The sequence below is a fragment of the Leptodactylus fuscus genome, chromosome 3 (genome assembly GCF_031893055.1).
Source record: "Leptodactylus fuscus isolate aLepFus1 chromosome 3, aLepFus1.hap2, whole genome shotgun sequence".
Taxonomy (NCBI): Eukaryota; Metazoa; Chordata; class Amphibia; order Anura; family Leptodactylidae; genus Leptodactylus; species Leptodactylus fuscus.
In genome coordinates this window covers 226,049,740-226,121,828 of record NC_134267.1, presented here as the reverse complement: position 1 = coordinate 226,121,828, position 72,089 = coordinate 226,049,740, and the positions used below count along the sequence as shown (strand labels likewise).

The 72,089-nt window shown below is 45.4% G+C and overlaps 1 protein-coding gene across 1 annotated transcript; it reads left to right on the top strand.

Moving 5' to 3' along the window:
- The first annotated feature begins 27,590 nt into the window (after positions 1-27,590).
- On the top strand, positions 27,591-55,833 carry CDC5L (cell division cycle 5 like). Its single transcript, XM_075269220.1, has 16 exons — positions 27,591-27,726; positions 30,798-30,901; positions 31,264-31,425; positions 31,614-31,741; positions 31,884-31,983; positions 32,458-32,676; positions 35,432-35,579; positions 39,670-39,858; positions 40,006-40,154; positions 42,297-42,459; positions 42,578-42,742; positions 43,337-43,417; positions 44,820-45,065; positions 47,837-48,034; positions 49,805-50,017; positions 55,261-55,833. Exons 1-16 carry the CDS (start codon positions 27,682-27,684, stop codon positions 55,366-55,368), a joined length of 2,418 nt encoding a protein of 805 aa, XP_075125321.1. The 5' UTR covers positions 27,591-27,681; the 3' UTR covers positions 55,369-55,833.
- The last annotated feature ends 16,256 nt before the right edge of the window (positions 55,834-72,089 follow it).

Sequence of the window (72,089 nt, the reverse complement as noted above, 5' to 3'; positions counted from 1 at the left end):
GTCTTTCCTTCATTCCTATTTTCCTTTCTTCCTTTCTTTTCCCTCTTTCTTTCTTTCTTTCTTTCTTTCTCTCTTTCTTTCTACCTACCTTCCTTCTTTCTCTCCCTTCCTATTCCACCTGCCTTACACCTTTCCTTTCTTTCTTTCTTTCTTTCTTTCTTTCTTTCTTTCTTTCTTTCTTTCTTTCTTTCTTTCTTTCTTTCTAACTTCCTACTTACCTACTTTTCTTCCTTCTTTCTCTTTCTTCCTATTCCACCTTCCTTACACCTTTCCTTCCTTCCTTCCTTCCTTTCTTCCTTCCTTCGCTCTCTTTCTTCCTATTCCACCTTCCTTCCTATTTTCCTTCCTACCTTCCTTTCTTTCTTTTCCCTCTTTCTTTCTTTTTCTTTCTTTCTTTCTTTCTTTCTTTCTTTCTTTCTTTCTTTCTTTCTTTTTTCTTTCTTTCTTTTCCCTCTTTCTTTCTATTTTCTTTCTTTCTTCCTTCCTTCCTTTCTTTTCCCTCTTTCTTTCTATTTTCATTCTTTCTTTCTTTCTTTCTTTCTTTCTTTCTTTCTTTCTTTCTTTCTTTCTTTCTTTCTATTTTCTTTCTTTCTTTCTATTTTCTTTCTTTCTATTTTCTCTTTCTTTCTTTCTTTCTTTCTTTCTTTCTTTCTTTCTTTCTTTCTTTCTATTTTCTTTCTTTCAAATATACTTGGGTCTAAGATATTATAAAAGGAAATGGTTTTTGTACAAAACACAAAATGGAAAATCTGTTCATCCAGATGTGTGAGGAGTGCAGAGATTATAGAAATGTCAAGAGGACCACATGACAGCGAATGTTGGCGCTCGCTGGGCCTACTGTAATTACCGTGTCAGATTAACAATAGTTCTAACATCTCAGGAATTGCAGTGGAAAATTGATTGAAATCTGGTAGGATGAAGTGATAATAACATATACACTATACACAATCCCAGCCTTGTATCCGGGCTATAGGAATCATCGTCCTCCTGATGGTGTCCACATGGTGTCTTCTCTCTTATGATACTGTATGACCATTGCCTGAGCCGCTGAATGGAAAACAGTATGTATGTTACTAGCGTGTGTGAATGTCCTCCTATTCCATCAGCTGGATATAACCAATTTTGTACAAGCTTAGTAGATGTCCATGACATGTCCATGACAATCACAAGTCAAACCAGAACCCACAAACTTACAAGGAAGATCAGAACCAGGAAGATAAATCAGGAAGGTGATTGTCCAAGCCAAAAGTCAGTCTGAGAGGTAATGACAGAGCCCAAATCAGAAGACAAACAGATTTCCATCAAAAAGCCAAAGATTTTCAGGAGGTAACGTCAGGGCCAAAGTCAGAAGTGAAGCAGATTTCCAGAGACCAGCCAAAGGTCATTTCAGGGTGGAACAATATATATGACCGAGATATTAAGTCATAGCAAGTACAACCAATTACAAGGCACCTGGCCGAGGAAAAAGAGGGAGTAATATATATCCTCAGCTGCTGAGCGGTTCAGCATCATAGATGTCAGATTATCTACAGATTCAGAGAAAGCTTTATATGTCTGACTAAATTAAAGCAACAGTGTCAAGGGGTATTTCAAAGAGGCGAATACACATTAAGAATCCTAACATGTACACAGTGAAGTAACTAGGAACGGCGGGGCCCCGTGGCAAACTTTTGAGCGACGCCTGCCGAAGACCCAGACCGAATCCCCCCGCATTCTTGCGCTCTCTATTATGCCCCATAGAGGCCCTTGCACACACTATTATGCCCCATAGTGGCCCCTGTACACAGTATTATGCCCCGTGGTGGCCCCTGTACACAGTATTATGCCCCATACACAGTATTATGTCCTATAGTGGCCCCTACACACACTAGTATGCCCCATAGTGGCCCCTGCACACAGTATTATGCCCCATAGTGACCCCTACACACAGTATTATGTCCCACAGTGGCTCCTGCACACAGTATTATGCCCCATAGTGGCCCCTGCACACAGTATTATGCCCCATAGTGACCCCTACACACAGTATTATGTCCCATAGTGGTCCTGCACACAGTATTATGCCCCGTAGTGGCCCCTGCACACAGTATTATGCCCCATAGTGGCCCCTGCACACAGTATTATGTGCCATAGTGGCCCCTGCACACAGTATTATGCCCATAGTGGCCGCTGCACACAGTATTATGCCCCATAGTGGCGCCTGCACACAGTATTATACCCCACAGAGGCTCCTGCACACAGTATTATGCCCATAGTGGCCCCTGCACACAGTATTATCCCCCTTAGTGGCCCCTGCACACAGTATTATAGCCCACTGTGAACACCCATAAACAAGTATTATACTCTGGGGTCTTTTTAGACCCCAGAGTATAATAATCGGAGACCAAAAGGGAGTACCAACATAAAAAACAATGTAACTTACCTATCCCCGACTCTGTTGCAGTCCTCGGTGGTGTCGGCCATCTTCAATGAAATCCAGGACGTCACATGACCCAGGACGTCACATAACCCAGGAGGCAGGCCCCGGTCATGTGACGTCACGGAGAGTCACAGAAGTAGGCCCGAACTTGCCATTATTAGACCCCTGAGTATAATAATGATGTTTGTGGGGCCCGTGGCGTCACTTACCTAACCCGGCCCCTGCCAGGATCGATAAGTAAGTAGGGCCCATTGCCGGCTGGAGTAACTCCAGCCGGTAACGGCCTATTAAGAAAAGAAAAAAAACGCAGCGGTAACATCTGTCGCCAGGCCCCCTAATGTCCCGGGCCCTGTGGCAGCCGCTATCCCGGTAGTTACCCCACTGCATGTACATATTATAGTGACTCGGTCCGGTGCTGCAGCTCAGCCTCATTTACGGTCATGTGTGACTGTGCTTTAGTACTAGGTCAACCCAAGTATAATCCATTGTCATTGCATTGCATTTTCTTATTGGCGACCCTTGGCGTCTTCATTCTGCTGATCAACAGGTCAACAGCCTCGACATGTCTCACCTTAAATATGAGAAAATATCCAGTGATTGTAGGGGCTCAGATCTGAGACCTACAGAGACATTTCTTGTCCCTATTGTGTTGCTGTATAATGGGAACTAGGCCATATTATGGTAACATTATAGATTATTGAAGATCACAAATAATCGTCTGAGACTTGATTTCGAGCAGTCGAGCGGACAACTTTGCAAAGAATTAAATTGCCCTTTTAAATGTATTTTCTGAAAGAAAAATTGAGACTTATTCGATTCGCTGGTCATTGTACCTGACAGCATATTGACATTCATAACATGAGGACCTTGTTCGTATAGTCACAATACAAGACAGAAGATCGTAATAGAATGAGCTTCGCTGGAGGCGTCAGTGCCTTGACATTGCTGTCAATCTGTCTGACGTGGAATAACACAAGGATTATAATCTGTTATAAATGTCATCTATAGGGTTAGCCCGTATTCCAAATTGAGTTGTCCATCACAAATCTAAAGCTTGCTGAAAGGAGACTACAAGGTCCATTAGAGAACATTAAAAATGTGAAGATTGTCTTTAACTCATACCTGGCATCTTTTCTAAGGAGACATCAGGGAGGGGGATACAAAGCAGCTCACATGCCAATAAAAAGTGGTGTGCTAGGGTTGGTGGTCTTCTCAAAAGAGGTGGTCTTTTGGAACCACATTCAGCACAACCTAAAAGGACTACAGAACACATTTTAGATCATCAGACCCCCTGATAAATACAGATCCTTAAAATGTTTGGTGATATCTTTTGTGATATATGTTATTAACCTATCTAACTTTCTTTTAATAGAAAACAGGCTGTAAAGTTCCCATTAGCACCGCTCTAACTTAGTATTACCAGGGAGACTCTGTCTGGTGGCTATAGCTCCTGTTGGTTGAAGGAATGACTGCGTCACATAGAAAAATAGTTCTAGTATTACAACTTCTCAGTTTATATATGCTATCAAGCAGTGGTGTAACTACCACCATAGCAGCAGAGGCAGCTGCCACAGGGCCCGGGACATTAGGGGCCCGGTGACAGCCGCTACCGCTGCTATCATTATACTGGGGGGTCTTTTCGGACCATCGAGTATAATGATCGGCGGCCCGGGAGAGGTAAGAAACATAAAAAACATGTTACTTACCTCTCCACGATCCGGGCAGGCTTTGGCCTAGTCGTCTGAAGTCTCATGACCCCGGCCTGCGTCCCAGGTCATGTGACGTTTGACGTCATTGAAGAAGGACTACAGCGGAGGCCGACAGCGCAGGAACCGGGAGATAGGTGAGTAAAAGAGGTTTTTTATGTTTTTTCCCCCAGGGTCTCCGATTATTATACTCTGGGGTCTGAAAAGACCACAGAGTATAATACTTGTTCATGGGTGTCCACAGTGGGACATAATACTGTGTACAGGGGTCACTAAGGGACATAATACTGTGTACAGGAGCCACTATGGGGGATAATACTGTGTGCAGGGGCCACTATGGGGGATAATACTGTGTGCAGGGGCCACTGAGGGACATAATACTGTGTGCAGGGGCCACTAAGGGACATAATACTGTGTGCAGGGGCAACTATGGGGGAAAATACTGTGTGCAGGGGCCACTAAGGGGGATAATACTGTGTGCAGGGGCCACTATGGGGGATAATACTGTGTGCAGGGGCCACTATGGGGGATAATACTGTGTGCAGGGGCCACTATGGGGGATAATACTGTGTGCAGGGGCCACTATGGGGCATAATACTGTGTGCAGGGGCCACTATGGGACATAATACTATGTGCAGGGGCCACTAAGGGACATAATACTGTGTGCAGGGGCCACTATGGGGGATAATACTGTGTGCAGGAGCCACTATGGAGGATAATACTTTGTGCAGGGGCCACTATGGGGGATAATACTATGTGCAGGGGCCACTATGGGGGATACTACTGAGTGCAGGGGTCACTATGGGACATAATACTGTGTGCAGGGGTCACTAAGGGACATAATACTGTGTGCAGGGGCCACTATGGGGCATAATACTGTGTGCAGGGGTCACTATGGGGGATGATACTGTGCGCAGGGGCCACTATGGGGAATAATACTGTGTGGAGGGGCCACTGAGGGACATAATACTGTGTGCAGGGGTCACTAAGGGACATAATACTGTGTGCAGGGGCCACTATGGGGGATAATACTGTGTGCAGGGGCCACTATGGGGGATAATACTGTGTGCAGGGGCCACTATGGGGGATAATACTGTGTGCAGGGGCCACTATGGGGCATAATACTGTGTGCAGGGGCCACTATGGGACATAATACTATGTGCAGGGGCCACTAAGGGACATAATACTGTGTGCAGGGGCCACTATGGGGTATAATACTGTGTGCAGGAGCCACTATGGAGGATAATACTGTGTGCAGGGGCCACTATGGGGCATAATACTGTGTGCAGGGGTCACTATGGGGGATGATACTGTGCGCAGGGGCCACTATGGGGAATAATACTGTGTGGAGGGGCCACTGAGGGACATAATACTGTGTGCAGGAGCCACTATGGGGGATAATACTGTGTGCAGGGTCCACTATGGGTATAATACTGTGTGCAGGGGCCACTATGGGTATAATACTGTGTGGAGGGGCCACTGAGGGACATAATACTGTGTGCAGGGGTCACTATGGGACATAATACTGTGTGCAGGGGTCACTAAGGGACATAATACTGTGTGCAGGGGCCACTATGGGGCATAATAGAGCGTGCAGGAATGCGTAGGAGGCATCGGTCGAGGTCTTCGGCGTCAGTGTCGGTCGGGGGGGCCATGTCAAAAGTTCGCCACGGGGCCCCGTCATTCTTAGTTATGCCACTGCTATCAAGATTGCTGGAGATATCACTAGTTATAAACACAGTTAGGATTGTAATTATTATATGCAGCATGAACTGAAGCTCAAATTCCCATCTAAGTTTTTAACTAGTGATATTTAAAGGATTTTTTTTAGCTTGTACTGAGACTCTCAGCTTTCATGTCATACCAAAACCATTTTGTTAGGTGATAGAAATCCAGAGATACGGCCATTTGAAAGGACCATCCCCATTTTGCAAATGCTTCAGCTCTACATATTCCCAATACCATTGTGCACAGAGTTCCTTGGTAACAGCTCAGTTAGAGGGTTGTTATGGAGAATTTTAGAGCCTGTTTTCTATTTGGAAGGAAGTTATATAGGTTAATTATGTATATTAGAAAATTCTTCAGATCCCATAATGAAATACAGACCCTAGACCAAAGACTCTAAAAATATAGACACTAGACCAGATAGCCTACAAAATACAGACCCTTCAGACAAAAGAACCTAAATAAATACAGAACCCAAACCAGACTCCCTAAATATGACAGAACATTATGTAATACCAGAATTTAATATAAAAAGAAACCAATAAGTTTACATAAAAACATAAATCTGCTCAGACACAGATAAGATAATGAGAAGACGACAGATGGTTGAAGCTTGGAAAGGCAATCTCTAGTATAAGCGGAAGCCTTAAATATTACATAATCACATGATATAAGGCCGGAAGAATGGAACATTCTAAAAGTTTTCTAGGACAGATTGGATTCTCCACAGCCGGGCCACGGTGTCGGAACAGTCTCCATATTACACAGAAGTCAGAGCACGAGGTTTACTTGGAGATTTCACAAGTAAAATTTTAGGAACATTTTATCTATGGAGAATTCATTGCCTCGGCCCGTCTTCCTTTAATGTCAGGAGGAAATATGAAATGTAATTCTCACACTTCATGGTTCATATGAACTGGAGTCACAACATGAACTTACCAACCCAAAGGGATGGAGACGTTTAGAAAAACCTAGCTTTCTTTAACCCCCCTGGTCCTGGACGACATTATAGTTGCATTATAGTTTCGAGTGAGCATGATATGTCCAAGGAGACTGCAGACATGGCAGGTCTAACTACAAGCCCAAGATCTTGTCTGCGCATCTAGATTCAGAGATATCACTGGTCAGTGGCGTAACTAGGAATGGTGGGGCCCCATGGCAAATGTTTGACATGGCCCTCCCCGACCGACACCGAAGACCCTGACTGACCCCATTACCCCGCATCCCTGCACACACTATTATGCCCCATAGTGGCCCCTGCACACAGTATTATGCCCCATAGTGGCCCCTGCACACAGTATTATGCCCCGTAGTGGCCCCTGCACACAGTATTATACCCCATAGTGGCCCCTGCACACAGTATTATCCCCATAGTGGCCCCTGCACACAGTATTATACCCCATAGTGGCTCCTGCACACAGTATGATTCCCCATAGTGGCCCCTGCACACAGTATTATGCCCCATAGTGGCCCTTACAGACAGTATGATGCCCCATAGTGGCCCCTGCACACAGTATTATGTCCAATTGTGGACGATTATTATACTCTGGGGTCTTTTCAGACCCCAGAGTATAATGATTGTAGACCCAGGGAAGGGGGGGGGGGGAGAATACAAATATAAAAAACACTGTTACTTACCTATCCTTAGCTCACCTGCACTCCCTGCTGATGTCGGCCATCTTCAATGAGGTATGGGACATCACGTGACCCGGGGGCATGTGTCATGACGCATAAGGGCCCCCTAATGTCCTGGCCCGCTGCCACTGCTACCCCGATAGTTACGCCCCTGTCACTGGTTAAAGTGGAAGTGCATAAACTCGCAGCTTCACTTTAACCAGTGTACAGGAGAACATGAGCAGCCAAGAGGAGAAAAGAATCTTATTATTCTTCTGTCCCTGTCACTTCAGATAACCCCAGGGGAAGAGGTGCCATGGACTTTTCTTCATGATATCACCCCCCCCCCCCATTATTAATCAGAAGCATACTTGTTACTGCATGGCAACGCTTCCAAAATCTGTGCCGTGACAGTTTAGCATCGTGATTGGGACCCCGGGTGTCATGGCCATAGTCAGCGACGTAACTAGGAATGGCGGGGCCCCATGGTGAACTTTTGACATGGCCCCCCCCAGCCGACACCGACGCCCTTGACCGACCCCCTCCTCTGCATTCCTGCGCGATCTATTATGCCCCATAGTGGCCCCTGCACACAGTATTATACCCCATAGTCGCCCCTGCACACAATATTATGTCCCATAGTGGCCCCTGCACACAGTATTATCCCCCATAGTGGCCCCTGTACACAGTATTATGCCCCATAGTCGCCCCTGCACACAATATTATGTCCCATAGTGGCCCCTGCACACAGTATTATCCCCCATAGTGGCCCCTGTACACAGTATTATGTCCCATAGTCGCCCCTGCACACAGTATTATGTCCCACAGTGGCCCCTGCACACAGTATTATCCCCCATAGTGGCTCCTGCACACAGTATTATCCCCCATAGTGTCCCCTGCACACACTATTATGTCCCTCAGTGGCCCCTGCACACAGTATTATGGTCCCATAGTCGCCCCTGCACACAGTATTATCCCCCATAGTCGCCCCTGCACACAGTATTATGTCCCATAGTGGCCACTGCACACAGTATTATCCCCATAGTGGCCCCTGCACACAGTATTATCCCCCATAGTGGCCCCTGCACACAGTATTATGTCCCATAGTCGCCCCTGCACACAGTATTATGTCCCATAGTGGCCACTGCACACAGTATTATCCCCATAGTGGCCCCTGCACACAGTATTATCCCCCATAGTGGCCCCTGCACACAGTATTATTCCCCATAGTGGCCCCTACACACAGTATTATCCCCCATAGTGGCCCCTGCACACAGTATTATCCCCCATAGTGGCTCCTGCACACAGTATTATACCCCATAGTGGCCCCTGCACACAGTATTATCCCCCATAGAGGCCCCTGCACACAGTATTATGTCCTTTAGTGGCCCCTGCACACAGTATTATGTCCCATAGTAGCTCCTGCACACAGTATTATGCCCCATAGTGACCCCTGCACACAGTATTATGTCCCATAGTGGCCCCTGCACACAGCATTATGTCCCTCAGTGGCCCCTGCACACACTATTATGTCCCTTAGTGTCCCCTGTACACAGTATTATTCCCCATAGTGGCCCCTGCACACAGTATTATGTCCCTTAGTGGCCCCTGCACACAGCATTATGTCCCTCAGTGGCCCCTGCACACAGTATTATGCCCCATAGTGGCCCCTACACACAGTATTATCCCCCATAGTGGCTCCTGCACACAGTATTATCCCCCATAGTGGCCCCTGCACACACTATTATGTCCCTTAGTGTCCCCTGTACACAGTATTATTCCCCATAGTGGCCCCTGCACACAGTATTATGTCCCTTAGTGGCCCCTGCACACAGCATTATGTCCCTCAGTGGCCCCTGCACACAGTATTATCCCCCATAGTGGCCCCTGCACACAGTATTATCCCCCATAGTGGCCCCTGTACACAGTATTATTCCCCATAGTGGCCCCTGCAAACAGTATTATGTCCCACTGTGAACACCCATAAATAATTATCATACTCTGGGGTCTTTTCAGACCCCAGAGTATAATAATCGGAGACCCGGGGGAATAAAAGCATTAAAAACTACTGTGTCTTACCTGTCCCCCGGCTCCTACGCTGTCGGCCTCCGCTGCTGTCCTTCTTCAATGACGTCGGACGTCACATGACCCGGGCCCAGCCAGGATCGGTAAGTAAATAGGGCCCATAACGCCCTATTAAAAAATAAACGCAGCAGTAGCGGCTGTCACCAGGCCCCCTAATGTCCCAGGCCCTGTGGCAGCTGCCTCTGCTGCTATGGCGGTAGTTACGCCACTGACCATAGTAATAATAATCTAGATTTCCTTTTCCTAACACTTCCAGACTTCCAGCTCATTTTCCCAATGATAAGGTTATACAGCAACTTTGGCCTCGACTCCCGTAAAACAACTTAAGATTGCCTGTCGTCTTGTGACTCCTTCACCATCGTAATTGAATGAAATAACATTGTGACCCCGAGGGTGCTGCGACTGTCTATTCACTATTCACATTAGAGAAGGGGTCGTAGGAAGACCCAAAGTCGCCATGTACTATAGCCTTGACCTACAGCACATGAACCGTAAGTGTTGTCATGGGCACACACACATAGCAGCTCTTCTCACATCTTGTAGTTTAACACAAGGATAAGATATGAAAAGAAAATCCCAGAAAATGAAATATAATTTAGTGACCTACATCTTCTAAAATACCTCATTTTTATATGGACAGAGGATTATAGTTCTTAAAGAAACTCATCATCTTAGATTTAAATTTGTCCCAAGTCCTTGGCTGCAAACCAGCAGACATCTTAATCTTGTAGTTTAGTATAATCTGTGATATTATATCTATAGGAGTTGTATATAAAGTTGATGAAGGGTCTGTCTTTTACAGAAACAGCGCCACTCTTTTGTGTGGTTTTGTATGGTATTGCAGCTCAGCACTATTCACTTAAAAGGAATACTGTTAGAGGTCCAAATTTTAGCACCCCCCACAATCAGCTGTTTGAGGGGATACATGGGGGCTTAGGTTTAAAATATTCATTTGTCCTGGACAACCCCTTTAATTAAGACATTTCATAGGTTATGACCTTATTCAGAGTTTGATGGAGTACAACCCAACCCAATCTCAACTGGCCCTTTACTCCCCTCCTGATGTGCATGGTAATAGTATGGTGGCTATAGGGTGTTGATACATGACGGCCGCTCAGAAGCTGAACATGTGCCATAGCTGCGGGGTCTGCACTGTTTTACACACCACCTTGTGGTAGAGCTATGATCAGACATGTTTGTTTGCAGTCACTTAACCCCTCATATACCGTGTTCAGTCCTGCTATAGAGATATTGCTATTAATAATAATACAACTATTTTACCATAAACCGCAACTTAGTGGTGTTGTAGTTTATGGGATAAGCAACTGAATTATTCAGATTTAATCATGGGACCCGTGGGATCACTTTCACTTTTTTCCAAAAGTACACATAGGGATAGAATTCTAGGAGGAAGGGGGGGGGGGGGGGAGAGGGTTATTAGTAATCAGTAGAAACAATTAAAGAGGACCTTTCATCAGATCGGGCACATGCAGTTCTATATACTGCTGGAAAGCTGGCAGTCGGCTTTCCCGATCTGTGCCCGGTGTAAAGCGCTATTAATCCCGGGACCGTAGCGCTTTAGTGTCAGAAGGGCGTTTCTGACAGCCAGGAACGTCCTTCTGCCTCGCGGCGCCTATCACGCTGTACTGTGGAGCGGGGAGGAACTGCCCCCTCCCGCTCCTGATAACACTCATCTATAGACGAGCTGTGTGAGCAGAGGGAGGGGGCGTTCCTCCCCGCTCACGCTGTACAGCGCGATAGGCGCCGCGAGGCAGAAGGACGTCTCTGGCTAATGGTCAGAAACGCCATTCTGACACTAAAGCGCTACGGTACCGGGACCGATAGCGCTTTACACCGGGCACAGATTGGGAAAGCCGATAGTGCGCTGAATTCAGTGCACTGCCAGCTTTCCAGCAGTATATAGAACTGCATGTGCCCGATCTGATGAAAGGTCCTCTTTAAAGAACAATGTAAACAATTCCAGGTTCTTATCAGTTCTCAGGGTCTCAGGTCAGTGATTTCTGTAAGATGCCATAAACCCATGTGACAGATTATACTCATAAATCCATCACTCTTTCTTTGATTTAAAATTCCCTCTTAAAACCAAAATAAACTTATGACCCTGCTTCAAACACTGGAGAAGGGGTTAAATCTGTCACATGGTTTTATGGCATCTTACAGAAATCACTGACCTGAGACCCTGAGAACTGATAAGAACCTGGAATTGTTTACATTGTTTCTACCAATTACTAATAACCCCCCCCCCCCTTCCTGCTAGAATTCTATCCCTATGTGTCCTTTTGTACATAAATATGCATCCTTCAGAAATGGTTTATAAATTTACTTGAGAAAGGAGCTGAGAGTTCTGAAACGTTGTAATCTGTCATCATTATTAGTTAGCCATTATAAAGGTATCAACTACTGAAGACTCTCAGAGCTCAACAGTAATACAGCTATTTTACCATAGGCCACATTACAGTCATATTGCAGTTTATAGTATAAGCAATTTAATGATCGAAGGTTCGAATCCTCTAGGGAGAGACCACAGGAAAATGGCCGACGGACATGCGCAGTCGGCAATTTTGGACCAAGAGAAGAGGAGCACTAATGAAGAGGTAGAGGCGGTGAAGAAGACAGGCCATCGCTGGAGAGTCTTCAAGCAGCACTAGGGACGCCCCCAGTGCTGTGAGAAAACTCATTTCCATAAAGTAGAAAGAAGAAATTCCCCAGGAATGGCGGCGTGAATCTGAATAACAAAGGTAAGAGAACAATAGACTTTCTTAAGGCTATTCCTACATGTATCTATTGTAAACAGGGTATTCTATTGATAGAATCCCTTTAATCCATTTGATATATTTCCCATATATTCCTGATAGTACTAGAGCAGACAGATTTTCAGGTTTCCATTCCTACCGGCTTCTTTGAGATGACCACCTCTCTAAATAGCCACTTTTCCATGTCATTGTGAGTGGTCATCTCAAAGAGGTTTCACTGTATACATCACATAGTGGTAGAAGAAGTAAAGATAAAGCTTGAATACGACCTATTCCAGTAACCAGCCATTTACCGATATCTTTCGGACTCTCCTAGCATCTTACCAGGACAGAAAATCTGTTTGGGGACCTGCAAAAGGAGGCATTACACTGTGTGTTGGGTCAGTAAAGGGGGCGTTATACTTTGTGTGGAGTCAGTAAAGGGGTTGTTATACTATGTGGAGGCCAGGAAAGGGAGTTTTATACCATCTGAGGACTGGGGGGGGGGCTAAGTCAAAATCTTGCTAGGGGGCACTGTTTCTCTTAGTTATAGCCCTATATACTGTATACGTCATCTATATAGCCCCCTCCTTTTCACCACAGAAGTCTCTTAAGGAGCATATCAAAGGGATAGTTCACATGGAGTTTTTCGGCAGCGGATTTTGACACGGAATCCGCCTCAAAATCCGCCTTCCAAAACGGCTCCCATTGACTTCAATGGGAGCCACTGTCTTCTTTTTTTTCGTTAGCTAATAGTGGGAAAAAGAAGCGAGATGCCCTATCTTGCTGCGGATTGCGAGGCTGATTCAGCCGCGCCATCTGCGCCGCGTGACTCCCTCCCGATTAGGCCATTCATTTGGGCCTAATCCGGAGTGGAATGCCACGATGGGATGCCGGTGCACTGTATCATCATTCCATCGTGCCTAGCAGCACGATATGTTCACACACGGAATCCATTTTCCACTGTATGAACATACCCAAAGAGTGAAAACCTAATCTCTGAACCTGACTCCAAGAAAAGTGGGAGCTGATGATGGTCTGTAAAACCTTTAGGTACCACAATCAGCATTCACTTGGGCATCCGAAGGGTTACAAAAATTGTACTGCAGATAACCTTGCATTTTTTTTAAACTGGTTTGTCATGAACCTATTTGCCCATCTCTAATTGTTAATGTGGATATGTTACCAGCTCACCTCACTTGTACACCCTATTATGTCTCATGTCCACCATTCATTGCCCATCAGGTAAAGTAAGTCTGACATGACTGCTGTGCCGGGAAGGAGCCACAGCTCTACCTCGGCTGTATAAGAAAAGACCTGCTGTGCATGGTGGGAGGTCTGAAGGTTTCTATCAATCATTTCTATGTGAATGTCTGGAACAAGTCATTTTAATAACCCATGCAAACAAATCCATACATGATTATAGGGGTTATTCGGGGCAAACAATGGCAATCTATTTTTAGAAATGATATGGGTATAAAGTCAATGGTCTGATGGTGACTGCCCCTCAACACTTTAAGCTACACAAAGGTACAGTATGTTTGCTGGTTCCTCAGTGGACAGTCATTAGTCACAGTGGTTGGCTGTGGTCATCGGCCTTCAACTCCTAGGGGGAAGAGGAGGCCACGGCAAGAGCAGGGATCGGTAAATGAATGCAACCACTTTGCAGCCAGTCTATTGATTTGGTTGTTAAACATGCAACCTGGTCGCAAAACAAGGGAGAAGTGGAGCTCCAACCCAGTTTGGCTATTGAAAGAGCAGGAAGCCACAACCACTCCCCGAATTGCAGGACACAGGCTCTTTGGCCCCTCCCATTCTTTCCTGCCCCAGGCACACATGACATCACGACATTGGCGCCTGGGGCAAGAAGGAGACGGACCAGGGAGCAGAAAGGTAAGTAATGACCTAATACTTCTATAAGGGGGACTAGTGAAAGGATGACTATCTGGCCCATACAGTAGCTCCTTCACTGGTCTTCCCCAATATAGTGACCACTTCACTAGTCCCCCATACTGTATGGGGACCAGTGATGGGGTCATTATATTGTATTGGGGCAATGATGGGGGCTAATATACTGTGGGGGACATTAAAGTGTTTTGGGCACGAGGTGTGAATATTAAGGGCTCATTCACACGGGGCAAGAGGGGGTGGGTTTTGACGCTGAATCCTCCTCAAAATCCGCCCTATGTAGACTGCCAGCGTTCCTTTTTTCCGTGAGCGGTATGTTCCCACTCATGGAAAAAAAAAGCGAGCTGTCCTTTTTTCAGGTGGATTCCGCGGCTGATTCAGCCCCGTCGTCCGCCTTGCGACAGCACCCTCCGGACTAGGCCCATTCATTAGGGCCTACTCCAGAGCGGGAAGCCACGACAGTCGCGGCAAGCGCACTTTTGTCCTATTCTGCATCAAAATCAGGACCGGTCACTAGCCCCATGTGAACTAGCCCTAAAGGGGTTGTCCAGGCTTAAATTGTTATGGTCTATCCTCAGTTGTAGCCTTTTCATATTTCCATGCTGGGCAAGGTGTGTTTTATAAAGAACAAGATGTAGTTTCTATTGATACCATTTTATAAAGTATATGCGATTTTTTTTTAGGAGACAAAGTGATGAATAAATGGTAATTTGACAATTTTTTTTTATTTCCCACTATGTTATTCACCATTTGGCATAAATATTTTCAGATTTTAAAGCATAATTAAATTTTCAGATTTTTTTGGGCAGTATTTTTGTCATTTACATTATTCATCTTAAGACATCACTATTCCGTTTTCCAGTTTCTTCTGTGTTTCCTACCAGGATTGTTAAGGTCAAGCAAATGATCTGTTTTTGCAGAAAATCAATAAGCATTTCCATCACTGTCCGCATCAAAAACAGACCTTGAGTCTGCCACGTACAATACTTATTGAAGCTTCAGCAGACACCTTAATGAGCACCGCAGTCCTTATTATCCACGTGACCATTCTTAGAAAAAAAAAATTCAGAAGAACAAATTTCCAAAAGATCTATGAATTACAAATTTCATTTTAATTGCAAATTTTAAAAATTCCAAAGATTCCTCACTTAACTTTTTCTTCCCCAATGGGATGACCTTGTAGAAGTAGTTTCCATATTTAGTAGATTTCACCACATCCACCTGTCATTGGGTAATTGGAAAATGATCAATTTTTCTCTTTCAAGATTGTGAGAGTCAATTAAATTGTGTTTCATTAACCTGGAAACATCAAGGCTTATCAGTCCAGGAGCAGGTTTGGTCAACTGGAATAAGATAAACTGAATTTTAGGCCTGAACTATCGATCTCCGTCTCCACCAGTTCATTACTTGTCTTGAAAAATTGTTTACAGCCAGAAGACAGTGTTAAGAAAATTGCCCTTGCTAAAGTTGCTGATGACTCAAAGGACACTTCTCCATGTTAACGCTTCTTGTAGATTATACAAGGTTGCAGAAACAGAGTGGAATAGAGGCAAAAGCAACGTTTCAGGCTGTGAAAGCCCTTCCTCAGGCGAATAGAATATGGAGACGTGAAGGTTACCGTGTATCTAGAAAAAGTGTTTGTCATAGGGCTCAGGAGCAATGATCCTGGTGAGGGACCCCGAGGTAGGGGAGAGTTGTGCAAGCTCCGGTAGCCAATCGTAGACATACGTGGCCAAACACGACAGGCAGACTAGACTAGAGTCTAGTTCAGACACTTAGACAATAGGACAACATAGCTCCAGCCAAACAGACTGAAGGACATTAACACAAAGTCACAACATACAAATACACAGACAAACTAGAGCCTTACTTGGCAACGTGTGCCTAAAGAGCAGGTCAAGATACCAAAAACAGACACTGTTCAGCATACAAACAGCAATACATGTGTATACACGGAGACATCACAATGACTGAAACATTGTATAGGTAAGGTGTGGCAGGAGAAGCAGGCCCCATATACTGTAACTGCAAAGGCTGATGTCTAGGTGATATACACCTATACATGAATCTTGCGGGACAGTCCAATTTCAAAAAATAAAGAAAAGGCGGCCCTCAGGGTCAGACCGACGTAACTATCATCTTACTGCCGAGAAATTCAACATCCTAGTAGAAGGTGCAACCGAATTAAAAGTCTCAACCATTACATAAGAACACATTCCTTCTATTATATTAGAAGAGAAGACACAAGTCCGCACGGTCTGCTCATGGTCTAGGATAGAGACTGCTGGTACTTCAAGAATCTTGGCTCACTAATAGGTGATCAACTAAGATGCAAACATAATGGAGATGGAAGCTTCTTCACCAATGGTCTAAGGGTTGTCGTCCAAGTAAGGGTAGTTAAAGAACCCAAAAGATAACTCAAGGAAAGAAGAGAAGTCAGATGACCCTCATGGCAATTACGTGAAGACCAACGTGAACCTTGGATTCTTAATGTACAGCACTTCTATGGTAACCATACATATATACCGTATATACTCAAGTATAAGCCGACTCGAGTATAAGCCGACCACTCTAATTTCACCACAAAAAACTGGGCAAACTTATTGACTCGAGTATAAGCCTAGGGGGGAAATGCAGCAGCTACTGGAAAATTTAAAAAATTAAAATGTTTTTTAGGTGCAGTAGTTGCTGGGAAAGGGGAGGGGGTGGTTTGGTTATATATATACTACTAATTATGTTGTGCTTGTGTTAAACGTTTTGCTTTCGTGCAATATAATGAAGATATAATGAAAGGAAAAACTACTAAGTGCAATGTCCATTATAGCGTATTGGATAGGCTGGAGATCTGCACTAGATGGTCTATTAAGCTGGTTATCTCCATGCACATGATTTCCTCTGTCTTTGTTCACATCAGGACTCTCTTCAGGTCTCTACAAATGCAATTTAGTCTTTCTAATAGGAACTAAACAGTTTCCAGATAAGGCTGACAGGCAGCTTCCAACCCACACAGTAAATTCTCATAGAGATCTTGTCTTGGTGGGGAACTGAATCCCTTTAAAATCCTAAAATAGCGCAATCTATGTGTTCTGTTTATTAGCTTGAAAGGTCCAGATGATAGAAGGTAATTGACCACCAACCCAGAGCACAATATGCACTGAGAGGAGGGAAATACTGAAGGATGGTTTCCCTTTGTGTAGTATAGATGCAATGTAGTGTCACTTTAGGTCATGATGGTGAATGACCTATGTACGGTATAGACATGGAGATTTTGGTTTTATCTTGATTAATACAAGTGTTCCTGAATGTACAGTTAAAGAATATTGGTGTAAAGTGGCCCACCACTGGCATGAGAGGTGAGATGTGAAGGGTGTATCCCTGTAAGAAATCAAGGATCTGTCACCTGGGTGGTATAAATGGTTCCCCACTCGGGGATGGCAGAAAGAAGTAGGCTGACATTGGCCTCGTTCAAGTAAACTTTACTCACAAGAAGGCAAAGTGCTTGGTGGTCACATAGTTCTTATAAGGTGGGAAGTTGCATGGATATAGGGACAAGTCTCTTAGAGAAGCACGTCATGAACAGGAAGACTTGGTAAACATTAAACATCCCTCGACGATTCTCAGTCCCTTGCAACACTCCTGGCGTTGGAGTCGTTATGGCATACAGTACTGCGATTACAATGCATGATGGCCACTAACGCTGCTCTCCTGTTGGGCTGGGAATGTTATGATGATAATTAATTATCTTCCAATGTCCCTGTGGAGAAGGAGAGCCGCCAAGGAGATCAGGAAGGGCCCACCACTGGTGAGCCAGGAAGGTTTGCCACCAGAAATATCGCCTCATTATTCCTCCTCAGCATCTCCTTCCTGATGTATGAGCAGTGGTGAATCTAGCCTCTCTGCTGCCTGAGGCGGACGATCAAAAGACCCCCCCCCCCCCCCGTATTGAGTCCGGGGGGAGGGGGGGGGTTCATCTTTTGATCATCCACCTCAGACAGTGTGTGGGGGAGGATGTTTGAGGGTACTAGCGGTACAATAAATACAATGCAGTAATACTCACAGGGGACGTCTTCCTACATTTCCCGTCTCTTCCCTTTGGACCACCATGACCACTTCTTCCAGCTTTGACTTGACTCTGTAAAGTTTGAAACACAGACATCTTTGACTCCTCACTTCTCCACGCACCCAACCCCTATATATATAGCTATATTATACCCCACAGTGGCACAGACCCCGAGTATAATAATCGGAGCCCCAGGAGAGGTGAGAGAACACAATAAACAGTGTTACTCACCTCTCCGAGATCCGATGTTACTCCTAGCAGGCTTCGGGCCTATATGGTAATGCCCAGACATCACGTGGTATGCATACCTCCCAACCGTCCCGATTTCCGTGGGACATTCATGATTCCGGTGACGTGTCCCACGGTCCCGGTTGGAGGGAGGTATGTCCCGATTTCAACTCAGATCTGCGTCCAGAGGAACGCCGCACATTTTGTCCCTCTTTCAGTTCTTCAAAAGTTGGGAGGTATGGGTATGGGATATTACCATATAGGCCCAAAGCCTGTGGTAGCAGTAACAGCCTGTTGCCCTACAGGCCCAAAGCCTGTGGTAGCAGTAACAGACTATTACTACTAGCACAGGCTTCGGGCCTATATGGTACTGCTAGCACAGGCTTTGGCCTATATGGTAATATCCCAGACCAAATGACGTCTGACAAATTATCATATAGACCTGAAGCCTGCTAGGAGTAACATTGAATCCCGGAGAGACAAGTAACATTGTTTATTATATTCCCTCACCTCCCCTGGGGCTCCGATTATTATACTCAGGGGTCTGAAAAGACCCCCGAATATAAAAATAGCGGCAACAGAATCGCGGCTTGGGCCCGGGTCTATTCACTACCGCCTGCTGCGGCCTATAGTACAAGGGGAAGCGGGGGCGGCAGTGAACAGGTCCGGGGAGGTTGGTAAATAGGCCGCTACCTGCTGGGGATACTCCAGCAGGTAGCGGCCTATTATAAAACTAAAAAAAAGCTATTATACTTACCGACCTCGATGCTGATGCTCTCACTGCCGCATCCTCTTTTCCCGGCAGATGTCTGTGTATCAGCGTAGGCGGCGTGATGACGCCGCCTACACTGATACGTAGACATCTGAACCAGCACAAGGAGAGACTCATGTCAGACTCGTGTCAGACTCATGGGTGTAACTTGCAGAGAGTACAGTCGCATTGGGGCCCAGGAGCCTTAGGGGGCCCATAAGCACTAACATTAGTATTGAGACTGAAGCTTCCATCTGGCCCATAAGCCAAGGAGACCCACAGATTACCGCAACCACACTAAGGTTGAGTAAGCTCTTTAGTACCTATAACCATCACTATCAAGAATTCACTGTAGGGATGAGGTAGGTGGCCCCGGACAAAAGGTTGTACCGGGGCCTACAAGACTTTAGTTATGCTATTGGTTAGACGTATGCACTGTACTGTTTTCTGCAACATACAATCTCTAGAATGGGATATAAATAGGCAAAAATAAACAATGAATGATGGATGGGCTGTCACAGTTGGACCACCAAAATAACAGATACAAGTGGAGGCCAAGAGACCCCATTGACTATAATGAGATATGTCAAGAGGCTCTTGGGTGTCAAATCCATGTGTGCAGGACTATTTCTTCCACAGGTTAATTAATCCTAGAAAAACAATCTAAGTAGAAATACTGAAAAAGTACAAAATAAACAATAGCTAAAGCTCGGTTTAAAACATTGTTCATTTTCCAGTGACACGTTCCCCTCTGCCCTTGAAGGAGGCCACCCTGCCGACCTTATGCTAATGCAGGCCTATCCAGATACCAGAGATGTCTCTGCAAGGTTGTATCTGTGACAGATTAAAAGCAGCATAGTATAGCAGCATAGTAAAGGTTAAAATAAAGTGTGGCAGTCTGTGTACGGTGATGACACCGCCGGTCATAGAACCGACCTAATGATTATAATGGATGTAATTGCGAGGCCGCCATTCTGTAATCACTTTCCGAATATTTTTTTCATCTTTGATAAAAGTGACTCGCGCTGATATGTGGTTTAGTGACTACGGTATTATTACCTGTTATCCTCATCTTCCCTGAGTATTATAAAAGCTACAGAGACATGTCCTTGAATTCTGAAGGGGGAATATCTAAAATTTCTCTGAATTTATTGCAAAATGTTACAGGGAACATATGTTCAGCTACATTGACCTTCTCAACATAATGCCGTACAACATTGAGTGTAAATTGAATAATCCCAATAATAAGACAAAATACCCCTCCCGACCATGTTCACTACACCCTCACCTCGCTAACCAGTACCCTGCACTAGCTTCTCACCTAGCTAACCAGTACACTGCACTAGACCCTCACCTAGATAACCAGCACCCTGCACTAGACCCTCACCTAGCTAACCAGTAACCTGCACTAGACCCTCACCTAGCTAACCAGTACCCTGCACTAGACCCTCACCTAGCTAACCATTACACTGCACTAGACCCTCACCTAGCTAACCAGTACCCTGCACTAGACCCTCACCTAGATAACCAGTACCCTGCACTAGACCCTCACCTAGATAACCAGTACCCTGCACTAGACCCTCACCTAGATAACCAGTACCCTGCACTAGACCCTTACCTAGATAACCAGTACCCTGCACTAGACCCTCACCTAGCTAACCAGTACCCTGCACTAGACCCTCACCTAGATAACTAGTACCCTGCACTAGACCCTCACCTAGCTAACCAGTACCTTGCACTAGACCCTCACCTAGATAACCAGTACCCTGCACTAGACCCTCACCTAGATAACCAGTACCCTGCACTAGACCCTTACCTAGCTAACCAGTACCCTGCACTAGACCCTCACCTAGCTAACCAGTACCCTGCACTAGACCCTCACACAGATAACTAGTACCCTGCACTAGACCCTCACCTAGCTAACCAGTACCTTGCACTAGACCCTCACCTAGCTAACCAGTACCCTGCACTAGACCCTCACCTAGCTAACTAGTACCATGCACTAGACTCTAACCTAGCTAACCAGTACCCTTCACTAGACTCTCACCTAGCTAACTAGTACCCTGCACTAGACCCTCACCTAGATAACCAGTACCCTGCACTAGACCCTCACCCAGATAACCAGTACCCTGCACTAGACCCTCACCTAGATAACCAGTACCCTGCACTAGACCCTCACCTAGCTAACCAGTACCTTGCACTAGACCCTCACCTAGCTAACCAGTACCCTGCACTAGACCCTCACCTAGCTAACTAGTACCATGCACTAGACTCTAACCTAGCTAACCAGTACCCTTCACTAGACTCTCACCTAGCTAACTAGTACCCTGCACTAGACCCTCACCTAGATAACCAGTACCCTGCACTAGACCCTCACCCAGATAACCAGTACCCTGCACTAGACCCTCACCTAGATAACCAGTACCCTGCACTAGACCCTCACCTAGATAACCAGTACCCTGCACTAGACCCTCACCTAGATAACCAGTACCCTGCACTAGACCCTCACCTAGATAACCAGTACCCTGCACTAGACCCTCACCTAGATAACCAGTACCCTGCACTAGACCCTTACCTAGCTAACCAGTACCCTGCACTAGACCCTCACCTAGATAACCGGTACCCTGCACTAGACCCTCACACAGATAACCAGTACCCTGCACTAGACCCTCACACAGATAACCAGTACCCTGCACTAGACCCTCACCTAGATAACCAGTACCCTGCACTAGACCCTCACCTAGATAACCAGTACCCTGCACTATACCCTCACCCAGATAACCAGTACCCTGCACTAGACCCTCACCTAGATAACCAGTACCCTGCACTAGACCCTCACCCAGATAACCAGTACCCTGCACTAGACCCTCACCTAGATAACCAGTACCCTGCACTAGACCCTCACCCAGATAACCAGTACCCTGCACTAGACCCTCACCCAGATAACCAGTACCCTGCACTAGACCCTCACCTAGATAACCAGTACCCTGCACTAGACCCTCACCCAGATAACCAGTACCCTGCACTAGACCCTCACCCAGATAACCAGTACCCTGCATTAGACCCTCACCTAGCTAACTAGTACCCTGCACTAGACTCTCATCTAGCTAACCAGTACCCTGCACTAGACTCTCATCTAGCTAACTACAACGGTTTTGGATTTTGGCTGCACATATTTTTCTGCAATGAGTGGGTGGAATTCCATTTTGCAGGAACTGTAAAACGCTGCAGTTTTTGCCACAGCCTTTACACCATGTGGGATTCCAGCCTTAATATTAATGCAAGCTGCCTTATCCCCCTCTCTCTGGGTCACATCCACTCATCACCGATGCGCTGGAACTCTGAAGAGCGCGCGAATGACGAACATAAAGCAGATGTCTGGACTGAAGTAGTGTGCATTACTACCGGTATTACTATACTAATTACAATAATTAGACTAATAAGCAAATATAAGAAGACTCTAGAACAGTGATGGCGAACCTTTTTGAGACCGAGTGCCTAAACTGCAACCCAAAACCAAATAAATTATCACGGAGTGCCAACACGGCAATTTAACCTTAAAACTCTGTGGGTCCACAATTGCGGACCCACAAATTACAGTCATGTGACTGGGGCTTTACAGATCTTGTACTGAAAGGTAAAGGTCTCTGCATTCTGTACTTTTAAACAATTAATTTTCACTATTTACATCGCACAGGATCTGTTTTATAGTTTACCGTGCAATGTTATTACATCCTGTACTAATTTCACGTCTGCTATAAAACAAATACTGTGTGATATACATAGTGAGGGGACCCCACACAGTACAATCTGCCCCTCAGTGGCCCCCCCACACAGTACAATCTGCCCCTCAGTGGCCCCCACACAGGATTATACCTGTATACTCCACAGTAGCCCCCTCCCACACAGCATGAACTGGTCCACAGTAGCCCCCTCCCACACAGCATGAACTGGTCCACAGTATCCCCCTCCCACACAGCATGAACTGGTCCACAGTAGCCCCCTCCCACACAACATGAACTGGTCCACAGTAGCCCCCTCCCACACAACATGAACTGGTCCACAGTAGCCCCCTCCCACACAACATGAAATGGTCCACAATAGCCCCCTCCCACACAACATGAAATGGTACACAGTAGCCCCCTCCCACACAACATGAAATGGTACACAGTAGCCCCCTCCCACAGAGCATGAAAGATCCACAGTAGCCCCCTCCTACACAACATGAAATGGTCCACAGTAGCCCCCTCCCACACAACATGAACTGGTCCACAGTAGCCCCCTCCCACACAGCATGAAAGATCCACAGTAGCAGCATAAAATGGTCCACAGTAGCCCCCTACCCGCACAGCATGAAAGTCTACAGTAGCCCCCTCCCACACAACATGAAAGGTCCACAGTAGCCCCCTCCCATACAGCATAAAATGGTCCACAGTAGCCCCCTACCCACACAGCATGAAAGTCTACAGTAGCCCCCTCCTACACGACATGAAATGTCTACCGTTGCCCCCCTCCCCTGACAGTGCAAACAAACACAATACACAATGTTCTCTCTTCTGTTCACTGCGCGCGCTGATGACTTACGTCATCACGCCCGCGCTTGTTCAGAGGTCACACTCTGTAGTCAGTGTAGGCCTCGTAGTACGCGTGGCCTACACTGAGCTACACTGACAGCTTTCAGCTGGATGCGCATTTGCACAACCAGCTGAAGGCAGCGATCGCTCACTAACGGGGAATCCTGCATCGGATTCGCCGTTAGTGAGCGATCAGGGCGACAGCACGCGTGCCAGCAGAGGGGGCTCTGCGTGCCCTCTCTGGCACGCGTGCCATAGGTTCGCCATCACTGCTCTAGAACGTCTCGTGACACAAGACAATTACTCTATACACTGCTTAAGGATGATTATGGAGGTATAGACGACCCAGCAGCACTACAACAACTACAACAACAAACACTTGTAGTACACTATCCTCATTATGGACGCCAGGCGCAGTCCGACAGTGACGGATCAGCTTGTTATAATGTGCTGTGCGAAGCGCTGATGTGTTATTTGGGACTTGTTTTTAACCCTTAAGGCAGCAGCTAGTTTTGGACTTTATGATGCAGCAATTTTTCATCCCTTTTGAACTTTTTAAAGACGTTCTCTGACACTGGCGGTATTATACACCGCTAGAAAGCTGATGGTGTGCTGAATTCGCAAGGCCCATCTTCAGACTGAAGACGGGGGGAGGTGTTATGGCTTTTCTTTTTTACTTTTGACCTGCATCAGGCAGCAGGGGAGGGGGGCTAGCGGTAATATTAATGTGAATACAACGCACTAATTCCCACATATCCAGGTTCCCTCATTTTCAGATGTCTTCCCTCTGGACTGCCATGACCACTTCTTCCAGCTGTGACTTGACTCTGTAAAGTTTGCAATACAGACATCTTTGACTTCTCACTTCTCCACGCACCTGACTCCCTAATATACAGTACTAGCTTTTACCCGCGACTTCGTCTGCGGTAATTTGAGAATTGGGCGGACACAGACGTGTGAAACTGTAAAAGTGCTTTAAAAAGTTTGGTGGGCTAGCAAATGTGATGTGATGTGTTGTATTGTGTATGTCGTGATACAGACAATGTGATGTGTTGTATTGTGTCAGACAATGTGATGTGTTGTATTGTGTATGTCGTGATACAGACAATGTGATGTGTTGTATTGTGTCAGACAATGTGATGTGTTGTATTGTGTATGTCGTGATACAGACAATGTGATATGTTATATTGTGTATGTAGTGATACAGACAATGTGATGTGTTGTATTGTGTATGTAGTGATACAGACAATGTGATGTGTTTGTGATGGGTTATATAGTGGAAAGCTATATGTAAATGTGAGTGAGTAGAGTGAGGGCTACTCCTGAGGTGACAGTAAGGAGTGTGCAGGCAGGTTGAGGCAGGAAATGCCAGGCAGTGTGTGTGAGTCTATAGCTGGGGCTAGGAGTTCTGCTTTTGTGAGTCTCCTGCTAGGAAGCCATGTTGTTTAGTGGCACCAAAAGTAGCCTGCGACTCAATCCTGAGGGAAAACTATGTTTGTGGGAAAATTGCACGCAAATCCGTCCAGGCGTTTTAGCGTGATTGAGGAACAAACATCCAAACTCACAAACATCCAAACACACAAACTTTCACATTTATAATATTAGTAGGATATATTATGTCCAACAGTGGCCCCTGCAACCTCTATTATGCCCCACAGTTGCCCACCCAACTATAATGCCCCACAGATAATAAAGAATGACAGGCCTTTACAAGGCTCCTGGCTGCCATAGCAACGGGAAGCCGGCTCTGGAATTTGGTCCGGGTGCTGGCGATCCCCAGCAAAATGGTGGCGCCCACACGCCGTCAGTAAAATGACACCTCAGTCAGCTTTGACCCAGGCATCTGAGGGGTTATTGCCTGCAATTGGTGCCTACACCAATTGCGGGCATTAGCGCCAGGTGTCTGCTGTATAAAACAGCAGACATGCAGCGGATATAGCGATCACCTGGCTTCCGAGGGCCACCATCAATCTGCTGTTTAAAGAGATGATAAAAACAAACCTAGCACATAAGAGGGAAAAACTAAATATAGTTTTAAGACACAGTATGTTCCCAAAGTAGGGTCCTACATCCAAAATCGTGTCTATACCACAAACTAATAGACAAAACAAAGAAATAGGTATACAGACACTCAAAATAGTGAGGTCAAAAATAGACCAAAACTCGTAATAAGAATATACAAACTTTAATAGTATCACATTAAAAAGTTATACAAAATAGATGATGCGAGTAACACACAGATAAATGTACAAAAAAAGAGCACAGCAAAGAGTCCAATACTGCGCAGGATAGTTATTAGATGTAGTTAAACGTGAGTGGTAAACAGAATATATATGTACCACATGGACCAGCAAGGTAAGCTAAAGCATAAGGCCAGATTATACAACTGCTACCAAAAGGAGGCCAAATGTATCCTAAAGTATATATAAAAGGAAAACGTTTGTTTTGGTACCGTGTTAGCCAGTGGTTATGAAATATGAAAAAAAACAAAAAAACTTTTTAAGTCTTCAGTAGGTGATACCTTTTTTAATGGCTAACTCATAATGATGACAGAATATGACGTTTCGAAGCTTCCTCTGAGCTCCTTCTTCAGATATATCTAAAAACACTTTCTAGAGGCTGCATATTTATGTACAACTGGACACACAGGGACAGGATTACAGGAGGGAGGGGGGAAGAGGCTTATTACTATATACTTATAACAACAAACAATCAATTTCCAGATCCCCCAGTTCTTATCTTAATGGCTGTCTTAATGATTTGTATAAAAAGACATAAACCTACGTGAGATGTTAATTCCATTGTCCAGCGTCTGGAATAGGGTCATGGCCTTGTACTCATAAATCAGTCGCTGTTTCCTTGATTTAAAGTCCCCTTTTAAGATCAAGATTTTCATGTCATTGATGATGCTCTGGTCTTCCTGGCAGAAGTGTTTTGGCACGGGAAGATCAGTATATATAGTGCAAAGTGCAAGAAGGCAAACACACAAAAAAGTATGTAAGCATTGAGTACTTATAGACAAAAAAAAATGGCCACAAAGTAGATTGTAAAAGACTTAATAAACGGCAGCAGAGGTTACACAGCAGGTCTATCATATTAATGAATGGAAGTACAGCTTACCCATGATATAAACCACATAAGTAGAAGGGCAATAGAAGAAACCGCCGGCTCGCACCCTGGAGATGGTCAGATGAACCCTGTGGTCGCTGAAAGCCAAACACAGCGCAGTACATTGTGTCGTGGCTGCTCTTGGTATTGCGGTTCAGACCCATTCACTTGCAATAATCCTGGTAGATGAATGTGATATCCTTGCGGACGACCGTGGCATGGGTGATTTCTGTCAGTCTATGCACATGACCGAATATTACATGGATCAGTATGTGGGCGACAGTCCGGCTGCGAAACTCTGGGCAGGTCTTATTCCTGTCCAGTTTTATGGCCGTGCTTCTGCGGCCCCCATTGAATGAATGGAAAAGTAACAAAAAGTTATGGCTTTTGTAAGGCTGGGAGTAAAAATTAAAAAAAAAAAATGTCTGGAGCTGGGAGGAAACTTGCAGTACATTTCCATACATCCCTATGACACCTTTTGGTGCACAGTTGTTGGTTTATTTTATGCGCCATATGTGACAGCACAATCAGACTCCTGTTACTGTAGATGGAACCTGCACCAGCACTTCCGTCCTCCGGCCAGCAGGGGTCGCTGTGCGGATGACAGTCTGATCACATGACGCTCTACTCCCGGGGCGCTCTGGCACAGCGCGTCACCGCCAACCACAACAAGCGGCCGCCGTGTCGGCGTGTTCCCGGTGTGACCGGATTACCGAGCGATTCTCCCTGTGACTGAGCCCGCGCACCGCAGCCATGCCGCGTATAATGATAAAGGGAGGGGTGTGGAGGAACACGGAGGTGAGGAGAGCGGGCAGCGGAGGCGGCCATGCTGCCAGTGCCCGAGCCCTGCGGCCTGAGGGCGCTCCGGAGCGGACACACGGCAGCTGCGGATACATAACAGTGCTGGGACTTGTAGTTCTCTTACTGCAGCATAGGATGTATTCTAGGAGCATGCTGGGACTTGTAGTTCTCTTACTGCAGCATAGGATGTATTCTAGGAGCATGCTGGGACTTGTAGTTCTCATACCTGAGCATAGGATGTATTCTAGGAGCATGCTGGGACTTGTAGTTCTCTTACTGCAGCATAGGATGTAATCTAGGAGCATGCTGGGACTTGTAGTTCTCTTACTGCAGCATAGGGTGTCTTCTAGGAGCATGCTGGGACTTGTAGTTCTCTTACTGCAGCATAGGATGTAATCTAGGAGCATGCTGGGACTTGTAGTTCTCTTACTGCAGCATAGGATGTATTCTAGGAGCATGCTGGGACTTGTAGTTCTCTTACTGCAGCATAGGGTGTCTTCTAGGAGCATGCTGGGACTTGTAGTTCTCTTACTGCAGCATAGGGTGTCTTCTAGGAGCATGCTGGGACTTGTAGTTCTCTTACTGCAGCATAGGATGTATTCTAGGAGCATGCTGGGACTTGTAGTTCTCTTACTGCAGCATAGGGTGTCTTCTAGGAGCATGCTGGGACTTGTAGTTCTCTTACCTGAGCATAGGATGTAATCTAGGAGCATGCTGGGACTTGTAGTTCTCTTACTGCAGCATAGGGTGTCTTCTAGGAGCATGCTGGGACTTGTAGTTCTCTTACTGCAGCATAGGGTGTCTTCTAGGAGCATGCTGGGACTTGTAGTTCTCTTACTGCAGCATAGGATGTATTCTAGGAGCATGCTGGGACTTGTAGTTCTCTTACCTGAGCATAGGATGTAATCTAGGAGCATGCTGGGACTTGTAGTTCTCTTACTGCAGCATAGGGTGTCTTCTAGGAGCATGCTGGGACTTGTAGTTCTCTTACTGCAGCATAGGATGTATTCTAGGAGCATGCTGGGACTTGTAGTTCTCTTACTGCAGCATAGGGTGTCTTCTAGGAGCATGCTGGGACTTGTAGTTCTCTTACCTGAGCATAGGATGTAATCTAGGAGCATGCTGGGACTTGTAGTTCTCTTACTGCAGCATAGGATGTAATCTAGGAGCATGCTGGGACTTGTAGTTCTCTTACTGCAGCATAGGATGTAATCTAGGAGCATGCTGGGACTTGTAGTTCTCTTACCTGAGCATAGGATGTAATCTAGGAGCATGCTGGGACTTGTAGTTCTCTTACTGCAGCATAGGATGTAATCTAGGAGCATGCTGGGACTTGTAGTTCTTTTACTGCAGCATAGGATGTAATCTAGGAGCATGCTGGGACTTGTAGTTCTCTTACCTGAGCATAGGATGTAATCTAGGAGCATGCTGGGACTTGTAGTTCTCTTACCTGAGCATAGGATGTAATCTAGGAGCATGCTGGGACTTGTAGTTCTCTTACTGCAGCATAGGATGTAATCTAGGAGCATGCTGGGACTTGTAGTTCTTGTCCACTGGTTACCCTATGCCTCTTTATGTATGCCTCTCTGTTATGCCCGTCTGACCTTCCTATAGTCTCAGTGCTGAGATTGTCAGTCTTCTGGCTCTTGTGGTTCATCAGCAGCACCTCATGTTCTAACAAGCACAATGCAAGGTCTGAACACTGCTTTAGACTAACATGTACATATACGGGTTTGTGACAAAATGACACATGAATGACATCCGTGTGCAATCCGTGATCTCCGTGATACCTTTCATTAAGGAGCACAGGCAGCAAAATTGACAAGAATAGTGTCATTAGTGTCAGCTCTGATATTCCTCCACTGTCAGAAGGGCCAGGCCTTACAGACAATGACACAAGGCTTTTGGACTCGCCCTTCTGACAGTGGAGGAATATCAGTGCTGAAACTAACTGCCCCAGTATCTCTGGGGGATTCAGTGGACCCACATGGTGCCCCGCAGCAGAAAAAAAAAAAAAAACGTGAAAAACTGTGGCATTAGTTCATCCAGGTTCTTCCTGCAGTTCTTTGCACAGAATGTTTGCTGAGGTTTCCTCTGCTTAAGTTATACCTATAGGGCAGTGATGGCAAACCTTTTAGAGACTGAGTGCCCAAACTGCAACCCAGAACCCACAAAATTATCGCAAAGTGTCAACACGGGAATTTAACCTTAAAGGGGCTCTATCAGCATAGTTATGCTGTATTGCTGTATGAGCCCCACATATGCCTGAATAGCCTTTAAAAAGACTATTTAGGCACCGCTGAACTTATTTTAACATCCCCCCCCCCCCGTTTTAAAATAAAACTATAAAAACATACCTGTAAATCATACTTAGCGTGCACTGCCCGACGTCATCTTCTGGCATGCCTTCCTCTTCTCTCTTCTTCCAGCGACGAACTCCGGTCCTGGCTCTTCTCCGCCTTCAACTTCTTTTCTTCCGAAATGAAGAACTTCGCTCACATAGTTCTAAGGGGTACTTAGAACTACAACAGTGTAGTATGCTCCACAGGAGCCCCCGCACAGTATTATATACTCCACAGTAGGCCTCCCAAGTATGCTACTTAGTATGACCGCAGTCCCACGAAGAACGTCCTCCTTCTTCTGAGCACAGGTGCTGATGACTTACCTCATGGCGCCTGCGTCAGGGCAGAGGTCGCGCTCTTCAGTCAGTGTACGCCACGGACCTGCGTTCTACATGGACTGCTTTCAGCTATGCATTTGCACATACAACTGAAAGAAGTGATCACTCACTAACTAGGAATCCTGTCCTGTGCCATGGGTTCACCAACACAGCTATAGGGAAACTGCCGGTGTTGCCATAGGTATAATTGACACGCTGTGATTTCTAAAACCACATGTCCACAGCGCATATTTACCGCAAAATGGGGTTCGCTAGAATCTCATCCACTTTTCTGTGACTGTGAAACGCCTCAGGCACACTGCGGCATTTACACCATTTAGGACCCCTTCACATCTGTTCATTTTACACATTTGCTTCATTTATTTATTTTTTATTTTATTTTTTTTAGGATGAAATCCTCAAGGCGGCGGTGATGAAATATGGCAAAAACCAGTGGTCTCGTATCGCGTCTTTACTGCACAGGAAGTCCGCCAAACAGTGCAAAGCCCGATGGTAACGTGCACACTTCTCTTCAGCGGCATAATCTGTAAAGGAGTTGTGTCGCCTTGGACACTTTTTCTCTATCCACAGGACAGGGGGATAAGTATTCGATCACTAGGGGCCTAATTGGGTCCCGCATTGGTCAGGAGGATGGGGATCAAGTCTTCCTAAAGCCTCATTGTGAATAGACTACCAGAGCTGCATTCACTTCTATGGGGGTGCCAGGACTGTGATCTCCAGAAGTGCCTGCAAACCCATAGAAGTCTATGGAACACAGACACATCCTCTTCACTTGGCGTCCATAATGCTGCTTATCTGACCTGAAATACCACCGGCCAGTGTCCTGACTGCTGTACTCTTCTTTTTCTTAATAGGTACGAATGGCTGGACCCCAGTATTAAGAAGACAGAATGGTCACGTGAGGAGGAAGAGAAGCTGCTGCATTTGGCCAAGCTAATGCCCACTCAATGGAGAACAATCGCCCCCATTATTGGCAGGACGGCCGCCCAGTGTCTGGAGCACTACGAGTACTTGCTGTAAGTGCCACTCTGTTACCTGCACAGGCCAGGAGCCTGTGTGCACGTGTTTTAATGCACAAGTCTCTCCATTGACTTGTAAGGGGGGCACCTTCCATACAAGTGAAAGCAGAGGCCTTTGTGTGCATGTCCCCGCTCCTCTCCCAAGGTGGGAATACCCTGCTTAAATATGTTCTTTCCCCTCTCAGAGATAAAGCAGCTCAAAGAGACAATGAAGAGGAGGCAGCTGATGACCCGCGGAAGCTGAAACCTGGAGAAATCGATCCGAATCCAGAGACCAAACCTGCCAGGCCTGACCCTGTGGACATGGATGAAGGTATATCAGCTGGCGTATACGTGCAGGGATGGACAGTGCCATGACACTGCTACAGCTCTTTAGTTCTGGATAACTAGGGTTAATTTTTCTGCCTTCTGTGACTTTTTTTTGACCCCTTATAATGCGATGTCTCTTATTTCAGATGAGCTCGAGATGTTATCTGAAGCCAGAGCTCGTCTTGCTAACACCCAGGGTAAGAAGGCCAAGAGGAAAGCAAGAGAGAAGCAGCTGGAGGAAGCCAGGTCTGTGAGGCATATAGCGCTATGTACCTAGCAGGTATCCTACTGTATAACTTGGCTATGGGCAATCAGTATCTGATCCATGCGGGTCTGACGCCTGGATCCTGCACTGATGAGCTGTTTTGGTTACATCTAGGTACCAGAACCTATACAGGAGACGGTGCAGGATCTGCAGTACCTCTGCATCATATGTCAAATGGAGCCTTATGTTTCCTTTTCTGTATCCAGTGCCATTCAAAACAACTGAGAGGGGGTGGGCCTCGGGTGTAGGACCCCCAGCGATCAGATACTGATGACCTATCCCAATGTGTGGCTGTCATGGACTACAGTTTTGAACTGGCATGGGTCCACACGCTCTACTAGTCCCCCTGGGGTTAACCTGCCTGTGGCCATCTCCTTGAAACTCAATTTCAGTTCTGACTTTGCAACAAGAAAGCAAGAAGGAACATAACCTTTGCGCTCTCTCTTTACTTTAAGGCGTTTGGCGGCTCTTCAGAAGAGGCGAGAGCTTCGAGCGGCAGGGATTGAGATACAAAAGAAGAGGAAGAAGAAGCGCGGCGTCGATTATAACGCTGAGATCCCATTTGAGAAGAAACCGGCCCCGGGCTTTTATGACACCTCCGAGGAAAACTATGACGCACTGAACGCCGACTTCAGAAAACTGCGTCAGCAAGACCTGGACGGGGAGCTCAGATCGTAAGTTACTCATCGACGTAAGACGCCATGTTACTATTTACACACGCAAATAATTAGGATGTGACCAAACCAAGTTGTTTTAGCCTGAAGTCACTCCAACGTAAGATGTAAGAGTCACATTATTGGAGGGGGGTGTCAAACCCATGTGCAGACACACTTCTGTTAATCTTAAAGAAAGCTACAAGCACCTACAAAGTTCATAGGTCAAGTTTTTAATACTCTCCTGGTTTTGACTAAATGTAACCTTAGAGAGCCATGCGTTTTTTTTTGCTGCTCTTTTCACCAAAATGGAAGAATGATCGGGACAAGAAAACTTCCAACGTCAGGTTTGCCTAAGTCTGAGGCTACATGGCAACTTTGGCCGGAACTCCTGTTGTACAACCAAATATCACCAGGTGGCGCTATGGTTCCTTGACTGTTAATGGCGTCAGATTGTGACCCTGAGGGTGGTGCTACCGAGACTTGTAGTTGTACAAACATTGCACGCTGCTTCATGGTCGCCGTGTGACTCCATTCAATAACTTAGGAAGCAGTTAGGGTGCATTCACACTACGTAACGCCAGCGTGTATCACAGCCGTACACGCCGGCGTTACAGCAGGGCTGCCGAACACTTCCCATTCATTTCTATGGGAGCCGGCATGCGAGCGCTCCCCATAGAAATGAATGGGCTGCTTCTTTCACTGCGAGCAGTCCCATTGAAGTGAATGGGAAGTGCCGGCGTATACGGCTAGCTCTGCTCATGCCGTGCCGTACACGCCGGCACTTCCCATTCACTTCAATGGGACTGCTCGCAGTGAAAGAAGCAGCCCATTCATTTCTATGGGGAGCGCTCGTATCCCCGCTCCCATAGAAATGAATGGGAAGTGTTCGGCAGCCCTGCTGTAACGCCGGCGTGTACGGCTGTGATACACGCTGGCGTTACGTAGTGTGAATGCACCCATACATTGCGACCTGGTGATCTTTGATCATGTGATGGGTGATATCGCCGTATCCTAAATAGGCTGCGTTTTTGTTGAATAACGATTTAACTATCCCATTTATTGTCACTACTACAGCAAAGTTGTGACGTGACCAGGGCAACCATTTCTAAGATAAGTATTAAATTGTTTGACCACGTCGCTTGTCCAGAGTTTTTTGGACGTGGTTGGCTGAAGTTGCGTGTGTATGGCAGGGTCACCTAGTTTGGTAGAGGGGTTGTCTTCTTATGGACACTTATCACCTATGCACAAGGACATAGGATAAGTATGTGATTACTAGATTCCCAAAAACAGTGTCTTACGGTGATCTGGAGGACAGAGGACTTTCGTTCCTCCTAAGACCTCCTTGTGAATTGAGTGCTAGTGTGCTTACATGACCAACATTTCGTCCAGTTCTATGGAGCTTCAGGAACAGCTTGAGATTACAGACCCAGCAGCCCCATAGAAATGAATGAATGAAGCGCCAGTGTACTTGCTATTCACAAGGTGTCCTTAGAGGGGACTTTCAGTCCCCTGTCCTCCTGATCACTGGGTGCCTCGATGTCCGAGACCACAGTGATAAGACAGTTATCTTCTACCCCATAGATAGGGGATGAGTGTCTACGCTTCTGACAGCTGATCAGTGGGGGTGTCATGGGTTCAGCCCCCAGTGGAGTTAAAGGGGTTGTCTAGACAAAAATGTAAAAAAAAAAAAAAAAACTTGATAGTCTTCAGTAGTTGATACCTTTTTATTGGGTAACTAATAATGATGACAGATTACAATGTTTCGGAACTCTTGGCTCCTCTCTCAAGTAAATATAAAAACCATTTCTGAAGGAGCAGATTTATGTACAAAAGTACACATAGGGATAGAATTCTAGGAGGAGGGGGAAGAGGGCTATAAGTAATTGGTAGAAACAATGTAAACACTTACAGGTTCTTATCAGTTCTCAGGGTCTCAGGTCAGTGATTTCTGTAAGATGCCATAAAACCATGTGACAGATTTAACCCCTTCTCCAGTGTTTGAAGCAGGGTCATAAGTTTGTACTCAAAAATCCTTCTCTCTTTCCTCGATTTAAAATTCCCTCTTAAAAACAAAACTTTCATGTGATCGGTGATATTATGATCCTCATTGCAGAAATGTTTTGATACGGGAAGGTCCATTCTTCGTTCTATAATTGTATGGCGATGTGAATTCATCCGCATTCTAAGCTGCTGTCCGGTCTCTCCAACATACAGATTTTCAGTGGGACATTTGGTGCACATTATAAAATACACTACATTAGGTGTGTTACAGGTGAACGTACCTGGGATTTGATATTCCCTGTTAGAGTTTGGTATCTCTATCCTGTCCGTGGTCAGTATGTGAGGGCAGGTTTTGCATCTCTTCTGTCTGCATGGAAATGTCCGTTCATAATCGCTCCAAAACTGTAAGTTCAATCATAACGTTCTTGTTATCATTTTAAAGATGAGATTCTCTTCTTTAAAATGCATTTTAAAGCATCAAGATATGCTGATGCAGTCCAGAGATATCAGCATTAGTAGGGAGGACGTAGTAACTACGTCCTCCGCTACTGAAGTGCCACCTTGGGAGGACGTAGAGCTTACGTGCTTGGCAGTGAAAGGGTTAAGGATAGGTCACCAGTATTTAAGTCTCAGCAAAAGCCTTTAGCAGTCGTCTATGACAAGTGTCAGGGGACACACAGAGATTGTCCCTTCACAAACTTGGTTTCTGGAGACAAAGCCAATGAGCGGGTGTTGTCTGGTCGTCCCAGTAATTTCATTATGTTGTTGCCAGTGAAAAAGAAGCAAAAGACAGAAAGAAGGACAAGCAGAATATAAAGCGGAAAAAGGAGTCAGACCTGCCGGCGGCGATCCTCCAAACCACTGGCGGGGTGTCCGAGCTGACTAAGAAAAGAAGCAAGTTAGTCCTGCCTTCACCTCAGGTCTGTATGTGGCTGATTGTATTGTAATTGTAAAATAAATCTGTGCCCCGTGCATTGGTAGGAAACCAACCTGTAGCGTTTCCTCCTCTGGAATGGGGATCTGTTCAAGCCTATTGGGCAGACTCGACCCTGAGACCTCCATTTTGTCAAGCAAAACAGCTGGAGGTGACCTGGAAAGGAGACTGTAAGCAGGTTGGGCATGTTAGTGTATATGGGAGTTATAGAAACAGTCATTGCACATTGTCTTCTGTACTTCTCATAGGCACAGCAGTGTGTGTAATGTCCGCTTCTCCTCTCACCTACCACCAGCTGTTTAGTTTGGAGCAATGACATGACCTAACACACTTTCCAGTGGTTGGAATCCCACTTTATTAAAGGGGTTGTCCAAGACCCAGGCAAAATGGATGCTGATGACCTTGCCACGGCATAGGCATACGTATCAGATCAGTGGGGGTCTGACACATGGACTCGTACGTTGGTTGATTTGGCTGCCGAAAGTCATTCAGGTGAATGGGAGCAGAGCTGCAATTCTCCCGGCACCTCTGCTACATTGGGCAGCGCCAGATATTGTATATGGATATTGGCTCCTACAGCATAGTGGGGCCACCCGGAAATGTCTGCTCTGCTCCTTTTCACTTAAATAAGAGCCATTTCCCTTGGTATATATCTTCTGGTAGCTAAATTAGCTGATTGTTGCAGGGTTTGGGTATCAGACTACTCATCAATCTGATACCGGGTAACCTTTACTGTGGCTAGCCTTATCAGTATCTATTATGCCTGGGTCTCAGACAACCCCTTTAGTTGTGGATTATACGGAACTTCTCCAGTGAGTCAGGCGATATCACTCTTTGTGTTCAGAAATTTACTTCCATTTTCCCTCTGCAGAATTTTTTTTTTTGAATGTAGATTGTGAGCTCCATATTTCCCTATCAGTATGTCTTTGGAGTATGGGAGGAAATCCATGCAAACACGGGGAGAACATACAAACTCCTTGCAGATGTTGTCCTTGGTAGGATTCAAACCTAGGACTCCAGCACTGCAGTGCTAACCACTGAGCCACCATGTTGCCCTTCTCTCTGCAGAATGTGTCCACCAGGGAGCACCATATGCTCAGTACACTTTCATTGACATTTACTGAATGGAGTAAGGATTAGAGATGAGCGAACAGTGACATATTCGAGATTTGATATTCGTTTCGAATAGCCCCTCAAAATTCGACTATTCGAACGAATATCGAACCCCATTATAGTCTATGGGGGAAAATGCTTTGTTTCAGGGGAAGCCACACTTTGACTCAGGAGAGTCACCAAGTCCACTATCACACCCCAGGAAATGATGCCAACACCTCTAAAATGCAACTGGGACAGCAGGGGAAGCATGCCTGGGGGCATCTAACACGCCCAAATCCCTGTATTACCCCACTATCTCGTCGGGATCCCTGTCAGCTTGCGATATGCGGGAGCTGACTTTTTCCCATAGGAATGCATTGACCAGCGTTGATTGGCCGAATGCCATACAGAGTACAGCATTCTGCCAATCAACGCTGGTTCTGCCGGAGGAGGCGGAGTCTAAGATCAGTCCACAGCAGTCTCTGGTGTAGCAGAGCTCAGCACACACTCAGCTCTGCTACATGGCATTCGGCCAATCAACGCTGGTCAATGCATTCCTATGGGAAAAGGTCAGCTTGCGCATATCGCAAGCTGACAGGGATCCCGACCAGATAGAGCCCCAAAGAGCTGGGTGAGTGACATTCCCCCCTAAATAAAGGTAATCCCTAGCTAACCCTGCCTGTACATCTGTCCCTGTCTTACAGTCACATAGTTCACAGTCTCATATGTCCCGGATCTGAAATCGACTATTCGTATAAATTGGAGGTCACCTGATTTCGGCCGCCAATTACTTTTTCCGATATTTATTTATTTATTTTTTCTCACTGCCTCCGTTGTTGTAGTTCCTGTCCCACCTCCCCTGTGCAGTTATTGGTGAAAAAAAAAAGCGCCCGTGAAGGTGGGAGGGGATACGAATTTTTAGTGAGTTTGCCTCGTGGTATTCAATTGTAATTGAATACCTCGAACGGCCTGATATTCGATAGAACACCAATTCGATCGAACACTGTTCGCTCATCTCTAGTAAGGATGCATGGATGCTATTTTGATACTGTGATTTTATATTGTATAGCACCAACATATACTGTATAAGTCAGATTCAAAACTAGAACTCCAATGCTGCAAAGCAAGCCATCCATCATCAATACTAAACTGCATTTAGTAGCCGGTCACACATCCCATTGACACACAGGCTCTGCAGTGTGCTGGATTAAACAATTTAACCCTCCACACCAAAGAACAATGCAAGCGTACTACGGGTGTCTGCCATGTCCTCTGTTCAGTGCCCCAAGCCTTGTGTGCTGTCGGCTGTGCTTTCCCCACTGCCACCAATGATCCTGCCCCTGGTGAGCAGAGGGAAGACAAGCAGTGTGAGCGGCACCAGCAATGTATCACACTTACAAGCGCACTACTAGAACTAGTATCAGTCAGAGTAATGTGTGCGATCTACGCAGTGGGATGTGTGACCTGTTATCTGGCTCTACAACTGGTAGTCCCAGGTGGGTGTTAAAGGGGTTTTCTAGGAGTAATGATGACTTACCCAGACCCCCAGCCGATCAGCTGTTTTGAAAAGGCTTTATCCTCTTCGGTTCTTACCAGGTTCTGTACATTTGTATGGCGGCTGTGCTTGGTATCACAACTTAGCCCAGTCATGGATGCTATTAACTCCAATGGTAACATTAGATGAGGGAAGAGATGGAGTCGGGTCTATTTATTATTATGAGACATTTGGGGCTATTTGGTATATCCATGTGCGTGATATTAATGGTAATTATCCCAATCATCTACCCCACTAATTAAGCCAGTTCTACCCATTACAGAAGTACTTGATGGGGTCACTTACTATAATATGAGGCACATGATAAGGTTGACTTAGGCTTCACATTAATAGTTATTAACCCTCTCATATTCTTCTCTCATTAACCCAATTTTGATGATTTTAACTACTACTTTGGGTTACTTAAAGGGGTATTCCCACGTCGCATACTCACCAGTCTTCGTTGCTGAAAATTTTTCTGTCTTCCGGCTTTGTTGCGTCATTGGTGGGCGGGGTTACATATGCAAAGCCAGCGGCGAGATGCCGCTGGCCCTGCGTGCGGGCTCATAGCTAGTGAGACCAGGGTAGCCTTCACAGTGCGACTACAGACCCGGCATCCGCTGTAATAGTTACAGCGGATGCCGGGGAGTGTAGACGCCGGCACAGATGCCTGCAACATCGCTATGTGCCTGCCCTGCATGAAGCCAGCAGCGGCAGGAGCTCCTGTTATTCCGCTCCTCCGCCTCCCCCTCCCCTCTGGAATAGCAGCATCGCTTCTGCCGCTGCTGGCTTCATGCAGGGCAGGCACATAGCGATGTTGCAGGCATCTGTGCCGGTGTCTACACCCCGTAATAGAGAGGCGGATGCCGGGGAGTGTAGACGCCGGCACAGTCTGTATTGGCGGCCCCTTCCCCCCAAAGGGTAAACTACCCCCCCCCCCCCCCTCCAGGCTTGCTCCCGTGCACTTAGCCCCTCCTCCCTCAGAGCAGCAGATACATCACTTGACTTATGACCAGATAAGTCAAGGGATGTGTAAAAAAAAAAAAAAAAAAATGACTAAAGTAAGACAGTGGACAAACAAAGCAGTTTTGCTGAAGCAGTGTATTTAGGAAAAGTCTTACATCTACATTATCAAGCAGTATAGATAGGATCCTTGTGATGGGACAACCCCTTTAACTCCATGGGCCTCACATTATAGTATCAATATTAAGCCTCTATGAGCGTCATATTAATAAGTAACCCCATCCTATACCTCACATTAAGGTAATACCTTGCTCACATGCACCCATTGAATTTAGCGGTTTGGTATTGTGTAATTGTGATGCTATACTAAATATTGGCAGTCCAAATTCAGGTATCGTGACCTCTCTACAATATGGACATTAACTGACCGTATAATCCATCTAATTGGAGCTTCTATTAATAATCTTCTCTTTTCCCCCTTTAGATCTCTGATGCAGAGTTAGAAGAAGTGGTGAAGATCGGCCAAGCCAGCGAGATAGCCCGGCAGACGGCGGAGGAATCCGGAATCACCAATTCTGCATCCAGCACCTTACTATCTGAATATAATGTCGCCAATAACAGCATCGCCCTCAGAACGCCAAAAACACCGGCGGCTCAGGACCGCATACTGCAGGTAACAGAATATGACAACCATGGCGGTGTATAGAAACCATCAGGGTCCTGCTATGCTGGGAGTTGTAGTTTGGTACCAGCGCTACGGCCTTGTGTTTGCTGCGACATGAAATAACCTCTTTAATGTTAACGCTTTGTGTATTTTCAGGAAGCGCAGAACCTGATGGCACTTACAAACGTGGACACCCCTTTAAAGGGTGGGCTCAACACCCCTCTGCACGAGAGTGACTTCTCCGGTGTCACGCCGCAGAGACAAGTGGTCCAGACTCCCAATACTGTGCTGTCCACCCCATTCAGGTAAACCACCATTATATGGAGTAAAGCAGCATGTGAGGCTGGAGCAGAGTATTCTATAGCGGCATACAGCAGCACGCACTCCAATAATTATACTCAGGGGACTGCAGAGTATAATAATGGCCGTTCCATTTTGGACATGTGTGGTCTTAATGAAACCCCAGGACGAATCTTGCCCTTAATCGTTACACCGATCAGATTGGAGCGTGTAAAGTAAAATGTACAATTAAAATCCCTATATGGGACCAAAAATTCCCTCCTAGCCAAAATTTTTCGGACAAACAGTAGAAATAACGCCCAAATATGTAGTATTCCTGTGTGCATGAGGGCTAGTTCACACGCAACTCCGTGTGTACATATTCCGTCACAGCTGCCGCGACCTGATGCCTGTGCAGTGCACGGCTTCCCGTTCCGGATTAGGCCAAAATGAATGGGCCTAGTCCGGAGGGTGCTGTCACGCCTGAAGAAAGGGCAGCATGCCGCTAGCGGACTACATAGACCACCATTGTGAGGGGGCGGATTATGATGTGGATTCTGTGCCAAAATCTGCCCCCTCTTGCCCTGTGTGAATGGGGCTTAACAGTCTGTACATTAAATATATACTCTTCATTTAGGTCAGTGATTTTTTTTTTTTTTTTTCTCTTTACCAAAAATTTAATTAACCCCTTCCCGCCGATGGCATTTTTTTGACTCCCCTCCTTCTAAACCCCATAACTTTTTTTATTTCTCCGCTCCCAGAGCCATATGAGGTCTTAATTTTTGCGGGACAAATTTTTCTTCATGATGCTACCATTAATTATTCTATATAATGTACTGGGAAGCAGGGAAAAAATTCAGAATGGGGTGAATTTGAAGAAAAAAATGCATTTCTGCGACTTTCTTACGGTCTTCGGTTTTACGGCGTTCACTGTGCAGCCAAAATGACCTGTCCCCTGTATTCTGTGTTTCGGTACGATTCCGGGGATACCAAATTTATATGGTTTTATTTACATTTTAACCCCTTAAAAAAATCCAAAACTGTTAAAAAAATTTTTTTTCTAAAAGTCGTCATATTCTGACAGCCGTAACTTTTTTTTATATGTCAGTGTACGGGGATGCATAGGGTGTCTTTTTTTTGCGGGGCCGGGTGTACTTTTTAGTTCTACCATTTTCAGGAAATGTTATTGCTTTGATCACTTTTTATTCAAATTTTTATCAGAATCAAAACAGTGAAAAAACGGCGGTTTGGCACTTTTGACTATTTTTCCCGCTACAGCGTTTACCATACAGGAAAAATATTTTTATAGATTTGTAGAGCGGGCGATTTCGGACGCAGGGATACCTAACATGTATGTGTTTCACAGCATTTAACTACTTTTATATGTGTTCTAGGGAAAGGGGGGTGATTTGAATTTTTAATACTTTAGAAAAAAAATATAATTTTTTTTTTTACTTTATTTTTTTGCGTTTTAGACCTAGGTCTTGAACCCCAGGGGGTCTGATCACTAATGCAATGCATTGCAAAAAAATCATCATTTTTTTTGCAGGCTGCATAGACCAGCATGCAAAAGAAAGTGAATGCAGACCAGCCGGGAACCTTTACAAGGCTCCCGGCTGTCATGGAAACGTGACGTCGGACCTGGAGCTTGCTCCAGGCGCTGGCGATCACTGGCAAAATGGCAGCTCCGGAAAAATGGCACCTCCGACGCCTTTGACCACGGCGTCGGAGGAGTTAATGCATCCAATCGGTCCAGGGACCGGTCGGAGACATTAGCGCCGGTTGTCTACTGCGTAAAGCAGGGTTAATAAAAATAAAACTAATGTATACAAAGCCCAAAAAGTTAAAGCTGGGAAATACAACATGTCCTGCAAAAAACAGCTCCTCGATCCATCTCGTCCAAAACAAAATAAATTTTATCCAAGGGTAGACCAAAAAAAATAGTACGTTGTCCTGGTTCTTAAAGGGGTTAGATTGCAGGTGGCCGGGCAGGCAACTGGTCCGCTGTGGCATCAGAAACCCTCGGTGATAAATCATTCCCGTCCCTGGTTGCCGCACTCAGCCATACCTGTACTTTTCTCACCGAGAGTGAATTCTGGGACTAAAGGGGAAGAGATTGTGTTAGTAGCTGTAATTCCTATTGTCCATCTTACCCTTCTCTTTCCTAGAACCCCATCTCAAAGTTCAGAAGGACTAACCCCACGCGGAGGCATGACCCCCAAACCAGTTATTGGAGCCACCCCCGGGCGTACACCGCTGCGTGACAAGCTGAACATCAATCCCGAGGACGGATCCGTGGATTACAACGATCCCACCTATATAAAACACATGGTAAATAACACACTACAGGATTTATAGGGACAAGACCATCGTGCGTTGTAGGAGCCTCGTGAATGGGATGCTACAGGGGTATATATCTCATATAGTTCTTGTACTGTGCCACCTGCAGGAAAGGGAGTCTCGAGAGCAGCTACGTCTTGGACTAATGTCCCTGCCAGCTCCCAAAAATGACTTTGAGATCGTCTTGCCAGAAAACGCTGAGCGAGAACTGGAGGAGCGAGACCAGGAAGATTCCTTCATAGAGGACGCCGCGGATGTGGAGGCGCGCAAGCAGGTATTATCTGTGTGTCACAAATGTCAGGAATACATATCAGGGGACTCTATGGCATAGGAATGTAAGATCATGGGGGGGCCTCACCAACCTCTAGTCTTCTGTTCATCCTCACCTTCCATGGCTTGTGTCGTATTCCATCTCAGCTCCATTTACTTCAGTGGACTCTTGTGACACTGTATATGGAAGAAAGCCGCCATGTTAAAGGGGTAGTCTGTCCTTAGGATAGCTCATGATTTTAGGATCAGTGGGGTCTGGCATCAACTGTTTGAAAAGGCAATGCTGCTGCCGCTTCACAAGCTGCGTTAATCAGTCACATAGCTTTGACCACAGCTCAGTCCCATTCAAGTAGGACTGAGCACAGACACCAAACAAACGTTCAGCGCTGTGCCAGGCAAGTATTGGAGAGGCTGCAGCGCTCGCCAGAACATTTCAGCTTCTTCAGACAGCTGACTGGCAGCCAATACGCTTTTCGGACCCCGCCCATGATTGATGTCTTTGAGTTAGTCATCAGTGCAAATAGGTTTTTGCTTTTTTGGGGTTTTCCAAGTGACATGGGGCACCCAGTGGATGACTTTGTTTTCTTTGTATTTTTAGGCCGTTAGAGACGCACAACGGGCAAAGGAACTGAAGCAGAGACATAAAGCCGTGCAAAAAGGTTTACCAAGGCCCTCGGAAGTAAGCTGCCAATATATTTATCTTTTTTTTTTTCCAGATTTTCTTTTGTAGCATTTATATATTGATGACTTCTCTACATAACTTTACCCTTTTAAACAGGTTATTTTACTTTGTAATATAGATAGGCCATCAATATAAGATCTGTGGTGGTCCGACCAGAACTCCCATAAATCACCTGTTACAGGGCAGCACAACTCCATGTAATGCTTACATGCCGGGAGCCGCGCCGCTCACTTAATGTGCAAAGTGTACAGGTGGGTTTAGGTACTGCAGCATTGCTCCATTAAAGAGGACCTTTCACCACTCCAAGCCTGTGCAGCTGGCTACAGGTAAGTAAAGAAACCCCTAAGCAATGAGCGTAAGTGTCCAGTACACCCTGTGGACCTAGGTCTAGCCCCTATACAACGAGCATTAACCCTTATAGCCCCTAGGCAACTAGCATTAACCCTTATAGTCCCTAGGCAACTAGCATTAACCCTTATAGTCCATATGCAACGAGCAGTATCCCCCTATACAAAGAGCATTAACCCCTATAGCCCCTAGGCAACAAGCATTAACCTATAATGGCTATAACGACTCCCTATGCAACTAACATTAACCCCTCTATAGGGGGATACCTCTTGTTGCCTAGGGGCTATAGGGGTTAATGCTTGTTGTATAGGGACTAGACCTAGCTCCACAGGGTGTACAGGGCACTTATGCTCATTGCTTACAGGTTTCTTTACTTACCTGTAGCAATGTCAGTGAAGTTCTCCTTCATCCACTTCAATACTCGGCCTGGATCGCCTCTCCGGGTCTTCTGTGCAGCCCTGTGAAGAGAGGACTGCCTGATGTCACGAGAACTCCCGAGATCACACAGCAGAAGCAGCTCCGACACTGTGCACTGCTAGTTGGACAGTGTTAGACTGACGTAGCTGCTTTCTTCATTGTCAGAAACGCCCGTCTGACAGTGAAGCCCTTAATTAACATACGCCAGAATTAATGGGGCTCAGAGCTCCAAAACGAGGGGGGCTACAGACATAATTTAGAGTGCACCAGAGTCTGTGCAGCTGCATCTATAACATGGGGCAGAAAGCTGCACAGGCTTGGAGTGGTGACAGGTCCTCTTTAAAGTTTATGGGACCGCGCTGTAGTACCTCTGCTCACCATTGCACATCCTATGAGGCCTGGACATCGGAGAAGATTTATAAAGACTAACATTACTCATGCCAGTCTTTATAGCGCTGGAGCCGGCAGATCGTATGCCTCATAAATAAGCTGCCAGTTTGTCGCTGATGTCATTCACACCAGATTTTGGGCAAAAATTATGGCAAATTTTTTGGGGGGTACAGACGTGAAAGAAAAAAAAAATCCGGGTTTTGTTGTGTACTCGCACGATACTGAGATCCTTGTCTGTCGTCAGGTAAATGAGACAATCTTGAGGCCTGTGAATGTGGAGCCGCCTCTCACTGACCTGCAGAAGAGCGAAGAAATGATCAAGAAGGAGATGATCACCATGCTGCACTACGACTCCCTGCATCACCCATTCGGAGATAACTTAGGGAGTAAGAAAGGGAAAACTCCCAGCTCGGCCGCCACCAATGCAGAACATGTGGCGTATCTGGAGCATAACCCCTATGAAAAGTATTCAGAAGATGATCTCAAGCATGTAAGTATCTACATAATGGTGTAAGAAGGGTTTGCAGGGCAGGAGGTGAAGTGATCCCTGACGTAATCTGAACCCGATTCTGGCTGGATCATCCCAGCTCCGGGGGCTGCCGTGGACCGCTGATCATGGTGGTGCCTTTGGTGAGACCCTCAGCCATCCTGAACATAAGATCATCAATCGGGTCACTCCTCCCCACTCGCCTTCCAATAGCCTTATCTTTTTCATTCACACAGCAATGTAGGGCTTACCTTTTGCAAGACAAATCGTACTTCATAATGGCGCAGTTTCATATTCTAAATGGTGCGCTGGGAAGAAAATCAGAACTGGGTAGAATTAGAAAAAAAAACTGCGTTTATGCCATTTTGAATTCTGTCTTTTTACGGCGTTCACTGTGCAGCAGAAATGACGTTACGTTTATTTTGCACAACAAAAACTATATGAATTTGATATTGCTACGTCGTAACACACCATAGTAATATCAAATTTATTTGTAACAAAAATAAACAAAAATGTATTTGTAACAAAAAATTTTAAGGGCTAGTTCACACGTGAGTATAAGGGGAGGTTTTTGACAGCGGATTTCGCGTCCAAAACCTCCCCTTATAATGGTGGTCTATGGAGACCGCCGGGCTGCCGCTAGCGGAGAAAAGAAAGGACATGTCCTTTCTTCAGACGGAAGCCGCGCAGGCTCAGCCGCGCGGCTTCCGCCCCCGGCAGCTCCCTCCTATGTCGGCTCATTCATTTGAGCCGACAGCAGAGGGTTAAGCCGCGACAGCGATGGTCGCGGCGGGCGGGTTTTAACAAGAGAGAGATGCGGCTCGCCGCGGCTCTCTCTGTGTCAAAACCCGTGCGGGCAGTTCACGTGTGAACTAGCCCTAATTCTTTTGAGTCAGTATATCCTGATAAATCTATTTTTTTTTTTTCATTGCATTTTTATGTATGGCGCTTCCCCCCGCCCCGTGGTGCAGGATGTACTTGTAGTATATTGTAAAATCCATTGACTCTTACACACTGCCTATGGCATATTGTAATAGTAGAACAATAATGACGAGCCTGGGAATCTTCAAAGGTTTCCGTCTATCATGGAAATACATCGACGCCGCTCTCCAGATGCCCACTGACACAGACTTGGCACCATGACACCCCGCTCTATGCCTGTTTGACGTTCTAACATCCCATGCACGGTGTGAAAGCTTTCACACACAGATTTTCAGCCTCGTTCCTAAAATCACTGTTACTATTCCCATCTGCAAACCTCAACAATTGTATCCAGTGTAGCGGCACAGGTAGTTCTTGTCCTAGATATTAAGCCGGTTGCACACGACCATGTACTAACCGTGTACTGTGAATGAACGGCACAAGGGACATGCGGATGTCTCCCGTGTGCTGGCCGTGCTTCCGTGGCTCCTTTTATTAACCCCTTAGCGACCTTTGATGTAGTATTACGTCATGGGTCGCATGGGGATGTATGGAGAGAGCTCAGGAGCTGAGCTCGCTCCATACAGGGCAGATGCCGGCTGTATAATACAGCCAGGACCTGCTGCTAACAGCAGTGGTCGGTGCCCGCACCGATCGCTGCTGTTAACCCTTTACAAACTGCAGTCAAATGCGACCGCAGCGTGTAAACTGTGCAGGCGGCACGGGTGCCGCCATTTTCCGCCGATCGCCGCCCTCCTGAACGTCACCAGAGGGCGGCGATTGGGTGCTATGACAGCCGGAAGCCTATTGAAGGCTTCCAGGCCTGTCATAGCATTGGTTCTATTGCACGATGCCAGAGGCAGCCTCTAATAGAAGTGCTGTGATTTTGCTATTTACTGCAATACTGTAGTATGCATAGTACGAGCGATCAGACCCCCTAGGTTTCAAGGTACCTAAGGGGTCTCATCATAAATGTAAAAGAAAAAAAAAAAGTGTTTAAAAGTATTGAAAAAATATAAGTTTTCAACACTTTGCTTCCTATAAAAAATTGATTAAAAAGTGATCAAACCATCAGATCTTTCCCCAAATGGTATAAATAGAAACGTCATCTTGTCCCGCATAAAAAGACACCGCACTCAGTTCCATACATGGAAATATGAAAAAGTTACAGTTGTCAGAACAGGACGACACAATTTTTTTTTCTATTTTGCAAAATTTTTCATTTTTGAAAAAGTATCAAAACATTACAAATACTCTAACTTTGGTATCACCGTGTTCGTACTGACACGTAGAACACAGGTAACTTGTCATTTGTACCAAACAGTGAACGCTGTAAAAATGAAACCCATATGAAAATGGCGCAAATGCATTTTTTCTCCAATTGCACCTCATTCCGAATTTTTTTTCCAGCTTCCCAGTACCTTGCACAGCCTATTGAATGGCGCCATTACAAAGTACGATTTGTCCCGCAAACAATAAGCCATCCTGCCACTCTGTGAACTGCAAAATGAAAAAGTTATTGCCCTTGAAATGTGAGGAGGGAAAAACGAAAATGCGAAACCAAAAAAATGGCCTGGTCCTTAAGGGGTTAAATGGATAGGAGCTGGAGGGGAAGCAGGGCCACAACATCGGACAGGAATCGGACCCGTTTCATATTTTGTGGCCTGGACTGTTGGCCCCTGTGTTATTCACTCACAGTTATGTGCACGGGCTCATAGGAACGGGTTAGCGTGCTGCCGGATAGCGCACACACTAGTAATACGGTCGTCTGCAAGGGGCTTAGTCTGTGGTTACTATTAAACAGACATGGTATATAGATAATGCTATAATCCTGTCCTTCATTGTTTGTCCAGGCGGAGGAGCTACTTCAGCAGGAGATGGAAGTGGTGAAGCAAGGTATGGGCCACGGTGACCTGTCCCTGGACGCCTACAACCAGGTGTGGGAGGAGTGTTACAGTCAGGTGCTCTACCTACCCGGACAAGGACGGTATACCCGAGCCAACCTGGCCAGTAAGAAGGACAGAATAGAGTCTCTGGAGAAAAGGCTGGAGGTAAGTGTGTGGGGGGGGGGGTCACTGCAAAGTCCTCTCCATGTTTCACTATGGTATACAAGGTTATGGGCCGTCCTTCATCACAAGTGAAACCTCAGCGTTACGTCACATGAATCTGTAGTGTTACCTACAATCACATGTACCAGTGTCGCTCTGTATCCCAGATCCAAGCGCAAGTACAAGTAGCGGTGAATGTTCATACCACGGAGCTGCCAGTAGATGGCAGTGATGTTCTTCACAACTTCACTAATATCAAACCTTTTCATTTTGGCGATTTTTGTTCTCTTTGGAGAAGTTTTACGTGTTCTGTTCTGCCGCCTTTTGTTTCAGTTGTGGGCGGCTGACCTATACAGTAGAGCAGCGCTGATCTCATTTCACCTTCTTTTCACTTTTTTATGTCCGTGCATAAATATTGAAGCAACTTTGCTATAAGTCATGATGATTTTTTTTTTTTGTGCATGATCTTTTTTATTTTTATTTTTCACTCACTTCTGTTGACAGAACTTCCAAAGAAGTGAATGCAGCATGCTGAGACTTGTAGTTGCACAATAGCCCTATTGCTAAAGCTGACTGACTCTTGCTGTAGATTGACTATAGTCGATCGAGCGGTTTCGGGCCGCGTTGCGTAGAACATGTGGCATTGATCCGCTGTGTATCTCTAGTCGTGCCAGCGAAGTGCACAAGGAACATGTCTGACTGTGCTCCCTATTATTCCCTCCAATCATCCGTGTCTTATTCTGGATGGCGAGACGCAACCCTGACATGGTAATGCTCCGGACCTGGCAGGGTATCTGGAAGGATTGTAGGCTTGGCAGCATTGAGAAACCTGGCACTAGAGACGGCACAGAGAACACAGGCCGCTTATCTGCACATCCTCCATCTCTGCAGGACTGCTAGGAGACTCTTAAAGGGGTTTGCTGAGGCTGAGATACTGATGACTTAGGATCCGTGAGGGTGCGACATATTGACACCCCACCGATCATCTATTGGAAGTGTGCGCAGTATTCAGGTTTGCACTGCGGCCTTTTCACTACTTTACAGCGCCATCCATAGTCTAGTGGCTGTATTTGAAATTACAGCTCAGTCCCATTCAAGTGGATGGGGTAGAGCAGAAGTCCTCGGCAACTGTGACGTTTCGGGTCCATTTCCTTAGGGCACTGATTGGCCTCAGCGGTCACATGATGAGTGGCCTAAAGAAAGGACCTGGGGACGTCACAGGTGATCAGTGGCCTTGGCGGTTACGTGCGGTGGGGTCTACTGCTGCAATGTCTTCTTCCGGCAGAAGGACCAGACCGCGCTTTGAGGTGTGCATGTGGGTGAGTTTTGAGTTTTTGGGGTTTTTTTTTTCCCCCCCACTTCCCTAGGCCTTATCCTGGACAACCCCTTTAATATCTCTCCAGTGTATAAGAGCTATATCTATAAGAGGAAATCTTTGCTGTGTAGAAGTCAAATGATAACGTTTGCTCCCAGCAGCTACCACTAGAGGGCGCTTAGTTTGTGCTGTTTATGTTAACCACTTCAGTACTGGGCTATTTTCCCTAGTTCAGGACCGGTCACTCTTTCAGTTTTTTTTTTTTTTTTTTTTTTTTTTATTACATGCGGTTTTGAGTGCTAAAAGCTTTTCTTTATATTCAGGTTTTTTTCCCTGACATGGACGGCTTTATTTTTGCAACTTTTTTTCCTTATCTATACAGGAAAACGTAAGCAAACAAAGGTGGGAAAACATCTACCTATATCTATCCAGAATTTATGGTTGTGCTTTTCTTTCAGATAAACAGAGGTCACATGACTGCAGAAGCCAAAAGAGCGGCAAAGATGGAGAAAAAGTTGAAGATTCTGCTAGGCGGCTACCAGTCCCGAGCCATGGGGCTTATTAAACAGCTGAATGAAATTTGGGATCAGTATGAACAGGCCAATCTGGAGCTCAAGACATTTGAGGAGCTGAAGAAACATGAGGATATCGCCATCCCCAGGAGGATAGCGGTAAGTACAGGGTGTAAAGCTTTAAGATGGCATTCTTATAGGTCACACAGCTATTGTATTATTGTATTAACTTCACAATGACTATATATAGAATAGTGAGTGCAGCTCTGGAGTATTGTACAATACAGGGTGTAAGTAATGTATGTGCACAGTGACTGCACCAGAATAGTGAGCGCAGCTCTGGATAAACATATAGCTGGGATGATTTAGGAAGACTTGCACTCGCAGGGGGTTGGACTCGATGGCCCTTGAGGTCCCTTCCAACTCTACCAAAAGAAAAGAGTATAATACAGGATGTAACTCAGGATCAGTACAGGATAAGTAATGTAATGTATGTACACAGTGACTGCACCAGCAGAATAGTGAGTGCAGCTCTGGAGTATAATACAGGATGTAACTCAGGATCAGTACAGGATAAGTAATGTAATGTATGTACACAGTGACTGTACCAGCAGAATAGTGAGTGCAGCTCTGGAGTATAATACAGGATGTAACTCAGGATCAGTACAGGATAAGTAATGTAATGTATGTACACAGTGACTGTACCAGCAGAATAGTGAGTGCAGCTCTGGAGTATAATACAGGATATAACTCAGGATCAGTACAGGATAAGTAATGTAATGTATGTACACAGTGACTGTACCAGCAGAATAGTGAGTGCAGCTCTGGAGTATAATACAGGATGTAACTCAGGATCAGTACAGGATAAGTAATGTAATGTCTGTACACAGTGACTGTACCAGCAGAATAGTGAGCGCAGCTCTGGAGTATAATACAGGATGTAACTCAGGATCAGTACAGGATAAGTAATGTAATGTCTGTACACAGTGACTGTACCAGCAGAATAGTGAGCGCAGCTCTGGAGTATAATACAGGAGAAGTAATGTAATGTATGTACACAGTGACTGTACCAGCAGAATAGTGAGTGCAGCTCTGGAGTATAATACAGGATGTAACTCAGGATCAGTACAGGATAAGTAATGTATGTACACTGACTGTACCAGCAGAATAGTGAGCGCAGCTCTGGAGTATAATACAGGATGTAACTCAGGATCAGTACAGGATAAGTAATGTAATGTATGTACACAGTGACTGCACCAGCAGAATAGTGAGCGCAGCTCTGGAGTATAATACAGGATAAGTAATGTAATGTATGTACACAGTGACTGTACCAGCAGAATAGTGAGCGCAGCTCTGGAGTATAATACAGGATGTAACTCAGGATCAGTACAGGATAAGTAATGTAATGTATGTACACAGTGACTGCACCAGCAGAATAGTGAGTGCAGCTCTGGAGTATAATACAGGATAAGTAATGTAATGTATGTACACAGTGACTGTACCAGCAGAGTAGTGAGCGCAGCTCTGGAGTATAATACAGGATGTAACTCAGGATCAGTACAGGATAAGTAATGTAATGTCTGTACACAGTGACTGTACCAGCAGAATAGTGAGTGCAGCTCTGGAGTATTATACAGGATGTGTAATATGTTTGTTCTCTATGACTCCACATTCAGTATGATGACTATGATGGAGTCACTCTTGAATACAGCTATAAGATGCTTTTCTGTAGAGTCTCCAGATTTGTTAGTGCTTTGTCTCTCCTGCAGGGGTTTATAGCTGTCAGTAAGCAGCTGCTCTGCTGGAAGAGTCCTGGCAGCCATTATCTGCTAATCACCCCAACATCCCACTCCACTCTGCTCCTGACAGCCATCACTAAGCATTCACCCCAACTGTGATCACTCCGGCCTGATAATAACCGGCGCTGTATACACAAGGCCTCCTTATATAGCAGCTTGGCACTGGCTGCCTCCCTGCTGTCTGCACTTTACCCAGTTCCTAAGAGCAAATAATCAGTAACATGAATGTTCTTACTGACAGTTCTGCTTCTAGAAACTGGCGGGGAACCAAATGTACCTTAAAGGGGTTCTCCGAGGACTGAGCTAATAGAGCTTGTAATGCAAATAATAATTCCCACATCTTAGTTCTTCACAGTTTTCAATATATCTATTTGCTGTCAGTGAACAAGAAGAGTCTTGTTTCCATTCAGAGGCCGTAACCTCGGCCATAGCTGAGCAACCAGGACAATTGTATGCCATCCAGACCATTGGAATTGACTTGAAGCTCCCTTGAAGTGACATCTAAGTAGATTACTTCTGAGTACAATACACTGCAAACTCGACCCAACATCTGAAGCACACTTCTGTGGGGTCCGAGGGGAATTTATCATACTTTGCACGACAGTTTCTGACGTAAAATGTATGACAAAAGTCCAAATTTTTGCAATATGGCCATTGTTACACCAAAAACTGCGACTACGTTATTACTTTTTCCAACACTTACAGGGATTCTATTATTAAAACCACATTTTTTTCTCAATCACACGTAGGAATAGCCTTAAGAAGGCTATTCTTCTCCTACCTTTAGTTGTCTTCTCTGCGCCGCCGTTCGGTAGAAATCCCGGTTTTCGTCTGTATGCAAATGTGTTCTCTTGCGGCACTGGGGGCGGGCCCCAGTGCTCAAACAGCACTGGGGGTGTCCCCAATGCTGTGAGATAACTTTCTTCAGGATCGGGTCTTCACGCATCTTCTTCCGGAGGTTGGCTTCAGACTTCTAGGCCTTGGCCAGAGCCGACTGCACATGCCCGCCGGCCACAAGAAAATGGCTGCTTTCACAGTAAGCTGTGTAAGCGGCCATTTTCTTATGGCCGCTTACACAGTAAGCTGGTGTAAGCAACCATTTTCTTGTGGCCTGTGGGCATGCATAGTCGGCTCTGCCTGAGGCCTAGAAGTTTGAACACAGCGCTGGAAGAAGACGCGGAGAGAGGACGTTCCTGAAGAAGATAGAGGAATCACTGGAGAGTTCTCTTACAGCATTGGGGACGCCCCCAGTGCTGTTTCAGCGCTGAGGACACCCCCAGTGCTGCAAGAAAACTCATTTGCATACAGAAGAAAACCCGGATTAATACCGAATGGTGGCGCAGAGAAGACATCTAAAGGTAGGAGAAGAAAAGCCTTTCTTAAGGCTATTCCTACGTGTGATTGAGAAAAAAATGTGATTTTAGTGATCGAATCCTTTAAAAATAAAAAAGCCTTATCCTGTACGTGGAAATATAAAAAGTTACGGGTGGCAGAATACGGTGACAAATTTTTTTGCAAAGTATCCGCAGAATTTTACCAACCCATAGAATACAGGTGACATTTTGGCTGCCCAATGAACAACATAAAAAGAAAGTCGTGCAGACAAAGTTTTTCTCCAATTTCACCCCATTCTGAATTTTTATTTTTTTTTCTGCTTCCCAGTACCTTGTACATAACGTTAAATGGTAAACTGGTTCTGCAAACAATAAGTTCTCTCGTACAGCTCTGCGAACGGAAAAATAGAAACGTTATGGCCTTTGGAAGGCGGGTAGTCAAAACGAAAATAAAGGAACACAACGGTTACAGGAGTCCAACTCCTATTTTTATTTAGTACTGCAGCTAGTGGGGCCATAAACATAATCCTTCCACTCCTCAGGCCTGCATTTACAGCTGCTCCTTTCATTTGTATACAGGTCCCCTAACCAATGTCACCAGTGATGTCCCGTTTGAGTGAGGGGGCCACAGCAGCCAATCACAGGTCTCAGCAGTGACCTCTTCACAAACTGAAATCACCTTTATTTTGTGAAGAGGTCACTGCCGAGACCTATGATCTCACAGGGCTAATGTTTGCAATACAAATTTTAGTTCATACTGGTACCATTTAATATTCCATATCTTGAGAGGCTGGGACACATTTCAGAGGTCAGTGTATTCTGCTGGTGCTGGGAATGGAGGTCCGGGGAGAGGCGAGTACTGGTTTGTTTATGACCCCCTCAGAAGCACTATTAAATACTTTTCTGAATTGGACACTCCCTATAAGGAAACCTCTGCAGATTACCGTATTTTTCGGACTATAAGGCTGTATTCACACTGAGTAACGCTGGTGTTTTTTGTGCTTATTTTTGCACATAGCGCCGCGTTAACGCCACGTAGTGCTGTGTTAACGTCGCGTTAACGCCGGGCAACGCCACCGCAAAATATCGCGGCGTTAACGCGGTGCTATGTGCAAAAATAAGCACAAAAAACGCCAGCGTTACTCAGTGTGAGTACAGCCTAAGACGCACTTTTTTTCCCCAAAATTTGGGGGGAAAAGAAGGGTGCGTCTTATAGTCCGAATGTGGCGCCTGTTACCGCTGTACTAGAGAGGCGGATGCCGGCAAGGGATAGACGCCGGGGCCTGAGACATCGCTGCGCTCCTCTGCCCTTCATGAAGCCAGGAGCGGCAGGGGCGATGCTATTCCGCTCCTCCGTCCCCCCGCCGCTGGCTTCATGCAGGGCAGAGGAGCGCAGCGATGTCTCAGGCCCCGGCACCTGTGATGGTGTCTATCCCTCACCGGCATCCGCCTCTCTAGTACAGTGGATGCCGGGTCTGTAGTCTGTATTGGCGGCCCCTTCTCCCCCCGGGGCCGGTCCCCACCGGCCCCATACCTGTGAAGTTGCAGGCCGGCTCCTGCGCGGCGATATCGCAGGAGCCGACCTGTTCGGGTGAGAGCCGGGAGCCTAATGAGGCTCCCCGGCCTGTCACGGCTATATTAGTATTGCGGCTGGTCTCTATGACCAGCCGCCGTAATACTAATAGACAGAATGTCCCATAGACGGCAATACAGTTGTATTGCCGTCTATGGGACTTGCAATCAAGACCGCAGGTTCAAGCCCCCGGGGGGGAATAAAATAGTAAAAAAAAAAAAAAAAAAAAGCTTTAAAAATATGAAATAAAAGTTTTAAATCACTCCTTTCCCTAGAATATACTGTATATAACAGTAGAAAAAACACTCTATGCGTCCCCGTACAGCTGCAGGGTCACCTGTCAATGTGGCCTTGCAGCTGTTGCAAAACTACAACTCCCATATATTAAATATTTTACCATTTTTTGCTTCAAAATTTTTTTTCCCTATTTTCCTCCTCTAAAACCTAGGTGCGTCTTATAGTCCGAAAAATACGGTAACAGTCTTGGAGGAGACCCCAGTATTTTCTCTGATCGTCATGATGGTCCTGCCTACGCAGCAGTGGGGGAGAGCTTCTGCTATAACCAGTTGCCTTACAGAATATAGATTTGCATGAAGAATGGAAATGGGTTACTTTTTGGGGGACAATTTTGATTGAAATTCAGATTATATCAAATTCAATATTTTTTTATTTTTTTTTTTTACTCTCCCCTCACAGTCTCTTAAAGAAGATGTTCAGCGACAGGAGGAAAGAGAGAGGGAGCTTCAGCAACGATTTGCAGAACTCCTTTTGGAGAAGGAAGGATCGGTCCCCAAACAATACTGAATAATGTGAATGTTCCCAGCCCACCGTCGGCCATGTCTGCATGTGCTCGTCCTGCCGCCTGTGATCAGTACGGGTCCGCTGCTGCGTGTATCTGCCGTGTCCTTCTGTTGTGAGCCGAGCTATATACACTCGTAAAACCTGAGGTCCTATATAAAACGAGATGCATCTGGTCTAAAGACTTTCACTGAAGCAATGAGAAAAGTGACGGATTATTTTTATTTTGTGATACGGAGAGGCCACCCCTCATAAATCCACCCGATGGTGTAAGGTGGAGCCCGGTCAGCGGGAGACTCGCTTACTTTTACTAGCTGTATATTTGTTGTTTTTGTTTGTTTTTTTACCAGTCTAGGCGAATCTTTCATTCCATTGAATGTAGGTAACGGCAGCGTTTTATCATTCTTTAACCTCGGAGGTGTTCATTGCCTGCGGTTTATTGATGTACAATAAATATTACTGTAAAATAAAGACTGACAACTGTGTGCGCTTTTATATTCGAGACTAATATCACTCGTCAAATATGGGAATATTGCTTTGAAAACATTTTATGATCTACGGTAGGAAGACAAGTTCTTGTTCCATATAGTAACTCTTCGCAGCTGGGAGTTTGCAGCAGTTGTATCCAGTCTAGACAATCCTCTATGAGCTAAATACACCAGAAGCCCAAAGCTCTCCCCGTCCTAGGAGGTTTTTACGCATTGTCGTGACTGGTGACAACTGTAACAAACCGTTGGTTAACCAAAGAGAAAGGCGAACCAAACAGGAATGGAGGGACAGGGGGTGGACGTGCACAACCGAACGCTTCTGGAGAATTCTTTCAACAGTTTATTGCCCACAACGCGTTTCGGGCGGTGCTCTTTCTCAAGTGCAATACAAACAGAGTGGTAGTCTAACCTGATGTGTTGCTTCACTTGGAGGAACCAAACCTTTGATTATCAGAAGTATTAAGTCTGAGATTTTATCCCTTCATTTTATATTACAAGGCTTTTATGCGTGGAGTCCAGAATCCAAAGTAAAAGGCATCTACAATGGGTGCAACTCGGTCACCAAATTTAAAGATTTACCACATTGGACTGACTATGGTCTTCAGCCATGTATGAGTGGGAGTCGGGCTGTGGAAGGATAGAAGAATCCGTGGTTTGGCCTATGAACTCCACATCCTTGGTTCACATGCATCCAATAGCTCACTCACTGTGCTGGGACTTCTTGCTGTGAGAGAGGCACATAGAGCTGCTTTATTCAGGATATGGACTCCGATTGCTGCAAAAACCTTACACTTCCAAGTGTTATTCAGAGATAAAACGTGATGATTTTCCATGGGGTAACGAATAGTCCTTGCACAGGTGCAACTTTGGTTTACGTTTTGAGGTGAGTTCGTTCACACCTCCAAAATATTGGATTTCTATCCTCTACTGCACAATTATAACCAATGTTAATTTTGTCTATGAAGCCCCTCAGCGCTCTCGCTTTTCCTATAGCCGCCTATTGGAAAGTATTAATGTAATAGTCCTCACACCCCGACTGTAAGATAGGCTTGATGTTTGCAGGGTTGTGCCAAAGAAAACCTCCTGCGTAATGAGCTGCATACCTTCTACGACGTGTGACTGGCACAGATCACAACTATTTTTCTTGTCCTTTGTTCATGGCAGAAACTGCAAATAAATTTCCTCTCCCCGGCCGAACACGGGGCGGCTCCAGTCTCTTCTCCGTTCTGCGTAATGTGAAACAGACGCGAGGACAGATTCTTCATGAACTGAGCTCACAGATACTTTACCATGTAAATCTGAAGCGGTGGCTGAAAGTTATTGTTAAAATATGGCTAACGCCTGTCTGCACGTCGCTGCATGGCGAATGGAGCGGATTACTGCGGTCACTGAGCCCACAAACGATAATCGTATATTGTGTGTATATCGGTTTGTAAAGGATTGGACCGTCACTGCCGGCAGGTAATACCAGTGCTATGAAGGGGGTGCTCGGTCCGTTTAATGTTTAGGTAAGTGTGAGTTACATCCACAGGAGGCCGGGACCCAAGGTTTCTCAGCAGAGCATCACTTCCATGGCCCAACAAAGTGGTGCTATCTCTACCCTATAAAAGTAATACACACGTACCTAACCAACCATGGAAAAATAAGAAAATGGTGTTGGTGAATCAAGGCTGCCTTCTTCCGTTGCACCAGGATCCAGTTCGTATTCCCATGTGCCCATTGTAGGCACTTGCATCAGTGGGTAGGGGTCAGTATGGCTACCAGCAAGACGCTGCACCCCCACATAGACCATTAGCTGAGTGTACGGATTCCTGCCATTTCCATGAGCTCTTTGGGATTGGACCAATCACTCTACCATGAATAGGTTTTGGGCACCCATGACCTTGTCTCTTGTTCTCCAATAGTCTGACTACCCTCGGTAGATATTAATTATACCTGAAACAATCTACATTTCAACATCTAACAGACAAAGAGGCGGGGCTCCACAGGTCCTGTTATTTAGCCGGTGGTCTGTCATTACAATTTGGCCCTTGTCAAAGTTGCTCAGATCCCTTTCCATGCCAATATTTTAATCATCCAAACATCAGGTGCCCACTATATCGCAACAAGTGCCATATCTGGATTGCACCTCTCTCTGTATACTCTCCATGATTAGACCTTGTTTCAGGTCACTCTGCTGAATTTTTCCATTCTAATGTGGATTCACACCGAAACTGATCGATGGAACCTTGTCGGGATCCCGTGTCTAATGTCCATACAGAGATGCTTCAATTATGACTGGGCAGGAGTCTGTATACTTGAGTATATATGGAGGGTCGATTGTGACTTTTCTGCGCCCTAAGGCAGAAGTTGAAATGCCAAGTTTTTGACACCTGGGACCCCCACAGACCTAATATTGATGGCTTATCCAAAATTGCACCATATTTGTCTATTGGTTGTGTTTCAAAGCCATTTATGGATTAGAATTGTTACTGAAGACCTAAAGTCTGCCAAAGTGTCCACGGCTTTGATGTCCATTGCGGATTTCCCATGGTTTTTGCTGAAATTGCGATAAATATTGACAAAACAAAATGATCCAAAGGACCTACACATGGTAAGTCACATGACCATATGTGCGCAGGTTCTGTTACTGATCTAAAAGCTGCACAAATAAAATCACATGACGTCTTCTGTGCATATCCTAAAACCAGGGCTCTGGTCCGGGGACTGTATTAGCTTATTGAATCTGCTCTGAGGACTGTAATACCTTAGATGGCCTCAAACTCTTAATTTTGTATTCCTGGGTCTGTGCTTATGTAGGGGGCTGGAGTCAGAATCTTTTGTATGTGCGTGCTGCAAAAGTGAAGAAATTTCTCTCCAGAAGTCATCTGAAAATGTCGTAATGGCCGTCTGGGCTGTATGGGAAAAAGAAGGCATCGCCTTTTAAACCGTGGTCAACTTGATCCACCAATCGGCTGCAATATTACACTATCCCAAACACGCTTTACTGTGAATGGCTGCAGTTTTGCAATGACAACTTGGTTTTTACAGGTATAACATACTAAAAACATAGGTAAAGCAATGGAGGCCAATATGTTGTCTGTGTTCTGGCCATATGCGAAAGCAGCGTAAAGATTGGAAAAAAATATGTCTTTGATAGGGTTGAGCCGATCCTTGAGATTTCAAAATCCGATTTCCGATCATTTTCCAGCCGATCCCAATTGTGAAATTTTCTTGATCGTGATCCGATCTTTCCTGATCACTCAACCCTAGTCAATGCTTCTCTATGGGAAAAGTCACTTTTAGTGTTGAGCCGATCTTGAGATTTCAAAATACGATTTCCGATCATTTTCCAGCTGATCGTGATCGTGTAATTTGCTCGATCGCCGATCAGAAGTCTTTGATTTACACAAAATCACTTGCACTCTTTTTAATCTTTTCATTTTACCATGAAGCCGTGATACCCTGGCCAAAAAAAAAGCAAAAAGTTGCCCATCTGTATACAATAACAATGTAAACCAGAACATCCATATTTTCTCAGCATGAGGAGCCGTCAGAGTTGATTGAGCGATCTCTATACAGTCAGGACAAGGGTGAAGAAATGAAAACATCGCTCCAGAGCCGCTGTGGTTACGGTTCCTCTGCATACGTCTCATCCCTCGCCTGGGAAGATCAGTTTTTGCTCACGTATTGTTATCGGGGGAGATCTCTGGTCAGCTTGAATGCTGCTTTCAAGTCGGAGTCAAAGGTTTTCCCTAATCCGATAAAACAGGCTTGTCCTGTTGGCTCGTGAGATCATTTCTACATTTGCAGCTCGTAACAATGTTTCTGAAGTATTTCAATTGCCATTGTGTTGCTATCCCCTGAGGAGAGGCCGAAAAAGTAAAATCTATCCTCCACAGATCATTTATGGGCAGCGATAACATTTATGAGCTGTCCTGGGAAGCAGAGACCATATTTGTCATGTACGCAGCTCATTCATCAGCTCTGCTGCCAGCTCTATGTCACAGGTAAGCGCCATTTCGCATCTGACCAAACGCATCTAGTCTTTGATATTGTGGACCGGCTGATCACAAGGTTCTCGAGAAGATTATTACCCACAATGTGATTCTAATCATCCTTCATAGGGCAGGCAGGCTCGGAGATTCAGACACAGTGAGGATGATGTGCTGCAAGATTACACAATAGGGGGGTGAGATATGGAAGTATAACATAGAGATTAGATCAAAAATACACCCAACTAGTCATGGTAAAACTTGCAAGATGAACAATTCCTGATACACCTGCCATCATTAATACCCTTTTTTCTCGTATCTTATATCACTTTGATGAACTTTATGACCTCCACCTGTTCATTTGTTTTAGGGGTGTGATATGTCAGCCCTGACAGACTTCTATATTGGGGGATGAATGCTTGCGCATGCCTTGATCGGGCATCTATGACCCAAGTTGATGGATGTGTTAATGTCTACTGGCTCCATGATCACATCCCAGCCAGCAAAACATCTGCAGACAGAAGGACCTATGACTGAAAGTTAAAGCTTGAGTCGAAGGACAGATGAGCACTTCAAGTATGGCCCCTTATATTATTGCAGTGTTGAATGCAAGGTTAAGGGCCCCAGCATCAGAGAAAACCACCAGGCATGAGCTGCACAAAGATGCTACCCATGGCGGCCCTACAATAGCCAAAATCAAAGTCAAGCTTTGACTTTTGACCATAGTTGCAGGGAAAATTTAGTATTATGTCAGCCATGTAGTACAGTCTATGACAGGCTAGTACCAAGCAAGACAGAATACATTGCTATATTGCAAGCAACACATTGCCTATAAAATGCCACACTTTGCCTGTATATAGCTGAACAATGCTTTGCCCACATAGTGTATCTAGAAAGCACCATACTTAAACAATATACAGTATATAATATATAAAGACCATACTTTGCCAACATAGAGAAAGATACTACTGTCCTATTGTGCCCACATAGTGTTAAATAATTCCCAGAAAATATTTTAGCCACATAGAGTCAAACAGTGTCTACATCATGCAACCTAGAGGATCATGGTATCCATTGAACGCCCTGGCATAGAGTGATACTTCTGGCCCACAATTGGCCTTTACCCAATGTATTCTCTACAAATTGACATCTGGGACTTGACATTGATATGGACTGAGACCTATTGACTGATCGGCCAATTCATTAATCATCCTAACGAAGGTTTACACATAGAGAAGGAATGCAAGGAACATGTTTATCTGTGCATCTAATAATCATCCACCTCTCATTGCAGAACCCAGTAAATTCCTGGCCCCGACGGGACCCGGCAGAGAGCCGGGGGATATATTCATCATCTGAATTTGTAGCGAATCAACCAAGCGCCCATTGTGCTGTGATAGCCCTGCCAAACCCTGCTACTCCTTAATAATCAGCCTCTGAAGACAATGATTAAAGGAGTTGGGGAGCCTTCAGGCATGTTGATATGACTTAATAGCTGGCTCTCGCAGGACTACGGGCTTAATCACATTCATGTCTATGATTGTGTTTGGAGATTTTCCCAATCTTCAAATCTAATACTTTTCTTAAACAGACAAGCTCTTTTGATAAAACCTCATATTTTTTTATTTATGGTGCAACTTATCTAGATATTCATCACGTCTAGAACTTTAGCGTCTCCGTTGTGCAGTTTATTGGTATTCCAGGCAATACTGTGAGTGTGACCGTATAGTAAAACACTGACCCATGTCAAAGGGCAAGTAAATTTTTGCTTGCCTGTTTATCTAACCCTCCTCCAATCCTACTTAGCCCAATTCGTCATCGGAAACCAAGGTTGATGCAACTACTCTTTTCTAATAAGATAAGATGGTGGGAAATCTGCAATGGTGTGCTCCAGAGGTGTATTTTAAATCTTCATAGTCCAAATGCAAAATCTGTAATAGCCCCCCCAACTTTGGGGCCCCCTAGGGGTTTGGGACCCAGTAGTGACTGATATCTCTGCACCCCCTATAGCTATACCTCTAGAGTGCTATTTTCTGCCTTTGCCGACTGCCTACCCTTGTACAACCGCATGCTGTTCCCAGACACGAAATCTAGGGGGCAGAAAAAACACAAACAATAGTACAATTCATATCAGCCACATAAGTAGGAAATGTAGGGTGGGGGGCTTGGAAGTGAGAAACTCCAGACCAAACCCTAAAATGTATTCAGACCTCAGACCCGAGGTCCCCAACCACTATGCCCCCATGGATCACCCGGTACTGGGATGCAGGCTCCCTCATATGCTCTGAAATGTGCAATTTTTGTAATTACAGAGCAGTGATGGCAGGATGAGATGTCCTCTGGCACGCAGCCTGTGTGCACCTTCTATTTTCTTCCCAGTGATACCATAGAATAGGGGTCAAGATCTCGGGAAGAAAATAGAAGAAGCGCACAGGCTGTGCAAGTGGAGATTCCTTCTGCCCCATCTCTGCTCTGTAAGTACAATATAACTACAGGACATTGTGGGGAGGGGGAACTATTAACTGTGGGAGGGAGAGGGGGTGTTATTGGAGAACTAATACCTAACTTGCAACCCAAATCCTACACCCAACCACGCCACAACCCCACCCCAACCATCACCACCCTGCACCGACACGCACCCCACACCCACCACCCCCTTCCCCCAGGACAAGCCATGGAAAAATTAATTTAGACCCAGACCATACCCAAAAATGACCCATATCAGACTCTTTACTATATATTCATACCTCAAATCAACCCCACTCTAAACTGATAAAGACCCCAGATAGACCCCAAAATGAATTCAGGCCTCAGACCAAAACTCTGCATTAATGTAGACGCCAGACCAAACCCCATAGTTAATTCAGATCTCCAAACCAGACTTTTCAATTTATTAATACCTCAGACCAAACCCATAAACCCATCATTTTGGGGTGTGGTCTGGGGTCTTTGTAAGACCCCAGACCACACCCCAAAATGAATTCAGGCTTCAGACCAAACCCCTAAACTAATACCGACCAGACCCCAAAATGAATTCAGGCCTCAGACCAAACCCCTAAACTAATACCGACCCAGGCCCCAAAGTGAATTCAGTCCTTAGACCAAACCCCAAAACTAATACCGACCCAGATCAGACCCCAAAATGAATTCAGGCTTCAGACCAAACCCCTAAACTAATACCGACCCAGACCCAAAAATAAATTCTGGCCTCAGACCAAACCCCTAAACTAATACCGACCTAGAGCAGACCCCGAAATGAATTCAGGCCTCAGACCAAACCCCTGAACTAATACCGACCAGACCCAAAAATAAATTCTGGCCTCAGACCAAACCCCTAAACTAATACCGACCCAGACCAGACCCCAAAATGAATTCAGGCTTCAGACCAAACCCCTAAACTAATACCGACCAGACCCCAAAATGAATTCAGGCCTCAGACCAAACCCCTAAACTAATACCGACCCAGACCCCAAAATGAATTCAGGCCTCAGACCAAACCCCTAAACTAATACCGTCCCAGACCAGAACCCAAAATAAATTCAGCCCTACAAACCAAACTCCACAATGTACTCAGGCCAAACCCTTAATCTAGATGTACAACACAGATGAAAAGTTACAGCAGCGACTCCAGAGCATTGTGTTATCATTGGTGGTCTAGGGTAGTAAAGGTCCTAATGGTGGTCCGGAGCAGTAAAGGGTTAAAATTTGGTGGCCCACCAGGCCCCGAATGCCGAATTAAGTACCCTCTTAGTTAATTTCCCTCCTCCTGACCCCACGCTTGCTTGTTCTTCACACCACACATTGCCAGTCTTATAATGTAGGAACATAACTACGGCCCAGGCGCACCTACTATGTTAGTTTTTCCAGGCAGAAGGAATTTTCAGGAAACACATTATATGTGCTGGGATTTTATCGCAGGTCTTTCCTAGGCCATATCCAAGAAGGATAATGCCATAATTATCTGCTGTTACATGGCGGTAACCTGAGACGCTAATATTCCCAGGCCAAGGTGTTTAATATGCCCGTCCTCGTACTACTGAGCGACCTAATACTCCAGAAATACGGCCGGTGCCAACGCCACCATTCATTTACTGCTATGATATATGAGCGAGGGGAACGATTTTCTATGAACTTGTTTCTAGAGAATATTTGTTAAAGCTGTATGAGTTGTAGGATTTAAGGCGAAATGCGTGAGGTTTTGATGGGATTCACAATCTATAAACGCATACAGGACCGCGGCAGAAAGTCATAAATAAAAGGGGGATTCCAATTTGCACTCTGGGCGTTGGAAGGAGATGACGTCCTGAGGCAGGAATGTTCAGAGGTTATAAGTATCCACCCTACGCCAGAGGCTTCTGTATGGTGCCGAATCTGTCATGGTCCTTTGTATGGCGCTAAATCTGACATCGTCCTCTATATGGTGCTAAATCTGACATGGTCCTCTGTATGGTGCTAAATCTGACATGGTCCTCTGTATGGTGCTAAATCTGTCATGGTCCTCTCTATGGTGCTAAATCTGACATGGTCCTCTGTATGGTGCTAAATCTGACAACGTCCTCTGTATGGTGCTAAATCTGACAAGGTGCTCTGTATGGTGCTAAATCTGTCATGGTCCTCTGTATGGTGCCGAATCTGTCATGGACCTCTGTATGGTGCTAAATCTTACATGGTCCTCTGTATGGTGCTAAATCTGACAAGGTGCTCTGTATGGTGCTAAATCTGTCATGGTCCTCTGTATGGTGCCGAATCTGTCATGGACCTCTGTATGGTGCTAAATCTTACATGGTCCTCTGTATGGTGCTAAATCTGACAAGGTCCTCTGTATGGTGCTAAATCTGACAAGGTCCTCTGTATGGTGCTAAATCTGACGTGGTCCTCTGTATGGTGCTAAATCTGACGTGGTCCTCTGTATGGTGCTAAATCTGACATGGTCCTCTGTATGGTGCTAAATCTGTCACAGGCCTCTGTATGGTGCTAAATCTGACAAGGTCCTCTGTATGGTGCTAAATCTGACAAGGTCCCCTGTATGGTGCTAAATCTGACACAGTCCTCTGTATGGTGCTAAATCTGACATGGTCCTCTGTATGGTGCTAAATCTGACCACAGTCCTCTGTATGGTGCTAAATCTGACATGGTCCTCTGTATGGTGCTAAATCTGACAAGGTCCTCTGTGTGGTGCTAAATCTGACATGGTCCTCTGTATGGTGCTAAATCTGACAAGGTCCTCTGTGTGGTGCTAAATCTGACATGGTCCTCTGTATGGTGCTAAATCTGACAAGGTCCTCTGTATGGTGCTAAATCTGACACAGTCCTCTGTATGGTGCTAAATCTGACACAGTCCTCTGTATGGTGCTAAATCTGACACAGTCCTCTGTATGGTGCTAAATCTGACACAGTCCTCTGTATGGTGCTAAATCTGACACGGTCCTCTGTATGGTGCTAAATCTGACATGGTCCTCTGTATGGTGCTAAATCTGACCACAGTCCTCTGTATGGTGCTAAATCTGACATGGTCCTCTGTATGGTGCTAAATCTGACAAGGTCCTCTGTATGGTGTTAAATCTGACATGGTCCTCTGTATGGTGCTAAATCTGACATGGTCCTCTGTATGGTGCTAAATCTGACAAGGTCCTCTGTATGGTGCTAAATCTGATACAGTCCTCTGTATGGTGCTAAATCTGACACAGTTCTCTGTATGGTGCTAAATCTGACACAGTCCTCTGTATGGTGCTAAATCTGACATGGTCCTCTGTATGGTGCTAAATCTGACCACAGTCCTCTGTATGGTGCTAAATCTGACATGGTCCTCTGTATGGTGCTAAATCTGACAAGGTCCTCTGTGTGGTGCTAAATCTGACATGGTCCTCTGTATGGTGCTAAATCTGACAAGGTCCTCTGTGTGGTGCTAAATCTGACATGGTCCTCTGTATGGTGCTAAATCTGACATGGTCCTCTGTATGGTGCTAAATTTGACAAGGTCCTCTGTATGGTGCTAAATCTGACGTGGTCCTCTGTATGGTGCTAAATCTGACGTGGTCCTCTGTATGGTGCTAAATCTGACATGGTCCTCTGTATGGTGCTAAATCTGTCACAGGCCTCTGTATGGTGCTAAATCTGACAAGGTCCTCTGTATGGTGCTAAATCTGACAAGGTCCCCTGTATGGTGCTAAATCTGACACAGTCCTCTGTATGGTGCTAAATCTGACACAGTCCTCTGTATGGTGCTAAATCTGACATGGTCCTCTGTATGGTGCTAAATCTGACCACAGTCCTCTGTATGGTGCTAAATCTGACATGGTCCTCTGTATGGTGCTAAATCTGACAAGGTCCTCTGTGTGGTGCTAAATCTGACATGGTCCTCTGTATGGTGCTAAATCTGACAAGGTCCTCTGTGTGGTGCTAAATCTGACATGGTCCTCTGTATGGTGCTAAATCTGACATGATCCTCTGTATGGTGCTAAATTTGACAAGGTCCTCTGTATGGTGCTAAATCTGTCTCAGTCCTCTATATGGTGCTGAATCTGTCTTGGTCCTCGGTATGGTGCTGAATCTGTCTCACAACTCTGTATAGCGCTGAATCTGTCATGGTCCTCTGTTTAGCGCTAAATCTGTCATGGTCTTCTGTAAGGTGCTGAATCTGTCACAATCTTCTAAATGGTGATGAATCTGTCTTGGTGATGACAATGGTCTTCAGTAATCTTATTGAGGATGACTATATACTCCCTTTGTGTCCCATGATGAGTCAGTAGCTGAACCACAACTACATTTTTGTCATGATAATCTTGTGGGCCTTGATGGGAATGCCAAGGAAGAGGCAAGTGGCTATGGGGGCACATGAATGGACGCTGGGTTTTAGGTGGTATTCCAAGACACTTGGTCTTGACCAAGGTCTTGAGATACAGGGCTTTGAAGGAGGGATCAGAAGTTTTGTCCCAGATCAGGAAAAGTTTAGATACAGCTTTGGTTCTGTCCTATAACATAATTGTTGTTTCGGGACTTGGATTAAAAGATGCTCCGACCAGTCTGACCCTACTTGTGGAGGATTTCGGCATTAGTCATATTTAATGCTGTTACTATATGATGCTCACAGAGGATACTCTCGCTTGGGTAATACAATTGTACCAAACTCTCAGCTGTGAGAAATATTAGAATATGGTTCCCATTCACTGATCTCCAATGACATCTTTCACCGGCTGTGGGATATGACTAGAGGTGAGCAAATTGATTCAGCACAAATCCAATTTGGTCCAAATTTCCCAAAGATTTGGGATTCTGGGTATGAGTTGCTGAGGTTGCTACTCTCAGTAACTGAAAATAGGTCATTGACCTACATGTGGACTGAAGCCAGGTTTATGACCAAGGCAATGGCAAAGTATGGGTCCTGTCCGACTTCTATCCTGACCCTGTTCTTGACCGTTTTACTCTTCTATCTCATTCCTTGGATTTGTCACTTGGTACCTGGTTTTGATCCCTGGCACATCCTTTATTTTACATTGTCTTAAACTGGCTTGTACGATCTGGTGACAACCCCCCGACTCAATTCCTGACTTGCTCTTTCAAGCCTTCCTTCACCAACATTTGGCTATTCCAGGTACCCCAATGTTAGAAGCTTCTAGTGGGGGTTAAGAATGAGGACAACAGAGATTCCTTAGACTTTGCCCCTTAGGCTAGGTAGCACCATCGTGACTACAGTTTTGATGATCAGTACCTGAGTTGCAATGTCAGACCTAACCAACAGACAAGATGGCGCTGTTTCTGGAAGAAGGTGCAACCTTTAGTAGAGGACACAGAAAAAGGAGAATTAGTTCCCAGGGCACAGACAGGTTTGTGGAGCTTGTAAGGAGAATGGAGAATGTGTTCAGCCAAGAGCAGAGGAGGGTACAGAGAACTGAGGAGGACCGGGCGAAGTAGCCAAGAGGCAAGAGATCACAAGAACAGAGAGGGACCATTGAGAGAACAGTGATGGAGGACTTATCTAAAGAAGAGTAACATAAGTAACATGAGGGACCTGGTCTACCAACGTCACAATTAAAAAGTGAGACTTTGTTATTTGACACATTTTTAGAAATGTTATTAGTTGAATTCTGAGCTACGCAGGATAATGCTCGCCCATAGACGGCAACGGTTTCCCAGGTATATCTCCTTGGCCTGCCTGGTAAACCAACTGAGCATTTATGGGACCAGCTTGGAGGTCTTCAACAACTTTACAAGTGTGTAGGATCTACTAGCCAGGATATGAGATGGAACCTGTAGGCCTCCATGTCCAATCGTATTCATCTTTTAGGTGCCTAATAGAGTACTAGAGACTCCAAACAATAGTACACTTCCACGAATCACCATCTTCTTATGCTTTAATATTGCAATTACTTACCTATATCATTATAAGGCCCCATGCACACGTCCGAGGGGGACTCAGTTGCTCTGTTTCGATCCAATAATTATGGAGTAGGTCCTATCCTGCTCCATGATATCAGAATGGAATAGAACCGCCCCCATACAAATGAATAAATCACGGAAGGCACTCGGATGATTGTGATCCAATTGTGAAACACGGGCGTTACATCTTACACGTGCGTGTCTGAATCCCAGATAGAAAGATTCATCGAATTTCACCAACTCCTTCTTGGCGCTCTATATTTTTTTGTCAATGAGTGTATATCCCATTCATTCCACCGGACCTTGAACTTTGTAAGGACAATATCTGGGCTCTTTACTTAAGTTCTCTCATCCAGTGACGTCTTAAAATTCTCTGATAAATCTTGTAATGTAAACGAAGCATTTCTAATCCCCGGAGATTGGAGAATGTACAGTAAATTGGAATCAGAGCAAAGATTAGAGGGAATCTTTTTCCCCTGGAAAATATCTATGAAATTAGCTTTGTCTAGTGTTACTCGCTGTTCCATACTGGAAATCAATGGCACTCTGTGTTTCATTCTGTATATCAGCAGAGGGAAATTTGTTGCTAACTGCCAAAGTAGAAAGATGGATTTTCTGTCAAGGAAAACACAGCTGGAATTTCCTCCGTCTTTCTTTTTTTTATTCTCCTCTTCTCCTGCACTATATAAGCAAGGGAAGTAATATGGCTGAGGTCAAGTCATTCTTCGGAGCATCTTGCTTGCATCTTATTACATGTGATCTGATGGATGATATATTGGTCTTCCGGATGCAGCGAGATGAATTCTCGTGTAGACAAAGTCTTCTCCACCACTACATGTGTAGTGCTCGGGACTTTGATCTTTGAGATTTGCTTGAGACTTGGAAATTTGACGTTGACTTGAAATTAACCTCAAGGGTGATGTTTCAGTAGAAGTTGAGGGTGACATTGGTTTTGACACTGAAATTGGTGGTAAGATAAAGGTTTAGGCTTGGGAAGGTTTTAAGGTTGATGTTGAACAATTAGGTTATCGTTGAGATTGATGCTGCCATTGTGTTGGACACTAAGGTTTATGCTGACGTTGAGTTTAACATTAAGGTTGACATTGTGGTTGAAGATGAGGTTCACATAAAGGTTGATATTGGCATGGAGGAATAAGGAGGTTGGCATTCAGGTTGATCTTGACATTGTGATGGACATTGAGGTTCATGGTCATGTTGAAGTTGATGCCGACATCCAGTTGAACAGTGAAGTTGAATCAAGTTGAAGTTTAGCTTAACTTTAAGGTTGGCACCAAGGTGAAGATGAGGTTCACATTGAGGTTCATATTGGCATTGAAGTTGGTGTTGACATTGATGTTAAATTTGATGTTGGTGGTTGCACATTGAGGGCACTATCGAGGTAGATATCAATGTTGACATTGAACTTAATATTGAGGTTGGCATTAAGGTAGATGTTGACAGTGAGGTTGACATTAAGGTTCACATTATTCTTGATGTTAAGGTCAACATGAGGTTGATGTTGGGAGTGAGGTTGATTTTGACATTGAAGTGGATGTTAAAGTCATCGATGAAGTTGACCTTGAGTTTAATCATCTTTTGTGAGAACAAACAACCAGCCCGAACCTTCCATTCTGATTAAAAACAATAGCCAAATAAAGATTTATCTCATTCTAGATGGCTCGTGAGATTATCCAGTTCTGGGTAAAAGAGTTAACAGGAAACGGGGATGAGGACAATGAAGTCGGACATCATAGACATGGAGAAGACAGGACATTATGAAGATAGAATGGTAAGGTCACTAGCAGTTGAAAGGGACTTGATATTTCATAATTGTTTAAGATTATTGACCAATAAGTGGGGGAAGATGCATGATGAGAAAAGTAAAGTTCTGTGGGCCTATGGTAGGGGGGTATTAGATTGAACTACCTCATTTACTAGCTTTGGCACTGTTATGGAAGCTACACTCTCTACCAATAAGTATTTGGACCCCCATGCAAATGAAGCTACTGTATCTGCGGCCGTGATGTACGTCACGCCTTCCACCGTTAAATAGGAAACAGCATTGGCATTAGTCACATGCAAGATGCCACGAAGTGCAGAGTTGTCCGATTTCGAGAAAGGGGTAATAGTGGGGTACTACAGAAATAGTTGATCCTTAAGGGACATAGCAAGCGAACGGAATTACCCAAAATCGACAGTGACCTATGTGATTACGAAGTGGAAGGTGAACGGTGACTGTGGGAATGTGCTGACCCCGAAACTAGGAGATAGAGACCGACGAGTGCTGGCCAGAGAAACTGCACCCAACTGATGGCTGACATACACCAGGAGTTTCACCAGGGAGTATTGTGTCGATCAATACCATCCATAAGGAAGCATCTGCTGGGGTCTACCAACTATTGTATATACGTTGTATTTCTATTCTACCGCAGGTGTCCAAATACTTATATATACACGTACGTACAATCTACTCCACCTAGTGTTGGCTGTATTCAGGCAGAATGATATCACCTAACGCTAAGTTCACATTAGTGTTGGCTCTCGGTTGTTCTGGTCCATTGCAGGACCAGAACAATGGATAGGCGTAACCGATAAATTACTGGCTACATACACAGCCCAATGGACTCCATTGTCTATATTGGGGTCCGCTCGATGTGTGTTGTCTTTAAATTGAAAGAGGCAGGTGAAACAACTGTGTATGCAGGACTTCTCATTCCCCGATTTCAGGCCGATATTGTGATAGAATCTCCTATGGATACTTCCCATATCAAGATAGACAATCAGAGGTTCCTTACACCCCTATATCCTATTAATATTATAAATGTGAAAGTTTGTGGGTTTGTGAGTTTGGATGTTCGGATGTTTGTTCCTCAATCACGCAAAACCCGCTCAACCGATTTGGCAGAAATTTTCCACAAACATAGTCACTACACCCGATTGCGCAATAGGCTACTTTTCGTCACAATAGCGCACATACGTTTGTGCCAGGACCCTCACAAAACCCAAACTCACATCACCATCTCTGCAATCTCACACACTTTGGACCATAGCAAGCCACAAAATTCATATTGCCCTCTACAGCCTCACCCCTAACCCCACACAATCACATATACATAGACTTTACCACTTTGCCCCTCACCTTAATGATACTCCAGGAGACTCTCTTTAACGCTCCGGAGCAGCCATATTTGCCGACCCCCACCGCTCTGACAATCCGCGACACCGCCCACCCAAAAAAAATTGTTAAAATTTGGGATATAAAAGTTAACATTAACCCTATGATCTCTTTTTTTTAGTAGATTGAGAGCTCCATATAGGGATCACAATGTACATTTTTTTCCTATCAGTATGTCTTTGTAGAATGGGAGAAAATCCAGGCAAACACAGGGAGAACATACAAACTCCGGTACTATTCCGTTATCGGGCCAGCAGCAGCGCAGTTCGGGACAGCAGTTCAGCAGCGGGAATTACAATGACATCCGAGGACTGCTGGCCCGATGCTTGTGCCCAGTAACCAGTACATCGATGACCCCCCTCCCCCATCCTTCTCCTCCTGCCAGTGCTGCCCCCCAGCTCTCCTTACATCTTCCCCGGGAATTACAATGACATCCGAGGACTGCTGGCCCGATGCTTGTGCCCAGTAACCAGTACATCGATGACCCCCCTCCCCCATCCTTCTCCTCCTGCCAGTGCTGCCCCCCAGCTCTCCTTACATCTTCCCCGTACCCTCTCCCCGCCACACGACTAGGCCTCACCTCAGCGCTAGTACCGAGACCGAAAGGAAAGACACCGGGGCTCAATCCAGGCCCTGACAAGAAACAAGCCGACTATAGGAACGGTGAGCTACAGCGAGCCGGAGGGACAAACTTTCTGCAGCGTCCGGCGGCTA

Excerpts from the sequence above, each read along its gene's own strand:
- CDC5L (XM_075269220.1), top strand. The coding sequence starts at position 27,682 with ATGCCGCGTATAATGATAAAGGGAGGGGTGTGGAGGAACACGGAG. Across the intron at positions 39,859-40,005 it reads CTCAGGACCGCATACTGCAG|GAAGCGCAGAACCTGATGGC; the intron begins GTAACAGAATAT and ends GTGTATTTTCAG. Across the intron at positions 42,743-43,336 it reads ATGTGGAGGCGCGCAAGCAG|GCCGTTAGAGACGCACAACG; the intron begins GTATTATCTGTG and ends TTGTATTTTTAG.